At 40.6% G+C, this 57641-nt stretch overlaps 1 protein-coding gene across 1 annotated transcript; it reads left to right on the top strand.

Annotated features, from left to right (window-relative positions):
• Positions 1-29200: 29200 nt before the first annotated feature.
• Positions 29201-54968, top strand: TDRP (testis development related protein; the record flags this gene model as incomplete). Its single annotated transcript, XM_080342068.1, has 3 exons — positions 29201-29320; positions 51756-51859; positions 54623-54968. The coding sequence occupies 3 exons, from the start codon at positions 29201-29203 to the stop codon at positions 54966-54968; spliced, it is 570 nt and encodes a 189-aa protein (XP_080198194.1).
• Between the last annotated feature and the right edge of the window lie 2673 nt (positions 54969-57641).

Below are 57641 nucleotides of genomic sequence, written 5' to 3'. Positions count from 1 at the left end.
GTCGTGTCAAAGAGCCACCTGGGTCCAGCAGCAATTTCTCCATCTGTCTGGTAAAACAATCTTTCAGGGTATGGCTTCTTTTAAATTAACTGGTTCAGTGAAAAGAACATAACTTCCTCACCTCACACAGCTCTAGCGGTTTTCTAAATATACAAACAAATGCAAGCTTAATTATCCCGATTACTTACCATAAAATTATTACTTGTTTATTTCCCTTGGTCTACTCTGATTGGAATCCTAATTAAATTTAATTACTGCATGACCTATTCCTATTGTTTCTTCAGGCCTTTGAGTTTTGTGCTGCTCTCAGGATTAATTACGGACCTGTTGGCATGGTATCCTCTGAATTTGCTATGTGTTAGCTGCGGCACAGCAACTGCTAATCTCAATGATTTTACTCCATGGGTAAGAGAAATGTATTTGGGCAATTGCTGCTGAGCAGTTGAATGAAAGTAGCCTGTTAATCCCCAGCATGTCCATGTCCTCAGTTACATTAGTGGGAATCAGGACCAGTTTGACAGGTGAAATCTGTCTGCCAGTAGCATAGTCTGATCTGAAGGGAAGCAGTACTATTTCCCTGCCTTAAAGAATGTTGTTGTGATTGCCTGGGGCTGAAGCATTCAGCCATGCCTTGATGTGGACTGGGGACATCTTGAGTGCTGCCTTTTCTGTTTCCAGCAAGCAGACACAAGAGGACACAGATGCAACATCTACATGACGGGTCTCTTTCCTTGACTCTTCAAGTCAAAAAGGAAAAAGTGACTTAGTGCAGGAGTGTAATTCAGTAGCTAAATTACAAGCTGTGACCATTACAAATTCTTATTTTCCTGATTACTGTAGGACTAAATAAGTGATTTCTGAATACATCTTTTCTCTTCCTTGTGCCCCTGAGGCCATACTGTCCCTGCTCTCCCAGCCTCCTTGATGCTTTTTCTTCAGGCACATTGATGTTAACAGCTGCGCTACAGTTAAATACATGAACTCCTGCATTTGGGATTACATCCAAATACTGTTCTACCTAAATTAATTCCTACTTAAGCTTTCCTATGTGGCCCAGCGTTTCGGCCTTCACTGTGCTATTTTTGTTGTTGCACTCCATAAAGAAGTATCACACTGGAGGGTAATTTGCTAAAATACCTGCAACTATAAACCTGTGTAAACCCCAAGAAAATTCTAAGATCAGAACATAATATAGGATATTTGATATACGAAGCCTCCCCAAGTCCAATTGGTGTTGAATGGCCAAGGCTGAAATTCTCTTTCAGTTGAAGAAATAAGTCATGGTTCCCACCCTGAAATAGGTCTCTTTCTGGGGAAGATTTCTGTTGGTGCTCTCCCCTGAGCCAACACTGGACTGTCTACTGGAAGATCATCTAATCTGGATGGAGACCCTGACCTTCCTTCTGCAGCACAGTTAACTGAGAGTGCAGGAGTGATGCACAGGTTAGATTAGACACCTAGAAGAGCTGTGTTAGCCAGTGTCACCTCCTCTAATGAGGAGCTATTACAATCACATTGGCTACATCCCCCTGATTGTACATAGGCTTCAGCTGCTGCTCTGACACCATGGGAAAGCTGCTTTAAGACAGCATGTGCTGAGACCACTTTTTGAACAGAAGTCTCAACATTGTGAAGTGCCCTTGAATAAACTCTGGATATTTTCTTTTCCCAATGCAATAGGTGTGCTGAAATATTGCTTTGAGGATGGAGGGCTTAGGAGAACACCCAGATTGTCTGTCAGTGGGCCTGTCATCACCGTTGAGTTGTGGTGATGGGAAAGCAGACTCTATCTATATTTCTGTCCATAATGCGATGGCCTTTTGAACCAGTATCAGAAGACTATGATAAATAGGCATTGCTTTCCTTGACTGCATGGTAGACTGAAGACATTTTTATTTGAATACAGATAAAATCCTCCTATTGTGGAACTTCATATAGCAGCCTGGGCTGCCTTGCAATCTAACGTGATGTGTGACAAGTTAAACTTGCTGCTCAGGGTTCAAGAACTCGAAATAGATTATTGTATCCTTCTGAGCCCCATTTTTTACAGCTGGATGTGATTGAGGAGTGTTTACTTATTCCAGAAATTCTGATTGTGGTATGGACTGGTAAACGCAGAGAAAAGTCTTGCATGGAACTGATAAAACGCACATGTTCCTTTTTGCATGTTTAGTTGACAATGCAGCCCAGCACACGTAGGTGCAGCCTGGCCAGCTCGGGTGTGCTCGCTTGCCTGGAAGCCCTGCAGCCCATCCAACAGGCTCAGTTTGATTCCTACAGATGCTGAGGGAGGAGAGGTCACCTCTAGGCTAGAAAATCAAGTTTCTGTGGGTGAATTCCACCCACAACCAGCTCATAGTAGGACCAGTTCACAGGAGTGTAGGCTATTGTTTGGGGCAAGATCTACCTTTAACCGGCAAATTATCTAGGTGAAAGTATAATAGGATTGCCTTCCCTGTAGTCCTTGGTGCTCTCTGAAGGTCCAGTGTGTTCTGTAGAGACACAAAAATACTGTGAGCTTGCCACGAACAGCAGATTTAGATTAAAAGCTGCAAAAAATATCCAGGTTTTCTGAATCCCATCTTTCTTGGGGTAAAAGGAGGAAAAATCTCTAAACTACACAAACGAAATATCACGTAGAGAAGTTTCTTCTTCCTTATACTGTGCATGCACCTCCCTTGTAGCTCCCGGGCCATACTGGGGGTAGTAGGAGAGTTCTTTTAGACTTTTATTTCACACTCTTGTTTGTTTGTTTGTTTCGTACTGTTTCATGCCTCGATTTTGGGGTTTTTTTTCCTCAAATGACAGTGCTCCTCTCTTTTTTTTTGACAAATTGTTTCCGATCACTTGAGTGGTTGATACTGCTGAGTACTGTATTTAGCAATTAGTAACTGTGGGACAACAGGTTCCTCAGATACAGCCTGGTACTATTTTTGATCAGTAAGATTGTTTTCACTTTCATTTCATTTCACACTCATTTGAGGCTTATGTTACTGCTTTTTTGCCCCCAACCCTCCCCCCCCCATTTTTTTTCTCTCCCTAACACCACGAACACGGACATATTTTAACACTGGGATCTTCTCTATAGATTTTACCTTTTCCATTGTGGCAGTTTGTTTACACTTTGCTGTCACTGGGGCATTATGAATGCAAAGATTAATTTGTGAAGCTGATTAGGGGGTCTGGGTTTTAGCAAAGCAATAAAAATGCAAAAGCAGCTTGTAAACTTTTGTAGTTTCACTGCTGAATTCTCTTCTTTACTATTTGTATTAATTAGATTGTGTGTAAATCAAACACATATAAATGTCAGTGGCAACAGTAGTTAGCAGAAATTTAAGTGAGCTTCTGTTTCCTTCTCTGCTGTATTTTCCCCTTCTGATTTTGCTACAAAGGAGCAGTGAAATGAAGGACTGTAGGATTTCCTTCCCCTTTGTTAAAAACATGTGCAAAGAAGCAGAAAGCTTTCAGCAGGAATGAGAATGATAGGGACGAGAGGGTAAGAACTGGGGAAACAAAGGGAGGAAAATTAGAAAAATATAATTAGATTTGGGAATATGTAAGAGAAAAGGAAAGCCTCTGCATGGTAGTACTCAATCCAGGGATTATTTTAGTATTTACTACTTATTTATTCCTCATTAAAATGCATCCTCTGTGTTCACTACATTTCAGCAAAACGATTCAGCTGTTCTTACTACATAATGTCACACACTAACAATAATCAGTGGTCACTTGCTCTGGAAAACACTCAGGCACCTGTACCATTCTGAAGCTAAGGAATGGTGGCTACCAGTAGCTATTTAACCCCCTGAAACCTGTTTATTACTCAATATACCTAAAACTACTAATTAGTGTCAGGCTTGCCTTGAGATAAAGAATTGTCATTTTATGAGATCAAGATGGCTGTGGATGACAGAGGCAAGGACACTCCAAGTCTTTGCTAATAAGAATCCTTTGCCTACAAGCACAGCAAAATATACTAACCTGTTGGCAGTTTGTGTCTCACATTGATGATTAACACATCTGCTCCTGGATCAAACAGGCCACAGGCTGGGTGTCATTCTTCTGGTTGAAGAGACGGGATCCTGACAGATGGTTCTTCACTTGTCCTTTGGGAGGTGAGGGTTGCTCATACCCAGTAAAGTCCTGTGCTACCTGCACTTTAATTTCCATTAGCTTCTATATGTACCTGGCTGCTGTGTTACAGGTGTTGGCAAGGATATCTGGTAAGACACTGAAATCGTCCTGTTTTCAAGTTACCTCATCCCAGTTTCCTGTGAAAGCCTTTTGCATGAACTACAGTTTCATTTCAACAAGCAAGGAGCAACACACCTAAAAATCCCAGGTAGCAGCAAAAGATGTTCCACCCCAGCAGCCCTCAGCAAAAGCAGCATTTCAGAGCTCCTGCCGGGCACAGCTGAGGGGCGGTGAGTCTGTGCCGTGGGGCTGTGCTGGCGCTGCCGGGCTGCAGCAGGGCTCCTGGTGGGGATTTCCAAATTTTCCGGTTTCAAGTCAGTGGGCAACTTTTAAATACCCAAGCAGAGTCCTCAAATGCAAGAGATCAGACATAATACTTTCATTCTTTTCATCTCAAGCATTTGCCTTGTGTGCAGTGACTTGGGCACTCTTCTCAAGAGGAGAAAATGATGACAGTCAGCTATTTCTTGGAAATGAATATGTTTATTGGCAAATAAGGTTCTCATAAGCATGAATACCATACAGAGCCAATTTCCTTTGTCACGTTTCCAAACTTGGCCTTCAACTAGCATTCTGTCCAAAAAGTGGTCTTCTGGTTTTCTTTCTTACTTACAAATGTGACTTTTACTGTCTGCACAGCTTTCTGTTGAAATTCTGCCTGTTCTATAATGCACACACACACATAAGCCAGAACTAATTAATTTCCACTGTTAGTGTTTATGTTCAATCTAGTCCTTGGCAGCCACTACCATTGTTTTAGGTCTGACTGAGCAGTGGGATATTTAATTGTTTGCTCATTTAGTCTGAAGAGAGAGCAGCCAGCAAAACCGTAAAATCCAGTGAGGATTGTATGTGACCAGCTTGAAAAACAAAAATATATTTGCTGGATTTCACCCAGCCTCCTGCAAAACAATGCATTCGGAGAAGGGCCACTGCCTTCTTGTGCTGAACGCAAGACTCAACACAGCAGAGATCCCCTGCACCACCTCTGCAGCAGCTGGCGCCTTCAGCTGGCCCCGGCTTCCCTGCTGCTGCTGCTTGCTCCTGTCACCATGCGTTCCCACCAAGGGAACTGCACAATTTAAAAAAAAAAAGAAAAAAGGGAAGACCTCTGCAGAAGTAAACTATTTTTTAAAATGTTATTTAATACTTTTTGTGTGTGTGTTAATCTCCTGCGTGGAAGTGGTCTTATGAGCGATTGTGCGAACATGGCTGAGGAGCACAGCACGGTTAGGGGTGATGGATAGCTTAGGCTGGGGGGACAAGCACATAACGTGTTACTTCAAGGATTACCAACAGCTGTGAAACTGGTACATGAGACTTAACAGGAGGAAAACCCCGGATCTTGCTTTCCTTGCCAGTCCTATGCCTCACATGGCCCATCTCTGCATTTCTGAGAACCACCTTAAGATGTTATTTAACATCAGAAGCTTTGAGGTTCCCAGGAAGACAATGCCATTTATAACAGAGGTTTGTTTACTTCTAATGCCTACAGGTTATACATCAATAGGACCTATTCTGCCACCGCAGTCACTCTGTAAAGATACTGTATAAGTGTTTCCACTAAATAAATGATTGGATGAACTAATATAATTTACATAATTATTTCATATCTATAATTTATAAGTTTTCAACACCCATTAACTCATAATTCACAATAGCAGTTTATTTCTCTGCACTCATCCAGTATTTATCTGTCTACTACAAATAGCAGTGGCCTATTTTTGGCCAGCATGAGTAAAGAAATTAATAGACTGACTTTACAATTATTTATTACTTGTTGGCCTTCTCACAGTAACTATGAGAGTACCGACAGCCTGACATCTGTCTTTTGACAGGCATAGCATCTCACCTTTTTGGTCTTGAGCATAGATCTGAGGGAAATTCAGCCTTCCCATTGTTGCTGCATGCTATAATTTTATCACAGACCCAAATGTTTTTGAAGTTGTGAATATCACACATGGTAAGAGCACCTGTTTGAGACCCAGATAATCTCACTTTTCAGGCAATGAAAAGAGAGCACTCCAGAGCACCTCAGCTCGGCGGCTACTCCAGCTTCTCCTTCAAGGGGCTGCTGACTATGAGGAAGGCAGTTGCCCAAGTACCTTAAGCTCATGGCACTGAGAGCTTTCCTGCCATGCTTTCTAACACCCATCTTCATATTTTAGTCCTAGAAAATGTATTAAATTGACAGTGGTCCTTACTGGAATATGTGCAACAAACAAGCAGATAACTCCTTTGGTCCAGCGGCATTTCTGTTCCAGTTGGCACTGTGGAGCTGAGTGGGGCAAACACGGAAAACAAAAGCTACAAAGTCCCCCTGGGCACTGTCCTTCAGGCAGAAGGGCATGGAGCCGACTCTGCTTTGCCCTACCTGCAGCAAATTGTGCCCGAGCATGGGGACAAGAGCTGTGCAGTGTGGTTTAAACTGGTTGTATCCCTGCTGCCCTGCTGGTGAGCCAGGTTTGAGCCAGCACCTGCCTGCTGCCTCAGTTTCCCCACCTGGCAAGCCTGCTGGCTTGCACCAGGGTCTTTGAACAGCCAAGTAATTTGGATTTAAATGGTATCTTGAGACCCAAGTATAACCTTGATGTTACCACTTGAGCAGCAGAGTACTGCAAAACCCAATCTGAGTAACACTGTCAGATAAATAAACTGCTGTATTATTTCAGCCTCCTGAATGGCATTTCTCTTCCTTGCCATTAATTGCCCATGAATCATCTTTAGTTAAGTTTAGGGCAATGAGTAACTCAATGATGCAACAGAAGCTACAGCTCGGAATTAATCTCTTCAGGCACCAGAAATAAAGCGTGATAGCACTGATTGATCTATTGTTAAAATAACAGCAATTTAGAGCAAGATTTTATGTTTAAAGGTTTTCATTTAATTTCCCAGGACTTCAGCAAAAGTATTTTCTTTACCTGATTAAGGTGGTAGAATGATTAGGGCTCACCTCCGCATTGAAATACACTGGAAGGGCTATTCCTGAATAACTGTGTCTGATGCAGAAACAAGAGTTGTAATTATTATTCCAGAATAATTATTTTTAATAGCTATTTTGGTTTAAGTCTCCATGCAGCCATGCTATTTCTGAATTAGCTCTGAATATGGATTACAGTCCGTCCAAAAAAGCACTCCTATTCTGAAATAGGAACATCCAGAGACGATGTACGCCCAAATAATGTTCTGGAATAGCTATTTCAGAGACTCTCCAAGTGCTGAGGAGCCCTGAGGGCAGGCACTCTGAGGTCTTCCAAGACCATCAGGGTGGCCAAGTTTTGCATCGCTGACGTGCAAAGTGCTGTCAGACCCAGGGCAGAGAAAGCTGCTGCGACCAGCCCTGCGTGGAGCTCCTGGAAGGGTTTGGGGTTTATTGCAGAGAAATGGATCCTGTTCCTGAGCACACATCTCCCAGCTCGCAGATCTGAGTACACACGATGCTGAATGGGCCCATGTCTGTCAGTCATGCCAGGATATTTGAGCTTGACCTCCTCTCTTTCCTGTGTTTTGGCAGACCGACAGTCATTTTTATAGAGGTAGCCTGAATACATACTGAAAATATACATTTTAATTTCTGCTTCTCATTTGCTCGATAATGCCTTACACTTAAAGAACTCCCCTGCATCCCTTTTCAGAGGGCCAAAATTCAGCATGGCATGTTCTCTATTAACTCAAAAACTGCTTACTTTAATGTTTTAGATTTTTTTGAACGAACACTAAGGGCAGAGGTGTCTCAAACAGATCTGTGACTCTAGAAAAAGAGGTAAGTTCTTAGAGAAAAAACGCTTTTCTTTTCTCTTTCCTATTCTCTTTCCTCACCTATCACAGAGATCTGAAGAAAAATTGAAATAAAACTTTCATGTGAATAGTTTTTCTCAAACTGAACAGTGAGATAATGATTCGAGTTTTATCTACAGTATAATGAATGTATAAATGAAAGTATAAAAGATTTGTATATTCATTTTCCTACCTTCCTCTATAGCAATACAATTTTTCTGTCTGTTGCATTGCAGCCTATTTACATATGCAATTATAGCTTTCCTTTTTGCTAGTGAGTCAACAGCCATGCCTTGTTTTCAGTGTTTCTATTATTTTCCTCTTATTGCAGACATATGTTAACAAGTACAGTATAAATCTAAGTTTAGATTCCTCATACCTATGAATGCAATATGAATTGTATTTGTCATAACCCCAAACAAAAATATGTTTATTTCTTAAAGATGTATAGAATTTTTTTTCATCTACCCAATATATAAAATATCTATAATTTCTGAAGAAATGAATAAAGGGCTGTTTTGATAAACATGTAGCTACTTCAGATATTTCTAATTTCCTCTCTATTTCCATTATTCTGGAAGAGACTTCTGGGAAATTTTGTACTTCTGCACATTTTCTTCTAGAAACTGTCCCTCTCTTGCCTTGGTAGGAGTCCAGTAGCCTCCTCGCATCCTTGAAGTCAGGTGGGCAGAACAGACCCAAGTAAGTAGCTGAGGACTTTTGATGATGCTGGGATGTCATTTGGGGAGGTGACACCAGCCCCACAGGAGCCGGTAGGTGGCTGCACTCCTGCTCTGCTCTCTCCAGAAACCTGCAGCACGTGCTCCCAGCAGGACCTGACCAACTCCCAGTCCAACAAAAACCTCTCGGGAGCTTCCAAGCAAATCTGCGTGTCCCTGATGTGATAGCGCTGAGGGCATCACCAGTGCCATACAGCCCCATATGTAGGTACCTGACATGAGCCAGACTAGGGCAGTAATTATGAAAAGATGATCCTAATACAGGTTGTTTTGCTGTTGTTCTTTAGGTAGGTGCGTTCCTTGATCCACTTCTCAACGCAGGCACGCAAAAGGTTAAGCAGTAAAAGGAGGTAATGGAGCCCCAGGAGTCATTGTGGATAAACGTAACGAAATAAGAAGCAGAAATGCAGAATTTGAGTTTGCAAAGGAAGAACTACAGAACAATGCAGAAAACATTGTGTTGGTTATATAGTTACAGAAATTCATGGTATAGCTGCATCTTGAATGTCATGTGGTCTTTCCTCATCTTATACAGCGAAACAGAACATGGTACAGGAGATGATGACAACATCTGACTATGGTCATGACAATGCCATGGAAAGCATGAATGGAGACAAATCATATGAAGGGACTATGGCTCATTACCTTGAAAGAGGCAAGAGTGATGCCATATTTGAGAGAAGTCTTTAAAACCATGAATAGCATGGATACAAGAAGTAGGGAGGATTCAATGAAATCATCAGGCAAAGCTTTGAAATAAAAAAGAAAAAAAAAGGCTTTTTTTGTGCACTGGAAAACTGAAATGTGAACATGTATTGCTGCAGGATGTCAGGGACGGCGTTTTGTCAAGGGTTAACAGATTCACTAAGTAAGAGATTGCTGGAAGCCAAGGGCAAGGTGTACTTGGAGGAACACCACGCTATATTGTAATGTATTTCCCTTAAGAAGCAGCTTTTATTCAGGGTCTGCATGAATCTTTTCTGCAGTTTTTGTTTGTTCGTTAGTTTTCGGATGTTGTTATATTCTGTAACATAGGATCACTAAAAGCGAAATAGATGCTTCAGATTAATATAAAAATAATAAATCATTTTCATTTGAGGCATCCACAGAAAGCTCAACTATATTACATTTAGTAAGTTTACCCAGAGGGGCCCCAGATGAATCTATGGGACATCATGTACACTACTGTTGTTATTGAACAAATAATTATCTGTAAAAAGGGAATTTCAGTGCCTGTGGTGCAACCCATTCATTTTAAGTTTAATAAAAAAAAAAATCTGTAAGAGGTCTTCTTCAGAGCTTATGCTTACATGTCTTAATTTTATGAGTCCCTACCTGCTTTGGAGGACTGCAGATATCAGAAATAGGAGGGTGAAGGGAGGGATACAGCAGGTAGCAAAAAGACTGAAGCCCTCAAGTGCCCGGTGACCTCTCAGGTGGCTGAGCCCTGGCTCTCCTCCCCTCGCTGCTGCCTCCTCTGAACATACACCTGTGAGTGATCTCACACCATATTTCTCATGAGGCATAACTAAGTGCTAATTTTGACAAACACAAGATGGTAACACCATTGTAGGGGTGGGGTTTCCCTTGCACTGAGTGCACTTACCCAGGCAATATAGCGATAGTGAAGAGATAAAACTGTACAGAAACCATATGAACCTTGATAAAGTGCATCTAAGTGCATGTGTATGTGTTGAAATATGATCCAATTATTGCCTGAAATTGTGAAGAGAGCAGACATTGTGTTTCATGCAATCTGTCTCAGAGATGAGGGAAATGAGAGGTTGCACAGATGTTTGCTTTTTTAATCGCTGTTTTTAGAAGGATAAAAGGTATGTGCCTATTCATAAAAGCACTTTAAAAAAAAAAAAATATGGTGGGAGTTGAAAGAGTCCTTTAAAGTGGATGGGGCAATTACTATTACTGCTTAATTTCAGATCAGGGTGAGGACTTTAATCACTGGCATTTGGTGTCCGGCTCAGTGACCTTGACTGTTCAAAGCACACAGAGCCAACCCCATGAGCAGAGCTGTCCCTTCCCAGGCAGGTTGGTGGCCAGGCCACCACCACAGGTTGGGGAGAGATGGGTCCTGGTCCTGCCTGCTCAGCCACTGTTGTCCTGGGTGGGCAGGATGGTTGCCTCTCCCCACTGGAAGAGGTCCTTTTGGTCCTTCAGGAGCAAGGACAGTTTTTGATGGTAGAAAGAGACTTCATGATCTCTGGTAGAACAGGAATGCAAATGGAAATTGGATTTTTTAATATTTTTTTTTTTTAAATACCTCTAGTTCTCATGTTACCTACCCAACACTAGTGATCACTATGCTCTGAATGTACCTTTTTCTTTTCCTCTACTTGCTGTATAACCATAGCCACTGCTCTGCACTCTTCTATAGCTCTGGTTTTGATTTTCCCTGGAGGATATCCTGTGGACAAAAAAAACACAAGAAAAACATTTTACCTTGTAAAAAAAAAAAGCCCCTGTATTTTCTTTTGTTCCTGGATGTAACTGAACCTTTTGTACCAGGGAAGGGTGATCTTTCAGGCCTTAACACAATTCAAATACAAAGTACTTATATACCTCCACTGAAATTTTTACCAGCTCCACATAATGAAGCAATGAACATGTCTGGTTGGTTTGTGTCACTCAATATACTTAATTTGGGGGTTTTAATCCCCTTTCTGTGTATCTTGAATGACACCAGAACTGCTCTGTTGGCTGGAACTCTGAGAAGTTGTTCTATTCCCATGGGAACACCTGAGGTGGAGCAGCAGAAATGCCGAGGTGGCCAAAGCCGCTGTTGTTTCTCGGTTGCCTACAAGAGGCTAAACTTGAACTTAGAAAATGCTGTGCTATGGTAATACTGGCTCTGAGTGCCATCTTTGAGACTTAAACAATTATATCAACAAATTATACTGACAAAAACAATGATACTTTTTTCTTCATTTTTACCTTTTTGCAGTTTGGGAAAATGACATAAGCTCTACCAACAAACCCCACAAAAGCAGGGAAAAGCTAAAACCATGGGGATCTTATGGCAAAAGGAGAAAACTTTATACTGGTGTTTGGGTTAATTTGGTGAGATGTTTGGCTTAGCTTGCTGTGGTATTTTAATATACAACAAATGCATATTACCTCCTCATTGAGTCAGCAGGAAGTGAATGCATTATCAGAGTATTATCAGTGCTGTTAATTACATCGTCTGTGGACAGAGGTACAATACGCTCACTTAGGTGGTGTCATCTGCTTCAGTCACCAGCTATCAGGCACAAAGGAAAAAGCAGTAAGCCTTTTTCTGTCTCTTTTGTTCTCAATAGAATATTAAGCCTTGAAGGGAAGGACCAAATCTCAGACATACATGTGAGGCAGAAGAGTATTTTCTGTTTATTGGTGTATAAATCTCAGGGAGTGTCTATTCTGATCTCTGCACTAGCTGGATGCCTCCTGTACAGAAGATCTGCTGAGAGCTAATTCGAGTGCCTCTGCCTGACCTGGCACAGTGCATCCTCAAAGCCCAGGCTGGCTGTGGTGATCAAAAGGGTGGTACAAGGTCTCTTCAGGGCAGAAAAACCTCCACCTTACAGTAGGCATTGAGCATCCTCACTCAGCCATACTCTGGGTAGCTCAGCCACAGATCTCATTTAATGCCCACCCCACGCTCTGTGGCCAAAGGTGCCTTTTAAACTACCTGGCAGCAAAGCAAATGGAGTCACCTGCTCTGCTCCGCTTCCAGCATCGCTCCGCAGCCTCTGACAGTGCTTTGCTCTACGTTCAGCCCTTACGACTGTGCAAAAGGACAGAAAGCCCCTAGAAGCATGCAGAAGGGAGTGAAAGGTTACTCCCACACCGCATTTCTTTCCACAAACTTCAATATTAACAGTGTGTTGGATCTGCTGACTCCAGCTCAACATTTTTATGTTGGCAGTTGGTATTTCTGCCAGAGCGTTGCCAACTGTTGATCCAAAAGAATGAGGTTTAGGGAGTTATTTCATCATGTGGAAAAGAAGAAATCTGTTTTCCTCTTGGTTTTACTATTTACTAAAAGCTGTCCCATAGATCTTCCAAGATTCAGACAAGGCTAGCTGCTACTAATAGAGATTTGGGTTTGGGTTTGTTGGTTTCTTTTGGTGGTGTTTCAGATGTCCAGAGGTTTCACACAGCATCTTTAAAACTGAATGTCTGAGTTTACTCCAATACATAGTTAAGTACTGATACCAGTTCTCTTTTGGTTCTGAGGAGCTGCAGTATTCTTGGCATCCTTTGAAGATGGTGACATCTGGAATTGTTCAGTAGCTTTAAATTCCATCCCCTTTAGGTGTCTAAGCATGAATTTAAAAAAAAAAAAAAAAAAAAGTATCTGGATCTTAACATACTCATCATGCTTTTTTCTCTCCTTAAATACGCTAACACAGTTCTCCCTTGTGCTCACATTTATGCGTAAACCATGCAAGGTCTTAGTCAAAAGTCTTTCCACATGAGAAATACAGAATTTGATTGAAGTGGGTTACTCTCATTATTTCCATTATGTCAGGTTCCTCATACATGACCTTATCAAAGCTCACAGTAATAATAACAACAATAGTTTATAGTTCTCCTGTGCCTGTTACTCAGGAATCTGAAGGAGCACTTCTGACACATTAAACCATGAATGTAACCCATCTATTCATATTTGGAGGGCTTCTGCTAGGTAAGCAATATAACAGTTTTGCAGGTGAATGAACTGACATTTGGTAAGAGTCACAGAACAGAAACAAAATTTAAACTGGAGATAAATGACTGCAGCAATAACAAATAAATAAGCACTTTGGATTCCATTTTTGTCATCTGAACTTTTCATTCTCTGACGTTTGTTTATTTGATCAGCTTTTTTCCCTCTTCCTAGGGCTAAGACAAGTATTCTTCTAGATTTGATTAGATTTAGATCTTTCTCTTGCTCCAGCTTTGTGAGGGAGCAGAACAAGGTGTTTCATAATACTGAGGATCTGGTTGCACCGTTTTTCTCTAGCTTTGATTTCAATTGCCCTTTTTTTCCAGCCTCTTTTTCCCTTTCCCACTTGTCTTGCAGTTCCGCTTGGTCCCTGGCAGGCTGCGTCTCCATGTGCTGCCAGGTGCGCTCCTGCTCAGGGCACAGCCTGGGGCACTTGCCTGGGACACGTTGTGACTGTCTCACAGCCGGCGGTTTGGGGATGACTTCTGAGGAGATGAGCCTGCTGCACGCTCTGGGATGCACAGCTCAGGTCCACTGCAAAACCCTGGCAGTCAGGAGCTCTGCCCTGCAGACATAGCCCAGAAGACACTTAGAAAAGCCAGATTCTCTATCCTTCTAGAATGTGCAAGAAGGAAAACAAAACAGACTAATGAAGCAGCTTTTATCAGCAGAAAAATGTATTTTACGTTGAGCAATTCCATAGAAAATAAATACATAGAGGAATGACTCATCTGCATGAGTTTTTAAAATCATCCTTTTCCCTATAACCCCACACCATTCCATACCCAGGTGAACACTGAAGGAAAAACGTGGCCACAGAAAGCTCTAGGACCTACGGACTTGACATTTCTCCCTTGGTCTGTTACACTCCATTTTGATATAACAAAATTTTTACCTCAGTGAGTAATGCTGGCTGTTTTGTACATCACATTGTACACCATACAGAGCAACTGTGGGCTGAATATAAAATTTACCTTTCCACTTTTTTACTTTCTACAGCTTATGTCATAACCTTAATACAACCCGCACGTATTTTTTCTGTGTTACTATACCATAGGTTGAATTATTACCAGCTGAAAGCTTTTCAGCAATGCCAGTTCAATAAGAACTCACTAAGCTTCAATCCAGTTTTCACCCACAATGTAATAGCTTCAAGCCACAACTTGCAAACCTCCCTAAAGGGCTGAAGTGTTATGTTGCAGCAGCCTGGTAACATCCCCACAGCCACTGGCAGTGCTAAATCAGAAGCTTTAGGTTTCTATACAATAGCTGAAAATGAAATAGCTACAGAGCATTGTAACAGGCAAGAGAAATAACTTTTCTGTAGGATCGTGTTTGATGGAACACCTCCAACCACACAAGATATTCATTAGCTGAAAAGCAGATTCTATAAAATAGCTTATTTTCTGCTTGCACTAAATAATCATGAGGGACTCTGCTGTTTCTGATGGTGTAGCATACGCAATGTCTTCTCAGGCTTTTGGTTGAGACACGAGTGCAGTGTTATCTTAAAGTGTTCTTTTCATACATTATAGCCAGGAAAGCATTATTGATCACATAAAAATCAAAAACATCAGCAAGGAAGTTCTGAATACCAGCGTCTCTCTGTGATGAAGAGTTTCTTCCTTCTGTTAGAAATTGCATTTTTTAAGGCACTGTAAATCATTCTTCCATGCCAAAGTTGAAACACTCATTTCCACTTTCTAGGAGATGAATACTACAGTAAAATACAATACAGAACTATTTTCTTGGAATATTTATGCATTTTATAACAGTACTTACTCATAGACATCTTAATCATTCACAGATGGGAATTATAAGTTGGCAGATAACAAAAAGGGTGATAGATAGTAACTAACACAACATATTTCTTATAGATTATTTTAAACTTAACAGCGAACAGATTTATATCACAATACCACACTAACAATCACTTTGAGACATGCATAAAAAAGGAATAAATGTTCCATTAAATAGAAAATGTGACTTCTTTTCTGTTACTGCGGACAGTAGTTCTGTTCATTCTGAAATGGAAATTATAGATCGCTGCAACAACAGCTCTTTTTCATTATCCTGCAGTTGCAGAACTGGAGCAGGAAGCGAATCTGAAGTATCTTACCCTGGTGCTGCACACCGGTGCTAGGGATGATGCTCTGGCCTGTTAGCCAATGCACTTGACTAAGCTGCCATGTACCACTTTATCACTGCAAGGAAATTTACCAGCAAAGCCAGCACTTTTTACTAGTTAAATTGGTTTAAATGGACATTTATCCTACAATCAAGATATATTCTATTGCTGACATAACTGATGTTGCTTCAGGAGCAATGTCTGCCTGCAGAGAAAGGCCAGTGTACCCAGAGAGATGTAATTCTACTGGAAAAATGAGGGACTCCCCCACACTCATATCATGTGAGCTGTGGGACAACAAGGAGTCAATGTTTGCTTAAACTATATTGCATTTCTAGAGTGTAAATTGTCAGATAATTTGCATCTATAGTAAGCATATCTAGAAATAACCCATCAGAAATGCAGCTACCCCGCCAATACGGGGTGACATCTACATCACTCTCTAGCTGTGTTTGCACAGTTTAGACACAGTGCTTCACATCTGAAACTGTGTAACATTATTTACTTCTCCTGCCTTCAGAAAGCAAGAAGAAAACCCCAAACAAACAAAACGCCCAAATATCTTTTGGGCACGAGGTCTCTGTGAGCTGTTCCCTGACTCAGGTCACACATTATGACACCTGCTTGAGATTGTACTGAAAGGCAAAAGTTGGGCTTTATTAATGTTATATTAATTTTTCCACAGACCCTCAGGAGAAATACCAGTGAATTTTTTTATAGAGGGGGGTTAGCACTAGGATGGGTATTTTTATTGACTACATCTATTGATTCATATGCTGGTGTAATTCAGTTGTTTACTCAGTGATTTCCCTGCAGGCTTGTTTAATGAAGAAAATCTCTGCATATACATATGACTAGTGGAGCTTCTTTGGACTTTCATGTAATTAAGAACTTTTGTTTTATTTGCTTAGTTATTGTTAAACTTTTTGTCAGAGAAAATGTAATGGCCAAGGTTTCAAAAAATTACACAATAAAATTATGCTTCCAGATCTCTGCAGAACACAAGGCTCAAGTAGTTAAAGAAAAATATGTAACATTTTATATATTCAAATACATGGTCCCTGAAAAATTCTCATTGTTTCTTCAAGTGGTGGTGAAGACAGGCAGCATGACCTCTGCTAGACAGCAGCCGGAGGTTTATGGAGGAGTCACGGGAGGAATTCCTAATTTTTGTGGGCTCAGGTCATGCCTGTTGGGGGGCTCTCTTCTGCAGCATAAGCAATGCTAGCAGGGGGTTACAATGCGCACACTGGTCACTGGACAAACTGGGAATGGGTGTACAACTGCTGGCTCTCCATGTTGAGTCACCCAGCAGATGGCATTGCCCCTGTTGCATCCGTGCAGCCTGAAAAGACCTCCTGTGGGCCAGACAACAAAAACCTACTTGAGGGAGCTTAGCAGCGATCAGCTGGTTTCCTAATTAACAGCAGGCTGCAGAGGAGGTCAGGCAGGCACCAGACTCCCGTCTCTCCTCAGGCTGGTCCTGCTAAAGCCAGGGGTGCCACAGCATAGAGAACTTGCAGGGCCTGTGCTCAGGGGCTTTGCTGCTTAGTTTAAACAGTGCTGGAAAGGAGGCTTTTTGGATTATAAACTGGGATTTAGCCGGGGAACAGATACCCAGCGCCCAGTCATGCCAGTCAATGGGATGTGTTCTCTTCCCACTGATGACCTCACTATAGGGTTTTCATCAGCTTACACAAGAAACATGTGGTGCAATATTGTATTAAGATGCCAAGCCTTTCTTTGCAAAGAAAACAAAGAAGAGCGTCTAGATCTGTCATTATAAAAAAATGATTAATTTGATGCCTCGATAGCTGAGTTGCCCTACACCATCTGAAACAGTTCAGTATCTGCCTTTAAAAGCAGTGGCAAAGTGATCAACTGCAGGCTCCTCTGCTGCTGAAGTCATCCAGAAACCTTGCACAGGACGACTAAAACAGATGTTATTTGCTTTGAAATTCAAAGGAAACTTTACTTAACAGGTATTTCTTAAGAACAAAATGCAGGATGACTGACTTTATACACACATATGACGGCTGCTTGCCTTCAAGATCAACAGGCCAATTACCAAATCTAACAGAAAGATTTAAAAACACTTTTGTAGAAGTGGGATTACGAGATTGCAGCACTATGAAACAACACAACAGACAACAGAGAACTATTTGCAAGGGCATTTTAAAATCTAAGCATTTGTCCTCCTAAGGAAATGTAAGCTTACTAGTTTTGATATCAATCTTCATCTTTCCCGAAGAATATAAATTTCTTGGGTCCAAGATAGTAAATAATCTAGATAGTAAATTATCATAATATTAAAAGCAAAAGGATTTATGTGAAGTACATATTGAGACTGCTAAAGCCATGAGTATGATACAGTGGAAATTCAAACAAGCTAGTGATTTTACAATATAACAGTAATGTGTGAACTTGCAAACTCATCAACAGTGGATGAAGTCAAGAAGGGACCACTATGAAAAAAAAATTACATTATTTAAAATCTAAATAAAAACTATGCAAATTTAACTTATAACATTCTTATGAGAAATAAGTACTGGTATGCAAATTTCCCCACAGAAGAGAAACTCTTCTAATTGAATCCTTTGCTAAAATCTCTGAACTCTATAAATCAAAATAAGCTTCTTAAAGCATAAGCAAATTCTCAGCCGGTATAAATCTCACCAGCTTTAGCCTAAACTGAATTCCTAGGTTGGAATAAACCACTTGTGGCTGAAGTAAGCTTTATATTCCCTTCCTTCCATACATAAGGGGCGTAGCCTCTCTTACCTGACCTACACTGAGCATAACACTCACAAAGCACCATAAGCATTTAGAAAGTAACTATCTCACCTCTATCTGTTTTACAGGAAATCTCTCTGTCAAGTATGACAGCATATTGCTGCTGAACACCTGGGGAAAAATTCACTCAGAGCTAAAATTTTAAGGGCCATAAAAAAGTGCAAACTCTAGATTATTGTAGATTTATGTCTCACTGGAGTTAGGCTGAGAAAACTGTAAGGTAGCAAGCTGCTAGTTTCCGTGGTGATCCCCACTAGCTTCACATGCTACTGTATTGAGAAGAGCGACGAGCAGCAAGTGATTACTGGAAACCTGATGATTTTGGCAGCACATTGTATTTGAGTTCTGATTTTGGAATAATTAAATGCTGAGAAAACTATTGTCAATGAAGGTGAAGTTAGAGGCAAGAAAATCTGCAAAGATTCAGTCACATAAACTGCTATCTAGGTTTCCTAAATTTAGATTATCTACACAATTGGGTAAAGTATGTAGAAAATTGGTAGAAGTGCTTGTATGAGCCAGTCTCCAAGGACTAACTTTAACAAAAATGTGATGATTAGGAGATGCTTCTGCTTTGAACTCTAATTCAGACTATTTTTTTATGTCTACAGCACCATACAGAAAACACAAAGCTCCCTGAAAGACTGAACGGGTGTTTTCAGAGGGTGGGAGCTCCAGTTTTGGAGCTCAGCTTGTCATCAAGTGAGAAGTGCCTCAGTATTTGGACATGGATGGATTAACAGTGTTTTTATTAATAGATTAGGAAACATCACATTATAAACATCTTGATCTATCCATAGAGAAAAGTCTCACCAAGAGCTAATCTGCAAAAATACCTGTTTAGATTGAATTTATATTCCTACATTGTACATATATAGCATTTTTCTTTCCCTTCTATATCAAGTTATTCTGAATTAAAATATAGCTCTGCTAAAGTCAAGGAAATTTTTATCAACCATGCAATGACACTAAGATTTCAGCAAGTTGGTCTAGGGATAGGATTAAAAAGAAATTCTGTCTTGCATCATTAGCCTGTGCATGGGAACATACATTTTCATGCTAAAGAAAATTAATAGGAATGCCAAATACTCTAAGCAAATTTAGGCAAATGCCACTGACTCCTGCATGCTATATTAGAAAACTAATTAATAATCAAAACTAAGTAATGACTTCTGTAGAAATATTTATAGCTCTCTTCCTTACTCCATCATTATCCAAGGCCACAGCAGAGTTTGCCATGTTTGTGTGTCACATCAGCCTTGATTATGTAGGAGCAGTCAGGAAAATGATCTGAATTAACTACAGGTGTGACTTTGAAGGGTATTAATAAAACTCCCTTTCATCCTGTGTGGACACTGGTTCAGAATTAAAGACTTTTAATTTAATTTTGCACACTTTACTTCAGAAGCAAAGTAAACCAAGTGAAATCAAGGTCAATTCAGCAGTAAGACTATATATATGAGAAGTAAATATAATTTATTCTGCATTTTAAAGACTTCCAAAGTACAGTAAGCAAAATTCTTAATTGCAAAATGCTTCTTTGTGAAGAAGAGTTTTGCGTGCAGTTTTATTGAGGTGACAATAAATTTCTTTAAAATTATTTTGAATTTTAAGATTCCATGAATGACAAGTCTCATGCTGCATTATTCTGTGAAAAATATGTGGGAATTATTTCTTGAACCATAACTCTAACTCCGTCACACAATTGCCTAAGTTTTGTTGCTTAGCCAGTATTTTGTTACTTTTTCAAATTCCCTTCAAACTTTCCACCTCTGGGTGCATTTGATTGCATTATTTTTTATAACTAAATTTCTATGCCTCCATAATATGCTTCTGTAGTACAAATAATTCTATACTACTGTAAATTAGAAACCAAGTGTACTTCCCAGATTCTGGACTCTGTATTCCACCAGCATTCTCATATTCACAGATTATAGACTGCTGAGTGTTGAAAAGAGCAAGAGGTTATGTGTCTGTATGTTATAATGACAATAAGATTTAAGATGCTTAGTAGTTTGGGCTAGACCTTTATGCTCTACCAGCAATAGAAATTTAAATTACTGTAAGTCTTGTCATCCTCTGAAAGTCCTTGCTTGAGGGAACATGTACGAGGGTGCTGGGTGCCCTGGCTGTGTGCAGGGGTGGGTGGAAACTGGGGGGCTGTTCCGACGGTCACAGGGCTGTCCTGGGGCAATATACAGGGGGACTTTAAGCAGCAGGTGGCATCATTCCAACAATAGGACTCTGAATGTATTTTTTGGGCAACTTTATCCTACATTATCCGTCCCATCATGCTATTAACATTCCTACATTTTTTTTGTGTGTTGGTTAAAGACAAAGTTGCCAGTGTATTTTTTTTTTTCATGAAATTAAGGAGAAAAAATGAAATACTTTGTACGCGTCATTGTAAGAAGTCGAATCCATAGTGAAAACTCATGGAAGAAAAGTCCATCAAGTTTTATTAAAACCCAAGATGCTGATAGAGGCTGTAATGTAGGAAGCTGACGCTGGAAGGATACACCTGGGGAAGTATCACCCTGAACTTGCTCTGTGCCTTGTTTCTTTTCTTAAACACCACTGTCAAAGACAGGCTGCCTGGCCAAATGGACTTTAGGCCTGTTTCAGCCATACTAGAGCAAGTGTCCCTTTGCTGTTCCAGAATGATGTTTGTATTTTAGCAATATTGCTTCTCATTCCTTGGGTTTGCATCTCTTCTGTTTTCCTCATAAATGTGACTATTGCCACAGTCGCACCATAAATAGCCTTACACGTTCCCTTCTCTCTGGGGTGAGGAGGTTCATACTCTTTCTTTCTCCCCAGACAGAGGCATGGTATTTAAGTGTCTTCTCAATTTATGTGAGGCAATGACTGCCTGCCTGCAATCTGGGCTAGCAGTGGAAAAAATAAAAAGTATTTCTCAAATATGAAGGTTTCATATCACATAGGTCCTATAGTAATAGAAATCAAAACCCTGCCAGGACGATCACTTGCAGGGAACGGGGCATTGGAACTGGAAGATTGTTAGGAAAAACATAAATGAGGCAACATCTATGTTCCTGTTCTGCTGTAGGCTGGATAAAAGCTTCTGTGGCTTTGGGGAGGTTATATCATTCACATGAGAATAACTTGAGTTTTTGATCTCTTAAAAAAGTTTATTTGTAGATGTACAATCCCTGACTGCTTGTTGACAGTTCTGCAACAATACCTGCTAGTGTAGATGTGGTATTTGAAAAGTGGGCTGGTGAGTAAACAGCAAGAATGCAAAGTCAGGAAATTGCTTAGTAGCAGATTTGACAAAGCTTGCTAGAAAAAGCTGTGAATTTTGGCTTCCAGCATATATAGCACTTTATTATTAATAATGATTTGTTGTTTGATTCCAGTCACAGCAAACTTTGAAAAAGAGGCAAAAGGTAAGATGTGGTTTCCAGCTATGAAGATGTTATTTGAGAAATACATTGTCAGGATTAATTCGGTAATATATACGTGAGTACTTTCAGATCATTGTGCTGAAGCTGCACTATAAAGGAAGCATGTAATTTGTTTTCTCACATCCAAAGCCCATTTATTAATATAGCAAATAAGGAACATTTTAAATGTCAGGCAAAAGTAGAATAACAAATAAACAAGAATCTATCTTAAATCACACGTGACATACAAAAAAGCAGGCTTTCCCACTGCAGAATAGTATTTCAGTTTTGCCTGTATTAAAGAATATTTATTCTTCAAACACATTTTCATTAATGATCACTTGAGATGTTTGTAGCACAATAGGCAGCATACATAGGACCTCTTTATCAGTCTCTTCCCAGTCACGGGCAAAGTGGCCTCTCATGACACCAGGAGAAGCAAACTCAATGGGGGAACCCTGCCAACCACATCATCTGCTTCTAGCCCCTCGTCTTCTCATGTCAATGAGGAGACCACTGGTGGGCAGCATCCCTTGCATCCCCGGGCAGATTCCAGGAGTAATTTATGATGCTCGAGGCTGCCCTACTCCAGTGCCCCCCAATCTATTTTTGAGTCACTGACACACATGCCTTTACTTTAACCTTTCTTGTTCCCTGGAATAACTTTTTATTCTCCTTGTATTTCTTTTTTCCTCTAGCCCTTTCTCTGCTGAGGGGGCTTGAAGGTTTGATTATGGTTGGGCTAGCGCCTGGCACTAAAAGGGAGAGTGACAGCTAGCATGGTTTAAACAGAACTTAATTAAAATTTTTTAGCTCCTTCCTGCATGGTCTAGTGAGAGCTCACCGCATCAATGAGAAATACTTGCAGGATAATTGGCCCCAGGAGAGTCATATGCTGGTGTCTTGAGATTCTCCCTTCACACTGAGTAGTTTCCTTTGTTATCTTTCCACTGCTGATATCAACCAGCAGAAGCAGCGAAGAACTGGAGTGTTTCTGGAGTGTTTGTCTTTGCCAATCACTTTCTTCTGTCTGTCTTTTCAGTGATTTTGTGTGAAAACTGGCCTCACAATGCTCTGAGCAAGGAGAGAACACGGAGATAAGCTTTGCACTCTTCAGAGTCCTTGGGCCATAGATTTGGACCAAAACCGTAGGTAAGAATTGTCCCTCCAAAGAAAACTGAGGCCACCTCTGCGATAGCCTGGCAGAGCCCTGTAGTGCAGAGATGTCATTCATGGCCAGAGCAGCTGAAACAGTACGTAGCCATGTGAGGGCAAATCAGTCCTTCTTTTTTTTTCCCCCAAAACACTTTGTTTGGTTTGGATAACGGTGGAACTACAAAACAAAAGGTCCTATCTGCAGTAAAAGTGCTTTGCCTGTTTGGAGTGAAATATTTCCATGGAAATATTTCAGGCTGAGACAACCAGTTGACCAGGCAGAGAAGGCCTGAATCTGCAACCAAAGTTTTACTGTTGACTTAAATAAAGTGCTGGGGAGGTTTCCTTAGGTTTAACTCTTTAGTAGTTCTTCTGCAAAGCTGATCATTGAGTAGTCCAGAGGATGATGTATGTTTGGTTGCATTTACCATTCTTGTGTAAATCTGGGCAATTTCTCATGAGTACTGTAGCCTGTGGTTTCAAAATTCAAAAATTAGTTCCTGAAAAACTGTTTCTGACTGACATAATACAAAATACAGCATACCTCAAAAATGGAAAACTGCACCGACTTCAGATTATGACATTTGTTTCCTGCAGGCAATGAAATTTTAGTACCTGCAGTCTTCTGAGTGCACTTCTATCCAATGTACGTATTGCAGAGAAGAGCACTGTTTTGGGACATTTTATTTTAACTCTTTTGTTGCTAGGAAAAAAATTTGAAAAATACTTGTTGAAAAGATAAGGAATGTAAGACCAGAGAGGTAGGTAGTGGTATGCTTTATCTAATATTCTATTTCTAGTAAAGATCATTGCCAATTGGATTTACATTACAGCAAGAAGTCCTGAAATAGAAATAATAGAATATATTCCCAGAAATCTTGGTTATTAAAATCTAGCTTGTGAAAATTAGTGTATTCCCTGAAATCTGAGCTTTAAATATCATATTACTTTTTTTTTTTTTTCTTTTGGTTTTACTTGTGTTACCTGATGTTCTTGTTATCCTCATAAACTTCCTGTTTCTTGAATCCTGCTTCAGTAACATTCTTTGGAAATGAGTTCACACAGTGTGCAATTGCACAGCTAAAAAATATCTATATCCTTTTATCAGTTATAAATGCATTATCTTTTGACTAAATGGATGCCTCCTCATTTATATCTGATGATTAGAGGCAATACTGTTAGGTCTATCTACCTTTTCAGTATTTTTCTGGTTTTGTTTATTCCATTTCCTCTTATCTATTTCTGATTTAAAGCATAGTATTACTCTGTATTTGTAAAAGTATTTTTCCATGTCTAACAGTCTTTGTCATCGGTTCTGGCCTTCTTCTATTTTTGCTATGTCATCCCTGGGGACATAAAATCTCTATAATAAATCGTAATGACAGAGTATAAATTAATTTAGCATGCATTTGGATGCACTAAATCTGCTTCCTCTAAGACTCCTAGTATTTCTTGAACTGATTTCCAGTGGATTCAACCAGCTGTCTTTTTTAAAAAATAAGTGTATTTTTCAGAAGCATTTTGCTTTTCTCTTACATGTTCTTTGGACAAAGGGCCACATTGAATAAGTTATATGTCAAGATACAGTTTTCCTGTTCATGTCAATATTTGAAATCAAGTTGGTTTTGTTATCAAAAAGAATGGGGTTTGGCTAGATTCTGAAGATTTCCTTCTCCTTACAAGGCTGGACCTCACTTTTGCATTGGTAAGGCTTCAAATAGTCATAGAAGAGTTTAGGAAATAAGGTTAGACCATTTTAGGGTGTTTTCTGGCTGCTAAAACTGCATTATTTTATCATTTGCTTTAATCGGGAATTACACCTAAATTCTGAAAAAGTAGAACACAACCTTCTTCAAATTGCTCTAGGACAGATTTATGGTAATAAACAGACTTATGCATGTGTATAGAAGGGTGAAATATAAGTATTTTATTTGAATGAGCTTGGACACTGTGATGACTTGCAGAACTCACAAATTGTAGTAATCCAGAATTCATATTCATAAAAACTGTGTATTGTATCACACAATAAGTATTCTCTCATACATGTTACATATGTTTTAGCTTAAAGTATTGCTAGGGAACTGCTAGAAAGTATGGTAGAAAACACAAAGAAGAAAATCTTGCCATCCCTGGATTCTGTTATTGCTAGTTGATGAACTTTCCTCTCCTTCTGCAGTTTGGAAGATGTAGCCCTGGCATGCTTATTTTTGTGAACTTGGGTATGGCTGTAGCTAGATGTCTACAGTAAACACCTGAGAAAGCTAAGATGAAAAAGGCAAAAATGCACAGTATTTGTTTCCACTAATTAGAAAGGGAGAATAACTAAGATTAGATAATTAGGCATTTAAAATTTCATGAGATGAATTCCAGCCTGGGACTCTGGCACTATCAGTTTCCAGGAAGTGGAAAACACTTTCTTCTAAACAGAGGTAGGAATCCAGGAAAGGACATATGGATACTCCAGAGCCTGTGCTATATTCTGGCACAGTGCCGTAAAGACAGTTTTCACCATAAAATGGCAAACAATGGGCCACCACCGGAGGAGAAGGATGTCTCTCCAATGCTTGTGGTGTGTGCCTAACACTGCTGTGAAGTGGTGAACCTCACCTTGCTGGCAATAGTTTCCAGCAGCTTGGTTAAACACTGAGCATGCAGTGCAGCTGAGAAGGTTGCTGATGGTGGCAGCAGTTGTGGATGCGTGGTCTCCAGTGCAATGTGGCTCACTGTCCCTGGGCTTCTTTTCGCCTCCTGCTTAGAGCAGCAGCACTGCAGCTATGTTCACTTCTGCACGGCTTGCAAGCTTTTCAGAACAGGCAGCCACAGCAAGGTTAGCTGGCCAAGTGAAGGGTGACAGACCCCTCGTGTAAAATATTGATTGTGACACAGATTAGATGCCCTGAAGCGTAGCAGGGATTTGAAAGGCAAACCCTGAGCTGTTGGGGTAGATATGGTACCTGAAACCATCGTTTGTGTACTGGAGAGCACAGCGATATCCAAAGGGCCTGGAGTCATGGAAGTACACTAAAGCCACTAAATGTCATGCAGTTACCTGGTGTGACACAGGGCATTGTCTCTTCCTTGCTCTTTCCTACCTTTCCCATTTTTGATTTTTGTCTACTGAGAGCCTGGTTCAGTTCACCAAAATAACTCCACCCTTTCCTCCCCTGGGTGAGAGCCTGGAGCAAAAGAGCAAAGGAGAAACAAGTTTTTCAGTAGCACAATGTTTTGCCAGGTCATGAAGTGGCTGCTAAAACCATGTTGTCTGGCTTTGCTTTAAAAAACAGGTCAGTTTTCCATGGGAGTGAGAGAAAAAGGATGCATTTTCTGTTACTTCTCTCACCTTTTTTTTCCCCTCTCTGTTTTTGCGTGTCCCTTAAGCATTAACAATCAAAATCAATTTTTCCTCATAATGATATTTATAAAGATGTTAGTAACTTTTTAAATACCATACAAGAAGTTTCTCAAACAGGGTTTCACAGCCTTCCCTTCACCCAACTTAGGGAAACACGACAATGTAGCCGCTTAGAGGAAGAAACTTTGTATTTAAGTGTTTGTATTCTTTTCCATCCTAGGCAGTTCCAGTCTGTATAGGTCAGCTTCTTTGGAAAAATCTTTGGATTAGATGCGTATAATTAATTGTAAAAGGAAATAATAAATTTGTAAGCACAAAGTCTGTAGAACAGATCAGCAGAAAATAATATTCTTTGTAGAAGAACAAGAGGTAGTGCTCAACCATGCCTTGGGGTCTTGAAGACAAATAGAAAACCTGGACTGAAAACCTCAGTTCTCTAAATCAACTGGACTGATTGTCAATGACCAAAGTAAAGCCAAGATTTCACACCAAAGTCCAAAATGTTAAGAGAAAACCTAAGGAAAAAACAAACAAGCAAACGAAAATCCCCACAAAACTTAATAGAACTAGAATATTTGTTTGCATGTGTGTATTGGGAATCCTGTGAGGATTTCATCATGAGACCAAAACTGAGAAGAATCATAATTATTTGCAGGATTTAAGCCTCATGGTAGAGCTGGTGCTTCAGATAACTGTAAGAAAAAATATCATAAGAAAGGTACTGGATTAAAATAGATGGGTCATGTAGTGACTAATAACTTATTTGATATTTTCAAGGGTCTAAATACAGAACCCAAACTAAATGAAAGGGCTGCTTACTACTTAAAGTTAGCCAAACATGCATCAATGTAAATAAGAAACATTCAGGTTCGTCTAATGAATATCTTTGTTTATAAATTTAAAGAAGGAGTGAGAGATTAAAAGGCTAGTTATAAATTGACCTGGCCTTCTAGAAGAAACCCATGCTAAACCTGATCTGTCTTTAATAACTAAGAATGTGTTTTGTCTCGTATCCTCTTGAGAACTGGTTAATATTAACACAAGATGTGAAAGGGAATTCTGTACTTCACTTTTTAGTAGTTTTTAGTTTTGCAAGAGAAGGGATCAAAAATGAGATAAAAAAGATTTTGTTTGGAAACTTACTGTAAAACTAGAGGCTTTTTCAGTCCTTCAAACACATGTGCACCAGCTTTAGCACATCAATGCAATTTTGCTAAGTTCATTTTCAAGACAGAGGGATAAAACTGCATTGGTGTAAATTCTGTGACTCCAGGCTCAAGTGAAGTGACCGTGTCTTTTGTGCAGTTACGTAATAAATTATATTTAGTTACATGACATTCCTAAGTCATTACAGAAATCCTTAATCAGTACAGAAGTGAGATTATAGTGAAAACCATGATGCCTCTGAATTTTGCTGTTACGGATGTTTCATGACAGAAAAAGTAGTGGGTTTTCATTGATTTGTAAACCTTGACTCTGTGGGTGTTCATACGTCGCTGATGGGGAGTTAAAGCAACTCCCCTTACTCCTGGGCACCACATAGAGCAACCAGTTGGCAAGAACTGATGCTGCAGCCCCCGGGGTAAGCCCTTTTCTGACTAAGCAAGTAGGAGCACATTGCAGCCGAAAATACCTCAGCCAAGCATTGCTGCTGCCTGATTGCTGCTGCTTGGCCCTGAAGAGATCAGGCAGTTGAAGCAAGACTGGTACATTCATGGCTCTTTCGACATCCGACCCTAACTCATAGTTCAAATAAATGGAAAAATGAGTGCCTAGGTACAGATTTTTATGGCAAAGCATGCTAGCACATCTATTTGAAAACAAGAACCTTTAGAAGTACCAGCTGGTATGTAGGGTGTGACATCCAGGCTGGGTCATTCGGCCATCAAACTGGGAGCTACTGGGACTCACTGGACACCAGCTGGATGCACCAGCCTTTTCCACCCGGGCCATGGGGCTCGGTGAGGCGACGGAGGTGGGAAGGGGAAGGAACGTGGTGGGGCTGAGCCCAGGCTGCTGGGCACGGTTGCGGGCACGGCTGCGGGACATGGCTGCGGGCACGGCTGCAGGCTTTCCTGGGGTGCGCCCCGGCTGATGGTGGGGGCGAAGGGCCGGCGGGTACACGGGTGGGTACACCTGGACCCTCCGAGGTGGTGTCAGGGCCGTGTGTGGCACCGTCTGGGTGCCATTACTCCCAGCACCACGGTCCGACCCTGCCTCAAAGTGCCTCGCGTTGCCCGGACGCACGTTTTGCGGTCACCGCAGCGCGGGCAGCGCCACCCGCACGCCCCTCAGCACCGGCCGGCCCCTCTTCTGAGGGACCTGCGCGGGCCCTCGGCGGGGCCTTGTCCCCGAGGGCCCCTCCTGTGCCCGCAGGAGGCTGTGGGGGGCTCATCCCCCCCGGGGGTGCCGACCCCCGTCCCCGGGTGCGGCGCTGTCAGAGAGCGGCCGGCGCCGCGCCGGTTGCCGTGGTGACGGGAAAGCACCCCCGGCCCCGCGCCCCCGCCCCCGCAAACATGGCAGCGGCGGCGCGGCGGCTGCGGGCCGCGGCCCCGGCGGGGAGAGGTGGCAGGTGAGGAGCGGCGCGGCGGGAGGTGTCGCCCCCGCCCCCTGCCCGCCTTGCCGCCGGGGGGCTCTCCCTCCCAGCCGGCTCCCCGCAGCCGCCAGGCGGGGCGTCGGGGCCGGGTCAGCGGCTCGGCGGGCCGGGGCCGCCAGCAGGCCGGCGGGCGAGGCGGTGGCGGGGGGCGGGCTCCCGGCAGCGCCAGGCACCGCGCCTCCCTCCTGCTCCGGGAGCCCCCGGCGGGGTGACAGCCCCGCCGCGCCGAGCCGAGCCGAGCCGTGCCCAGCCGAGCCGCCCCGGCCGGGGCTGCGGAGGCAGCGCCCGCTCCCGCCTCGGCCCCATCGCTGCCGGGACGAACAGAGGCGGGAGCCGCCACCCCCGCGCCCGCCATGTGGAAGCTCAACAAGAGCAGCAAAGTTCTGCTGGACGACTCGCCCGAGGAGGAGGAGACGCGTCCCCGCGGCCCGCCGCCCGCCGCCTGCGCCGCCGCCGCCTTCGCGGCCCCCCAGGTAGGAGCGCGGAGCCCGGCGGGGGAGCCCCGCGGGGCCGGGGAGGGGTCGTGCGGCTCGGCCCCGCACCCCGCTCCGCTCCGGCGGCATGAGTAATCACTTTCCCCACCCCGAGATGTGCCGAAAACCTGGCTGTGGTCGGAGAAGGGGGTGTTTGCGCGGGGCGTGCAACTGTCACCCGTTTTTTTGAGGGGTGCTGACTGGTCTGTCCTCCTCTCTTTTCTTCCAGCAGCCGGCCTCCGGCATTGCTGGGACTTGCTGTCCTTCATTCCAGTGGCTTCATACCGCAGGGTACTTTCCCTCCCAGCCCTAGGCAGGGGCATTGCAACCCATCTGTTAAGCACAATACATTAAACGGTGATTTGTAAGAACATGATCTTCATTTGCAGATGTGTGCGGGTTTGTGTAGAGCGCTGGCGTTTTGGCAGGATTGCTTTTTCTGTAGTTACAGTAATGGTAGTTGGCTATCTTGAAATAGCCGCAATCTTATTTGAAAGCTTTCATTGTTAAATGATAAGTTAAATACCAGCAGTGACCTCCTCAAAGTACCGGTCGCCTAACAAATACAACCTGAAAGGAAGGGTATCAGATGAGTATCAGGCGAAGCAACTAAAAGAATGTTTGTTGACTTGCTTTCCAAAACTTGATAACAATTAGGCACCAATCCAGCTCAGGAGCGTGGTACACTAGCCAGTATTGCTTTGTTGCTGAACTGATCTGTTGCCACAGAGTATCTTTAGATGTTGAATGTGAGGTTGCAGGAGACATGGGTATCTGAAGCAAGCAGTTGCCCAGGGCAGCAAACTGGTGAGGTTTGTATTCAAAAGAAGGTACAAAAACCCACCAAATTTCCTACCCTATGGCTGTCTTGCCTACCTTGCTGGAAGAGCTGGAGTGGATCTGGATAGCCTACTTTCTCAGGTGCTATGATGGACTGACAACATGTGTGGCTACTGCTGAAGAGCAGCTTCTCCCATTTGCAGCAGTTATTCCCTCCATCTTCCAGTAGCTGAAATCACCTGTCTGCTTCCCAGTTCAGCCTTGCCTTGTCCTTTGCCCTGCACGTGAACAAGAGAGCCCTGGCCCTTGCTACTTGTTTGACAGCAGCTGTGAAGATGCATATGGATGAACAGGATTTTCTCATTTTGGAGAGCCCATTCAGGGGACGTAGGGGGATTGTGGGTTGGAGACGACCTGAAGTATCTCCCACAACGTCTCATACAACATTTAACCTCTCCCTCCTACAGTTCGTATCCTCAGGTGCTTGGAAACCTCCACTGTTTTCACTAAGCTGCTGGCATGTGCTATCCACAGCCCTCCTAGACTTGCTTACCTCCTGAAACCCTCCTTGAACACCAAAGCTCACCAAAAACTCCCAGTAAATCCCATTGACTATCCACTGCTTGTCTGCTCTACTTCAGATGCTCTAAACCCCCACTGGGGCTCCTGACCTTTGCTTTCCAGTCAGAAGATGATACTTCAGACTTCTGTCCTGACAATTCTCCCATTATTTTATCTTCTACTTCAACAACAGAGGTCATTTTTGTTTGTTTGTTTATTTGCTTTTTCATGTCTGATCATCTTTATTGTCCCAGGCTTCAGTTTCGTTAGTGGCAGTCTCAAGTTATAAGGGTGATAACAATGATTTCTGGTGCAAATGGTTTGCCATTTTCATAAATTTTAAGAAAATCACTTTCCCGCTCCCACGGTGTCTATTACCAGTGGCAATGGAATAAAAGACATGTTTTTGGTATTGTAGGTGGTAGGGGAAAAATAAATTATTCTAAGGCACTAAATGAAATATTCTGGAAGATAAAGGATTCAAGGATTCAGAAAAAAGGCTGTAGTGTAGCTTGGCACAGAAACTGGAGTGAAGGTGATAAGCTATTAGTTGTTTTGCGTGTTAAAATCAAGAAGATTTGTCAATTGGTGAAAAAAATCCCCAACCCTCCACAAACATTTAATGTAGTTATTTGAGAGTTTATATACACTTTTAGGAATGATAGACTATATGGAAAACTCTAACCTCCTGATTAACATTGCAGTTCTTGTGATCTACCAAAGGAAGCTTGTAGGTCAGCCATATGTACAGTATTTCTAAAACATGGCTTAGACAGGTTTCAAGGAGAAAGTGTGAGGTAACCAAATGTGCTTGTTCAGCTTGTTATGGCTGATCTGGTTCAAGGGCCTTGCTGGTAATCTGACATTTTTGATGTTTCATCAGAACCTGTTCTGTTCCCAATAATATGATCGCAAAGGAGTGAAATCCAGTAATGTGTAGAGCAATTTGGCAATGACCTGCACTTCACTACTGCTGTGTCCTGACCTGCATCACCCAAGCCCCTGACTTTGGAGGACAGTAGCACCACCAGAGCTTGGAGGAGTTATGGAGGCAGTTCTCTTAGTACTCCAGCTGTGCATGCAAAAAGTCTTGTTCTTCCTCAGCCTCTGTTTAAGTTCTCATGGTATAGCCTGCTTAAACTGTGAATGAAGGACTACCTCATAAAGACAAAGATAATCCAGGACTTTCCTAATTTTCTGTCTTGAGCGCCAAAGTCTAGATAATTTGTTTTGAGTGCTTTTTAATAAATTGAGAAAGTCCAGCACTAGATTTCATGGAGAAGTTTACTGTTAGATTTCATTTCCTCTATCTTCTTTTCTGAAACGTCATTTGGTAAAAAATGAACTGTAGTCATCACATTTTGACTTTGATTTTTGATATGTTGTTTTCCCCAACAACTCTCTTTTGTCTGTATTTTCATTTTTAATGCGCAAGGGGGAAGAAAAATCCTTAAGCTTCTACCAATCATGCTATAAATAATGCTGAAACTTCTTACTTCAAAGGAAAGAAATTGGTAGTCACATCTGTGTCATTAAAACAGGCCAGGTTGAAAGTGTTCCAGTGTAATGAAGTCTTGGTGCTATATGTTGTTTCTTCAAAGCTGAGAAAGAGTGAAGGAGTTCTCACCGTGCAACCTAATAATTAGGATATTGCAGTAGCAGACAGCAACAAAGAATTAGGCTACTATAAGTTTTGAAAACAAACAAAAAAACCAAAAAACCTTTGTTACTCTACATAAGTGTTTATCATCCTATTTAGATATGGAAGCCTGATCTGGGCTTACTCAAACAGACATTTGAACTTGTAGAAGTTTTTAGTTCTTAAATAGTAAGGCTTAGTTTGATCTAAAAAGAGAAGTTTTGACAGTTCTGGTTTTGTGGAATACAGAACAGTTTGATTTTGTTCCAATGGAGAACAAAAACAAATTTTAGAACATGAAAATTGCAATGGGAGGGAATTGTTGGCCTCTGGCCACTTCTTAGCAAAAGTTTCTGCATACATTCAAGTACTTTGAATTGTTAACACGTATTTAAAATAGTAAGGTGTTTCCTGAGATAAGAAAGACAAGTAAATTTTGAAACAGTACTTGTGTAAATAAATGTGTGAATTATTGTATTTTTTTTATACCAGACAGTTTTAGACTGAATCTTAGAAGTTAATTTTAATTTGCGCATTGAAGCATAACTATTTTAAATTTATGCAGTGAAGAGGCTTTGTTGGCTAAAGTTACAATTAATACATGAAGGCAACTTAACACATGTAAATAGTATACATGTATAAAATGAAATTATTATGCTTTTTGTGTGTCTCTCAAAATATGCTAGAAATTTGCCCTGATGCATGCCAAACTTGCATTCAGTTTGTAACATAGTCATTATGTTTTGAACTGTAGTTATAGTTTTGGAAAGGGAAAAATGTTGGGTTTTGACTTCTGGAAGGCAACTCTTCAGCAGTTCAAGCCTCTTATCATTAAGCAGTCCTCAGAGACGTCAATGCTGTATCAATATCGCATGTAACTCTCATGTAAAATGGTGCTTGACTTTAAAACACATCTATATAGTTGAGGAGTGGATGTGTGTCAGATTGACCTATATTATCTGCTGCAACTTTACCTTTCATGTAAAAATATTTCAGATCCTTAGCCTTGATCTGTTCTCCTTGATTGTTTTTTTTGTTATGTTCAAAGAGAATATGTGCAAAAACAAGTTTTATGCTGAATTTTGTTTAGACTTGCTTCCTAGATGTTTTAAAGTTGGCTACACAGAATTTTAGTGATCTATTTTAATAAAGATATTTAAGTCTCTGGTGAAATTTTAATACCAACTTTCATCTTGGAATGAGTTGAACTCAGACAGGCCCTGCAGGAATGGGTGGGAGCTGAGCTGCATTTCTTATGTTCTACTAATACACTGAATAAGGTTATTTTTTAATTAAAAAATAAAGCAGTCAATGTTAATCCAGCTAATGCCATTCCTTCATGTTCTGGCCATTCCAGTGTGTCTCAGGCTTTGCCTGCAGTACTCATACAATTCTTTCATACCTTCTCCTCTCTGCTAGCCTGCTTTTTTTGCTTTCATCAGAGTTATTCTTGTGACATTTCAGTGACATTTTCCTGGCTAAAATCCACCACCTGTATTCTGTCATCATTCTTGAACATTAGATGGTGAGACTGACAGTGAAGACTTTCCCGAGCCCTTCCTCAACCTGCCTTTCTTGCTTTTCCTCCTTCTTGTCACATCCGTCTTTCAAGAGCTTCTTGAGCAGGTCCCGTTTCCTTCTCACAGTCTTCTTGGAGCTCTGCAGAGCTGATGGTGTCTTTGAGGGCTTTAGGCTTTCTTGTTTTTAATCCCTTGCATTTCTGAGCTGCTTCACTTTCTGGTTTATACTGTCATCTTTACCCACTTAACCTGGATCGGATCTGCTTCTCCCCTCTTAGCATCTCTCTGTTGGTTAACTCTGACTTAGAAGGCCCACAAAGCACATATTGTTTGGCTGGTCTACTACTATAGACATCAGTATCTATTTTTTTTTTTTCTTTTTTTCCCGGTCAAGTTTATAAGCTGAAGGTTGTCAGTGGTTTTTATCTACTGTTCAAGAGAGAATTTGTGTCCAATACTTTACTGCTGTTTCCCCTACCCTATAAAGTCCAGGTCTTTTTAAAGTCCAGGTCTTTTTTTCTTTTTTCTTTTTTTTTTTTTTAAATTTATTAGTATTTTTCTTTCTGTCTAGACAGCTGAAATTCTTGTGCAGACCCTCACTTCCCATCCTGATGGTGGTTACTTCCTCTGCAGCTTCTAATACCTATGTCTTATTTCCCCACCCTCTAGTCCCCGCAAATCCCGTTGCTGATATTACTGTTGTTGCTTATGGCACAAACTTTAAGTCCTTCTCATCCTTTGGTTTCTGTTTTTTCAGCTGGCTTCCCTTTGTTTCAGGACATTTACATTTAAATCTCTGTCTTTGCTTTCAAGGTTTTTCTTAGTATAATATGTCCCCTTCCTCTTCCCTATTTGCCATTTTTATCACTTGTATCATACCTCGAGAGTTCTGCTTTACTGGCTGCAATCACCAGGGTTAGTCCACAGCCTTGTCTGCTTCCCCTTCAGCCTCACACAGATTTATCCCTTTTCACTGATCCGCAAAACCATCTTCTCCTCCACATTATTGCTTGAGATCTGCTTTCTCTAACCTATTCATTCTATCTTCATGGGGTTTTGCAAGGTTTCCGGAGCCATAAGCTCCTAGAAGTGATGGATTTGCTACCATTAATATACAAATTAAAATATAATGCTTTTTGAGAAATAATTCATAGTTTTAATCCATTTAATTATTTACTGGTAAAACAAGTTTATATTTTTTTTAATGTAAACTGTTACAGAAACTATTTGCCAGATTGCATGAGGACATCTGTAGCATAAGTAGAGCTATTAAAAGTTACTGAACATTTTATCAGGTAGACAATCTTTCATTTCTGTCATCATCAGAGGTACTTTTCCAACAAGTTTTGCTCCTGATTTTTTGTGAGGAGCTCCAGGACAGGTGTGTGTGATCACTGCAAGTGCTGATAAAAGCCGCATGTCAAAAGGAAGCAGCACATGTACTGGTGAACACTGTAACCAAAAATATTGTGTTCAACCTGTTTTGCAGAAACTATACTATGAAAATATTGTCATTATTCATGCAAGAGTTTTTTTAAAGATATGTAAATTAATTGCAAATGCCATGACTGAATAAAAAATGTATGTCAGCTACTGTCTTTTGAATTAGCATCCATAGGTTTGTTTTCTAGATCAGAAAAAGCAAACACGAACTTCAAGTATGAAGATTTTCAGTCAGAAATTTCATGAAAATTGAAAACTTCACTGGAATATTTGAATTTTTGCAGCAATTGAAGTCAAATCCATTATTTGACTTTCTTTGTTTCAGCTTCGACAGTGATGATATTTTGATCTTAATACAGCTGTTTCCATTTCTTGAAGCATATTTGAAATATTAGGCAAAACTAAATTCTTAATGAGCTGAGCTTTTTAAAAATATTTTAAGGTGTTTAATAACATTTTTCCAAAAATATTTAAGAGAGGCAAAGTCTGAGTAATATGTAGTATAGCCACTTACTACAGAGATGCGCAATACCGTGAACAATTAATAGAATAACCTCATATATTGAAGTAAAAACAGAAAGCATAAGAATCTGATGTTCTGATGTTTCCCTCTGTAACGCCAATAAAATGCAGAACTACAAAAGTATTCCTATGTAAATACTTACATCCTGAAATGAATCTTCTCCAGCAAGTTTGACCATTTATATCAATTGACAATAGGAATATGGAAGTAATTTAGATATTCTATTTTAGAATATAAAGGAATGTAAAGCAATAACTGAAGTGACTGAATGAAACAGAGTTTGTGAAAATGCTAAACAAGTTTTTGACAGCTGTGCATGATAAAAGAAAGAGCATCATCCTAATTTTGATTCATTCAGTATTAATAATAATTTGAAAGGTGAAAATGTAGGAAAACTCTTTTTCATCTTCCAGTCAGTCTGGTGAATAATAAGTGGTTACAAAAGATGGGGCCTGGAAGATGGAAGCGTTTTTAAATGCATTGGATGGGTTGGCTGCTGTATCTGAAATAGTCACCTGGATTTGTTAAAGTCAGCGGAGTGAAATAAGTTCTTTTAGAGATGGTCTGATGAATTATGTTTTAGAAGCGTGTTTCAAGATTAGTGTTGTCTACTAAATATATCTCAAGATGAAAGTATAATTCTTTAACATACTTATATATTTACATTTTCCTTTTCTTTATGGACAAAGTATTTTCAGTTTTGCCAAAGATTGGCAGAGGAAACTTTCATTATAGGAGTCAGTGTCAGTGTTTAATTGCAGTGGATTTAAAATGGTTTATTGTCATAATGTAGAAGTTTTTCTAAGTGTAGTAAGCAATCTGGAGTGGAAAAGTATTTTTTATAGAAGAGAAAAATTAGTTTAAAATACTGAATTACTCTTGAGAATGAATAGATTTCAGAAATAGTAGGGTTAATAAATTTCATTGGTGATATTAATAGGAAAATTTCAATTTGCGCCACCTGCCCACGTGGCCAGTTTGGTTCACTGTCTTGCTTTAGGGACATGCAAATAGAAGGTTGACACCTAGCAGTAGATGAAATATGGACAAGACTGATGAAATGATCTTGATCCCAGTCTAGGCTCCCTCTGCCAGAAAGGAGCGGAAGCAAGTCAGGGTTCAGCATGGGAGTTCTGTCTGCTGAACACACAGCCCCATGTCTCAGGAGAAAGCTGGGTATGACTGAGTAATGCATCACTTTATTTGTTAAAATTGCAAACCTTGTTTTTCCTTAAAGGACATGTTCAGTTTTGTGTGAGTTTTTGGGTACAGTTCAGCTTTATTTTTCAGCTATGTTAAAAGAATATGTTGAAAGCAGTACAGTTGTTTGAGTGCTTGTTTACATTTGATCACTGTTGCCTCTGTTTCATGATTCAGAGGGCATATACCCACACACTGAATTTTTCCAGGTGCATATTATGTGCGCAAAGGTGTATGTTCCGGATGTATATTATAGGTGCAGCAAAGAAAATGAAGCTCAGTGCCACTGATCTTCCACTGATAACTTTCATCTTACCCATGCTTGAGTGCATTTTGCATTGTTTTTGATTCAGTTCTAACATGAGGTAAGCAGAGTGACTTGAATTAATAATCTGCTTTAGTCTTGTTTGTTTCATTTGATGTTATGGCATCAAATGGATCCAGCTCAAACCCAAGGAAGGGGTTTCTTTTGCCAGCTGTATTTTAAGATGGTGATCTGGCAGTGTGACCTCTTCCAAATCTGTGCTGTCTCTGGTCAGGCTGTGTATACATAGTTGTTCAACTGTTTGGTTTGTAATCAGTGTTTTGGGAATCTTTCCAACTTCAGAGGTCAACCTTCAGGTTTGTGATTTCCTGAGTGATTTTTTTAAACACTTTTTTTAACCTTCCACTCTACTATCACTAAATTATTTAGCGGAGCTTGTAGAATATTGGGAATTTTCTTAAATTCTACCCTGGAGTGTATCTCTTGAGGTGGTGTTTGTTTTGGTTTTTTTTCCCACTTAAATTATACATTTGTGCTTCATAATCTAATTTGCACTTACAGGCATGATAACCTAGACTTTAAATTACTCTTAGTCCTTGATGAGATGTGTTGATAGGCAGAGGGGATGTAGCAGGTCAGCAGAAGGGCAAGAATTTGCACCAAAAGGAGCTACTATTTTAATAACAGCTTGTTTACTTTTATGTGTGCTCAGCTTTGACAGCTTGTGTGCGGATGATAGGAAGGTCTCACAACTGGGTAGAGAAAATCGATAATATACCGTTTTATGTATTAGAGCAAAAGAAGGGCATGCAGGGTGAGATGATGCTATTATTTGTCTTAACTCTTTGATGTCCAGCGTTTCTCATCTTGGCCTGAATTATGGAAGTGAATGATCTAAAGAGACTAATTAATTACTTTACCACAAAGGAAGCTGAGGGAAGTAGATTACAGTTTTGATCTCTGTACAAAAAGGTTTGTGTGCTAGTTGAATTAATCCCTTGAGTACCTTATGGCTTGCAATATGTCCAACAAAAGGGCACTTGTTTCCTTATGAAAACACACTGCACATACCAGCCTTTCCCTGCCAGAACTGGAAGGCTACTCAAGTTGCTGATCAGTGTTTCCCACTAGCGTTAGCATTTAGTCACCTATTAGTTACTAAATACTGTCATGTGGGCTGCGTTTTTATTTTAAATTAAAGTAAAAACGGAATTGTTGTAATTGCAAACCACCTAGATTAAAATACACTGAAATAATTTGTGTTGTGTCAGTATGTGTTATGCCGCATGATAGCAAAAGCTCATCTTCACTCTTTACATATAGCTGTACAGTAGATAGTCCCCTAAAGAAAATTTGAAAAAAATGTCAAATTTTAGGCTCCCTGATCTCTGAATAGTAACAAGGTAGAGAATATGTATCAGAAGAGTGTGTGCTAATGTGTAGCACCAAAAACCACAACTTACTCTTTGAGCAACAAGTGAGGACAGGTTGTATATGACTTCTCATCTTTTCTCCTCAGCTCTCCCCAGTGGTGTCACTGGTCCCCTGCCTCCCTCTGGCTCCTCTTTCCCTCTGTGGATGTTTTTAAATACCCAACCCACCACTTCTCCACAGTGCGCACGTCCCTCCCACACTGTGGCCTGGGTGCCTCTGGACCCCACACAGGCTCCTCCTGCGCTCTCTCCCTGCCGTGGGGCATCACTCAGCTGCTCTCTGCTTTCCCCGCAGTGGATTTTCCACAAAATGTTTCAAAATCTATTGTCTTTGAGACTGCTGAATTCAAACCTACTGGCCAGTTTCGATCAAGACTTGCTGTGAGCACATGGGATGTATGGATGGACATCACAAGCACACCACAGTTGTCTGAGTCTCCTTTTAGGCATTGTATCTTAAAAGGATACCATGGATACTTAGAATTACAGAATCATTTAGATTGGAAAAGACTCTTAAGATCACTGAGTCCAACTGTTAACCTGTAACTGTAACTGCCAAGTCCACCACTAAACCATGTCCCTAAGCACCACATCTATATGTCTTTTAAATACCTCCAGGGACAGTGACTCAAGCACATCCCTGGGCAGCCTGCTCCAGTGACTGACAACCCTTTCAGTGAAGAAATTTTTCCTAATATCCAATCTAAACCTCCCTTGGCACAACTTGAGGCTTTTCTTCTTATCATTTGTTACTTGGGAGAACAGACTGACACCTACCTCGCTGCAACCTCCTTTCAGGTAGCTGCAAAGAGTCATAAGGTCTTCCACTCCAAATAAAGAAGTATTATTTTAGGTATTGGATTCTCACCAGTTGCTTTCTTGAGGGTTTCATATATTTTTAATCTTTGTATTTCATATCTTTTAACTTTCTGTTGTCATCTTACCATAAGCCTCAGCTGTGTGAGCATAGTTACTCCAAACTGCTCTCTCATTCTTTGTGAGGCAGCACGTTGTATGTCCACAGAAACACAGTCCTAGTTGTCACACTTTTAAATAAGCAAATAAATACCACTTTTTGTCTACTGTTTAGTGTGAATTACGTCTTTTATAAACAAGGGTGTTCACATTTTATTATGCTGACTCCCTAGCCGCATAAGGTGCTCATTGCATCTCTCAGTTTTCCTCTAAAAGCTCACGCTGTGACAGCTGCTTTGCGCTCTTGCTTCCTTGCGCTCTGCCTTGCTAGAGGCTGGACACCTTCACACTGCCATCTTTGCTCTGTAGTAGAGCATGAAGTCTGTTTATGCACTTTCATGTTTTTATTATCCTTCTTAAGATATTTGGAGAGGTGGAAGAATTAAAATGTGAGATGTTATTTCTTTGGAAGGTACTAACAGTGTCTTGTTTGTTCTGGAGACAATGTTGTTGGTTGTTGAAACTGGTAGCTCTGCCAGCTCTGGATGTCTGAGATAGGTTATCCTCTTACCATATATCCCCTTGAGATTTTTACAGTTCTTTTGTTTTGTTTTGTTTGTGGTTTTGGTTTTTTTTTTTAAATTTTTGGTAAAAATGTGGACAAATCAGATGAAGTATTCTCTAGCTCTTACCCTGTGTCCGATCAGAGATGCCATCATGTTAAGTCTAAGGCTTTGCAACCTCATCCAAAAGTTTGCGAGCTGAGTGTTGAGAAGAAAGAAGGAAAATTCTGAAATGTTATGTGTGTGGCACTTCAGTTTAAAACACTGCCGATGATTCTCTTCAAAGGAAAGGAAAAAACAAAAAAGGGTAAAACTAATTGAATTTCATTTTAGAGTACTATACAAATCTTAACTTTGCCATTTTTGGCTATCCATCTACAATAATATTCTCCTGTATTAAAGGCAGCTGACTAAAATCCAGAAGTTAAATAATTTGTTAAGATCCACAGGAAATAATATTCTCATTATGGATCATAATAGGAGTTCCCGACTTTGTGTTCTGCTGCAACAATTAAAACTGTCTATGTACAGTTCACTCTACTTCAACACACTGTTATTGTGGCACTGTAGTGTGGTGGTCTTCGTACTGATTCTAAAAATGCTCCTAACTCCATCCTTGTCCCTTGTATAATGTAACGTATTGCCTATAAAGTAAATGGAAATCTTAGTAGGCAAATAATTTTTAAAATGAAGCTGATACATCTGGGCCCCCACATGACTGGAAATACCTAATGCTTCTCATGCTGGCTTTCTCACCTCTTTCTGATGCTGTTAGCAAAGTGAAGGTGGTCCTTGGTAATGTGTAGGAGCTGAGATACCGTGTGTTTTGGGAGTCTTGGGATATGTGCATGTGCAGTTACCTTAAATGGAAAATTAAGCTTATGGAGGAAAGAGCATAACAACTCCTTTGCATTTACTTTAGTTAAAAAGGAAAGAGTTGATACATTTGATTTTTAAACAGTAAGTGACTGACATAAGCAAAAATGGACCAAAGTAAACACAGGGGATTCTGTGAAACAGCCACTTCAAATATAATTTCCACAAACGTTTCTGTTGTAATTTTATTTTTTCTTGGAATGGGAGTTGGATAATTTCAGTTATAGGTGGCTGTTCTTGTTTTGTACTTGGAGACTGTTTATATTTGGAGTTATATGTAGAGGAAGAAAAAGTGTCATTTTTTCTCATTAAAACACAGACTATGTATGCTATGCCCCACTTTCTATATCTTTCTTTGGCCTCTAAAGTACTCCTGACACTGATCGTGCCCTGTCTTGAAGAGAATGTGGATAGTAACAGGAGGACCTGAGCATGGTAAGGTACCAGCTTAATTCAGAGATGGGCCGAAGTGCTACCCTAATGAATTGCCTTCACTAGTGTTGTCAGTACTCTGGTTTTCTTCCAAATTCTACTGTTATGAATGGAGAGGAAAGGAATGTAGGCAAAAGTCTGTCCTTGAGTTCAGCAAATCCATGAGCCTCAATGGGATGCACCCATGAGTGCTGAGGGAACTGGCAGATGTTATTGCTAAGTTGCTCTCCATCATATTTGGAAGGTCATGGAGAACAGGAGAGGTGTCTGAGGACTGGAGGAAAGCCAGTGTCACTCCAGTCTTCAAAAAGGGCAAGAAGGATGACCCAGGAAACTACAGGCCAGTCGGCCTGTATTGGAAACTCCAGTCACCTCCATCTCTGGAAAGGTGATGGAACAGCTCATTCTGGATGTCATCTCTAAGCATGTGGAGGAAAAGAAGGTTATCAGGAGTAGTCAGCATGGGTTCACCAAAGGCAAATAATGTTTGACCAACCTGTTAGCTGCCTATGGTAGTCTGACGACTGGCTGGGTAGATGAGGGGAGAGAGGTGGACGTCGTCTGCCTTGACTTCAGCAAGGATTTTGGCATTATCTCCCATAATATCCTCATAGGCAAGCTCAAGAAGTGCAGGTGGGATGATGCACAGTGAGATGCATCGAGAACTGGCTGGACGGCAGAGCTCAGAGGGTTGTGATCAATGGTGCAGAATCTGTTTGGAGACCTGTAGTTAGTGGGGTTCCCCAGGGGTCAGTACGGGGTGCAGTCCTGTTCAACCTGGTCAACCTGTTCATCAATGACCTGGATGAAGAGACTGAGTGCACCCTCAGCATATTTGCTGATGATACCAAACTGGGAGGAAGGGCTGACATGCCAGAAGGCTGTGCTGCCATCCAGTGAGACCTGGACAGGTTGGAGGACTGGGCAGAGAAGAACCCAATGAAGTTTAACAAAGGGTCCTGCACTGAGGGGAGAGTGGCTCTCTGACCACAAGAGGTTAAGGACTTTATCTCGTATCTCTTTCAGAAAAGAAAAATAGGCATAAAAGTTATTTTTTTTTACTTTGATATGTGTCCAAGATTTTTTTTTTTAATGTTCTTAAAATACATTAGTAGAAGATGAAAGAACTGGAAGTTGTTATGATATGCTAAAGCTTATTTTGAAATTCCATAGGTACAGAGAAAAGCATTTAAAAATAGTTTAATTAGTGCAATAGAATACTTTACATTAATATGTATAAACTGAACATCTGCCTCTGTTACTTCTTTTTGTTCTACTTCAGATACAGCACGATTTTGACTGAAAACAGAATTCAGATTGTACTATACCTTTTTCTGCTTTTTAGAAGAAATATATTCCTTTTTATGGAAAATACCAACTACTGTTTATTTTATGCCAGATGATGAATGTTTAGGAAAAGAACCGTAAAATTAATTTCTTTATATTGAAGCTTTTTTGCCCCTTACTTAGTCTTTCAGGAAGGCTTGCTAAGTGTGTGTTTTGACTTCAAAAAGTATTCAGGCAAACCACTGAGCTACAGTATTTGTGTGTTTTAAGGTAAAACACCCTTGTCTTAAAAATATATTCACAAAAAAGCACCTTGTCTTTCTCCTTTCTTTACGGTTGTTTCTGAAAGCACTTCTGTATTTTATTTGGTTGTTCTGTCATTTTAGAAGCTGTCAGTACAGTGATATTCCAGAAGTTCCAAAATCTTTAATATGTTAATAAAAGGCTGATGAATTAGATGTGTGGTCTTCTCAGTATGCACGTGTCACGGGTAAAAGAGTCTCTGTTTTGAAGCAGTACAGTGAAGAAGAATGAAGTTTTTGATGAAAAGGGCAGTGGATGAAGGGTATGTCTGCCCTTTTGGGAGATGGTCCTAATGGTCTCTTAAAGCTTGAGTTTTAGGACAGTCCTGATGCCCATTCACAGAGGAAAGCCTTTGACCTAGGTTTGGAGGTGCAAAAGTGGGAGCTGGAGATTTAGGCTGGAAAATGATCTTAGTTTCTGCTCATGCAGGAACCTGTCCACTTAGCAGTGAGGACAGGCTAACTGCTAAGCTCAGTTTTTCTAGTTCCCTCTTCACAGCTCTCCTGAAAGGCAAGTATAGCTGGATAAAAAGCCTCGCGACATCTCAGAGTGAGGAACTGTGAACCCTCTAGTGGTGCTCTGCAAAATGCAGAAATGTGGAACCCGTGTTGTGCTGCACTTGGCCCTTTGGCCCCGCAGAGCTCATCCTGGGGGTCTGGCCTTGTGCTGGCCTTCTGAGTTAAAAGTACAGCAGAGGCTTCATCTGCAGTTATTAGGCCAGTTTTGATATGAGACACAGAGTTTTGAAAACCAAAAGAATCATTTTAATAACAGAATTGGAGCTGTTGGGACGTTCTGGTAGAGATAAACGCTGTTGTTTCAGCTCACGTGTGCCACAGAATAAAGTAACTGTTGGTCTGCACACCAGCAGCTGGATGAGTTGAAAAATCCTCTCCCCCAAACACTTTGACATTTGTCTGGAAGACAAATTGGGGAGTTGTTTTGTTTTGGTTGTTTGGTTTTTTTTTTTTTTACTTTCTGTTATTTGAGTTCTTGCATGTTATGAATACGTTTCCTATAGTGTGGGAACTATGCCTTTTAATTAAAGCTGATTGCCTTTTTTTTAATAAAAAACCACTTAGTTGTAACTTTATTGAACTGTAAGCTACTTACACAGAAAATTTCATATCTAGCTTTTTATTTTGGGCTCTTTTTTCATGGGAGGAGGGAGAGAAGCTGTGGAACAAACAATTGTTTCTTCTCAGTCAAGGTTGAAAGGAAAACCCGTCCTTTTAGTTTACATTTATAAAAAAATTCTGCAAGTGTTCTGTGGAGTGCCTCTACTTTGCTGGAGGGTTTTGATTTGCTAGTTGTCAATCCTCTGTGAAAATGCTTGTAAAGATCTGCTAAAACTTGGCTAAAATATAAATTTCTGGAAATCTCATTTCATACATGCTGAGCAGTGACTTTGTAGGGATTAGCTGCTTAACCACACAGAGGCACTGAACATGCTGATTCTCACTGCAGGTATACAGCAAGAATCCCCTGCAATTGCTCTTTTTGGTTGCTAAGACTCTTGTCATGTGGCTTCTTGTAGCTGTCAGAGAGTCACTTCTGTGCTCCAAAGCCCTGCTGGCCAGGCAGGCGGGGACTACAAAAGTCTAACCAGAATATATTGACAGTGCTGGTACCACTCATAAAGCAGTGCCATTTTAGAGCCAGAGTAACACTTGAATGTACTCAAATTTCTTGCTTTGAGATGAAAACTGTTTGTCTTGTACCCTTAACATAGGTGTGGCAAATCCTTGCTGTTATTCCTTGACTTCATTGAATTCTGTGCCGCTTTTTCCTCATGTAATGAGGTGTTCGTGTATATTAACCACATGCATCTGATGGGTGGATTTAACTGTTTTCAGTTAAATTTACACAGTCTTCCTCTTTAGTATATGTCCATCTATATCTACATAATTTTTTGTGCAATGTACTTTTAAAATTTGCTTTTAAGCAAATCTACTTCTTTAGTTTATACCAAACTGTTACTATTTCTGGTTTGCTGCCTTTTAGCCTAATTTTTCATTAACCTTCTTGCCCTCTAGTAGAGTTCTAATGATGAACTGTGTAGCTTTTTGCAGTAAAATTAACTGAAAATTCTTCTTAGAGATGCTTTGCTGTTTCCCAGTAGCCTCTTGATTGTTCATTTATAACTCTTTGCCTGCTTACCTAGTGTGGGAAACTGAGTTGCGTGAATCAACAGAATTTGTTGATGTGGTGAAAAATGGTATACCTAAATTTACTTTTGGTAATAATACCTCTCAGTTTTGTAGGAGACTTCCAATTAAGAGGAGCTGTCTCTTTCTGGAGCATTTTATGAAGTTAACTGCCAGTAGACATTAGTTCCCCATTTTATCTAAAGAAAGTAAAATTGTAGTCAACATACATATACAATTTATGTACAGTTGGTGCATGGGAATCAATACAGGTAACAAAGCAGAAAACTTACCATAAAGGTTGAGTTTACAGAGTGAAGCTTAGGGGCTGAATTTGGGAGGCCATACGATATGCACAAAGCTGTATGTATGGAAGACAGTGCACAGATGGCTGCAACTTCCAGAGGATGCTTGTGCTGATACAGTAGTTTTTGCTACAGAAGAGGTGCTGTTGCCCCTAGTGTCCACACGCTTTGGTGACTGTCTGACTCTGACATCTTTTAATGAGCTGATTCTTACCACAAACCCAAAAGAATGCAAAAAAATGAATTAGTTAGATTTCTGCTGGCTTAATCATAGAATTGCTTTGCTTGGAAAATACCTTTAAGATCATCAAGTCCAACTATTAACCTAGCACTGCCAACTCCACCTCTAAACCATGTCCCTAAGAACCTTCACATCTTCGCATCTTTTAAACACCTCCAGGGATGGTGACTCAGTCACTTCCCTGGGCAGCCTGTTCCAACGCCTGACAACCCTTTCCATGAAGACATTTTTTCCTAATATCCAATATGAACCTTCCCTGGCACAACTTGAGGCCATTTCATCTTGTCCTTTCACTTGTTACCTGGGAAAAGAAACCAACGCCAACCTCGCCAAAACCTCCTTTCAGGTAGTTGTAGACAGTGATCAGGTCCCCCCTCAGTCTCCTTTTCTCCAGGCTAAACAGCCCCAGCTACCTCAGCTGCTTCTCACAGGACTTGTGCTCCAGACCCTTCACTTGGCTTCATTGCCCTTCTTTGAGTTGAACTGTTTTTCCACAGCATCCCACAGATACAAAACCGCAGTGTTTGGAAGGCAGCATAAATGTGAGCAGGCAATGGATTGGGTTGACCCTTTTCAGCAGCAGTGTCTGGTAAACCAGATCTGCCCCCCTGTGTGAATTCTCTCTGGGAATCTGTCTGACAGATGGGCACCGGCACTGAGGCCTTGGCAAAGCAGAGGGGAGTGAGGGGGGAAAGATCAGACAGTTTGGCTAGGGATACAGACTGCATCCTTTACATGATGTTCTAGAAGTGACTACTTGTACTTCCAGTTTCAGAAAACATGCTAATTAAATGGCAGCTTTCTCATGGCGGAGAAAGTACTTTACAAGCGGGAATTTCCTCTGCTGAAGGGCAAGAATCTGTGCTCTGGGCTTGAGCTCTTTAGATACCTATTGGGACACAGGATGATGATGGTTTTTCAGTAGTCTACCAGTCGATGGGTTCATACGTTGTCTGTAATTTCTGTTTTACTGATCCTTTTGGGTGATTGCACAGGACATTGTGCTGCACAGATTTTCACAATCTAAAACAGAAGATATGGGAGAACCTTTATTAATGGCTGTTTTGTCAGGCATACTCTGTGCTTTCATAGTCAAACTGGTATAAGACCAGTCTCTAATCCTACTTCACAGAATACTCAAATGGCATCTTTAAAAGTCTCTGCTTTGTTTTTCATTGGCATTTTGGAAACAGACCACAGCATCCAGCCTGGTCCTCTAAAGGTTTTGACTTCCTACCATCTGATATTACAATTCTAGTCCTTCTTAATAGCGCTCTCTTTTCTTAGCAGTTCTTTATAGGCATTTCACTTGATTTTTATTTTTTTTTCTTTTAAATTATTATGAGTTTTTAACCTGGATGTTTGACTGTACACCTAGTTCTATTCTAGTGGTATCAATCAGTTTTGATTTTCAAAGATCACCTCCTCCAAGCTCAGGAATAGCTCATCCCATCCATCACATCAACAGAGAAAGAAGCAAAGGTGTCATAATGTCGGTCTGCATCAATGACCTCCAACATAAAAAGGAAGAATCCAGGAGGTGGAAGTAGCATCAAGTGACCTGAGGGAAATATAGAGATGCTCCTTGAGCATGCAGAGATGGCGTTAGGAAACATGAAGCCCACCTACAGTTAAATCTGGTGAGGAAAATGAAGAGCAATAAGAAAGGTTTCTGCAGATAGACCATCAGCAGGGAGGGTGTAAAGAAGATGGAGTCTCACGCTGCTTGGTGGTGCTCCTTGAATGGACAAGAGGCAGTAGGCACAAATTGAAACAGAAGAAGTACCATTTAAACATAAGAAGAAATTTTTCACCATGAGGGCGGTGAAGCCCTGTAACAGGTTGCCCAGAGAGGTTGTGGATTCTCCAGCTGTGGAGATGCTCGAAACCCAGCTGTGTGTCATCCTTGGCAATCTGCTCAAGCTGACCCTGCTTTGAGCAGTGTGGTTGGACTAGATGGTCTCCAGGGGTCCTGTCCAGCTGTAAAGGCTGTGTGATTCTGTGAGCTCTGGATGTTGAATTATTTATTTTTCCACTGACACAAGGAAAACTACTTAAAAGGTTTGAGAATACAAGCTAGTCAGCTATGTATACAAACTTTTTTGAAAATCTTAGGAGTAGTACTTTTGGAGTTTTGTGTAGACAGTTACAGAACAAAAATGAAATACAGAACTTCTGCAAGTGGCTTGATGCATTAAGACAGTAGCAGTACTGTATTTTTATACCTTGCGTAACTTTACTCTTTTTACACAAAGTAAGTGTCCAGAGTGGTGAGGAGTCAGCTCACCAAAGTCTCATCTCTTCTTTACTTGCCGACATTCCTTTGACATCTATTGCAAGGAAGCTAATTGTTCTGGGATCTAGGTCTTTTTCCATGTGTTCTGTAAACAATGTAAGAAATTCCCAGGTCCTGCAGTCTGTCTGACTGTGGCACCAGGAAATGCTGTTCAGGGAGACCATAGCTTGGCCAGTTTCTAAGGCCTCTTCCACTAACACCAAGAATCACTGTTTTGAGCTATTAGAGGGTACATCCCTCTAAACAGAGGGTATCCAGTTACAGACCTGCTGCCTGAATTTGTCTAATCCTTTTTGTGATGGTTCCCAGCATTTTTTGGCTTTGCAGCTGCTGCATGTCAGACTGATGGTTTCAGAGAATGGTGACTTCAAGATCTCCTTCCTGAGCTGCATCGGTGGTGGCACTGCATGTGTAGGTTAAAAATCTTTAAAAGACATTGAAAAGAAATATAGAAATACAGCAGGCTGGTTTGGGGGATTTTTCTTGTATGTGACAGAGTTACGTGACAGCTGTAATTAAAAAGAAAGATTGTTGTCTTAAGCAGTTCAGTAGTTAGAAAAAAGCTTCTGGAAGTGGGAAATAAGTTTGACCTCCTCCTTTGCTAAGGTTTATATTCTTAAGTATAGTGTCACTGAGAAGACTATCAAGAGTGAGCTGTTGGGTGAAAAGACGCTTCAGCAGATCCACACTGGTGCAGGCAGGTGTAGCAGAGGAGGCATCATTGTAGTAGGCGAGGTTCTGGTTTTACTCTTGCGATTCTGGGGTTTCTTTCAGCCTAGGCCATTAATATGCAGTAGGCTTTGTGCAATGAGTTTTATCACATATTAGCAAAATACAGTCTACTTGGACGTTGCTGCCATTATGTAGACTATCCTCGCAGTGTTTCTTTTGGAGAAACCTCAAATAACTAACTGGTGGAAGCATGTCTTAAAGGTTTAGTATACATTTCCCCTAAGGATTGGTTGAGAAAAGAATAAATCACTTAGAATCTGCTGCACGGCTGTTACCTTTGTATGTACGTACCAAATGCCCTGGATCCGTTGTGAGAGTACTTGTTCATGGAAATATTGAAGGAATGGTTCAATGTGTACGTAGATACTGATACACAGATGGGTATATATACTGATATACAGAGTGCAGAGTTTGTAATTTTTTACCTGGAAACCTGCACACACTATCTGTTTGACATTGAACAGAACTTTTCTAATAATTGTTCTTAAGAATATATGTGAAAAAGGATCAGGCTTAATTAACTTAAATTTAAAAATATCCAAAGTAAAAAATATGGAAAGCTTGTGGCTGGACAGTAATGTTCTATATTAAAATAAGGTGTATTTGTAGGTATATCCTTTTTTACAGTGAACGTAATTCTGTGTATAAATGCATGTCTCCAAATGGTCTTTGATCAGTGCTGTTCTTCAAAGGCACCTATAATTTAAATTAAGCTAGTTGTCTGTATTAAATTGATATCTGAAAACCATTAACAAGGTGTTTTTCTCTTTTTGTTTCTAAATCTGCAGATTTGTTATGTAGCAATGGTTTGATGAAAACATCAACAGTGAAGACACACAAGCTTATCTATAAAATAGATCACTGAGGTAGATTTGGGTCTTTTTCCCATTTAAAGGCCTAAAGGGTTAAGGCAGTAAGAGCTGTTATGTGCTGCATTTAATTGTAGGCTGGCCTATGGTAGCAAAGGTTCCTTCCTTCCCCAAAAGGCCTGAAATAGTAGAGTTGGAGTAAGATAACAGAAGATGAAGGATTTTTTTAACATATAAAAAGCCAAGTGCTTTCTAGAGTTTTTATCTTTTTTTTTCCCCCTTCTTTCTTTAGACAGATTACTTTCTTCAATAGTTAACTTCTTGGAGGTTCTTACATTTTAGAAGTTTGCTGTAGATGAAGTACTTTGCAGTGAGAGGAAGCCAAATCAGAGCAACAAATCCTCAGTTAAACTTGTTACAGAATTTAACTGAACAACAGAAACAGATGATAACAGGATTGGGCCTTTATAGACTAAAATTGAGGTTTTAGACCATTATTTACATGACAGAAGCTTTAAATGTTGACTACTACTTGGTGAGGCTGACAATTTAAACACAAGGATTTGGTATAGCAAGGCATCTCTTTGAAGGCATCATCTGCAGCTTGTCTGGTTTTGTTTTATACTATCAACAGTACCAGTGTTCTATGAGATGGGTTTGGTGAGTGAGCCACAGGGATGCAAAGTTGAAGGTAGCTGTCTACTTATTTTTAACATAATTAAAAATAGAAAGCATATGTTTAAATTGAACATGAGAGTTTGCTCATTGTAATCTGTACTCATTTTATTCTCATAGTGGAAAAAATATTTATGGAAGCAGTTGCTTTTCTTATGAAGCCATGAGGAATGCAGTGGTTTATGGTAAGATTAGGCGTGGGCTGCAGAGGCCTGGCTTGTGGTGAACCTGGCTCTCCTGTGCCTCATCTGTCCATACCCCATGAACAAAAGCTGGTAATCACTCTGGGCTTGCTCTTCCAAGTTCCCCACCGCTTTGCCCAAAGCTGCGTCCATATTTTTATCTAGCCAAAGTGAAACTGAGTGAAGGAAAGTCTAGGTTAGACCTTCCTCTTGATCCTAAAAGGGACCTACTGTGTCTTCTGGGTCAGAGGAGCTGAGGCGGCTCAGATGTGAGCAGGGAAGGTGTAGGATACAGTGGAAGGGGAGAACAGGAGGTGGAAATATTCTGTGACTAACAAGTCCTAAGAAAGGTTCTGGTTTACTTCTGCGAATGGTAGAGGTGATGGGTTTCTGAGAGGTGAGGAGCTGGCAGTACCAGGATTTTCCTATCCCGTGTTTGTGCTCAATTTGTAGGTGGTTGTTTGACATACATATTTTAAGGCCTATGTGGATGTACCAGTTATAAAGTGTAAACAGTTAAAACCAAAATGACAAACTGATACTGATTTGCACTGATAAGTTCTGCAAAAAGGATGAAGCATCATAACAGCTGATGAATTACTCTTCACTTGTGTTGACTACTATGATTTTGTTTTGATTGTTATTATACTTCATAATGTATTGTTGTAATTTTTAATGTAATCAAGTAACACTCATAGACTGTCACTCTGCCCTTCTTACAAGACCCTGAGAGAAATGCATGCGAGCATTTCTGTTAGAGTCCCTAAGTCCCTAAGCATGCTATCAGTATAAAAATAACCAATACCTATATTTTTCACTTTGGGGAGAGGGAACCAAATCTTTAATAATGTTGAAAAAATAATTTATGCTACATGTTTAATGGTTGCAGTAAATGTAGAGAGCACACCGTGGTGCACCAGTGCCGCACGCTGCGTTTCATCGATGAGCCAAGGCTCTGACCCTTTTTGCTTGCAGGGCCATGAGTAGTTTTGGTGAGTTAAAAATAGGAACAATGGGTGCAAAGCAGGTTAAGCCTTAAGAGTTTCTTAATTCAGCTGGCTGTCCTATCTGAGGCCCCTTCGAGCAATGATTGTTGGTGCAATCTCAGTTTGCTGAAGCCCCTAAGCTGCCCGTGTTCCCTTCTGACCATGAGACACCAAAATGGGGCCAGCAGCTCCTGCCTGCAGAAGCGCACCCAGGAGCAGAGCTGTGCTCCCTGACACCGCTCGCCTGCCTCTGCAAACCGGCAGAGGTTTGTCCACAAAGTCTGTAATTCACATTTATGAGGATGGTTATTTCTCTGCATAGGTTCAAGGTGCAAGTTTCCGGGGTTGGAAGGAAGTGACGTCCATGTTCAATAAAGATGATGAACAGCAATTGCTAGCAGGATGCAAGTCTCCAAAATCCAAAGGGTGAGTACAATCAATTGGTCTATCTGCTATTAAAATATACAAACTGGAACAGAAAATTCTTTCACTGTGCAAAATAGTGAAGGTAGACACTGAGAAGCAATAGTGTTCAACTCCTGGAAGTGAAATCACTAAGAAAGATTTATGTGCCTTTCAAAATGATGTATATATGAAGTTTACAATGAATAAGACATGCTCTTTAGGAAAGGACAGATATTGTGGACAACCTTTTTAGGTCTGTCAGGACGAAAAGGGAATTTAGCTGCATAATATTTTTTTTATTGTAGGAAAGGAATAAAGGTTTATGAGTAAAGGGGTCGTTCCCACCCTTCTCCTTTCCCCTTAAGGATTAATTACGGTTTAGTTTACAAATTCCCTTTTTTACATGCTTTACTTGTTCTTTTGGAATCTTGCTATACCTACAAAGGTTAAGTGGAGTAGCTATACCAGGATCTGCAAATCTTCCCTGTTGGAGCTGAGGGTGCTTCCTTGGAACAGGCCTGCTGCCAGTGCGGTTACAGCTGTTCTCTGAATAGAACAAGCCCCTTTCAAGCATTACAGAATTGCTGGGGTTAGAGGGACCTCTGGAGATCATCCAGTCCAACCCACCTGCTAAAGCAGGTTCACCTAGAGCAGATCACACAGGAATGTGTCCAGGTGGGGTCTAAATGTCTCCAGAGAAGGAGACTCCACAACCTCTCTGGGCAGCCTGTTCCAGTGCTCTGTGACCCTCAAAGTAAAGAAGTTTCTCCTCATACTCAGATGGAACCTTCTGTGCTTCAGTCTGTGCCCATTGCCCCTCATCCTGTCGTTGGACACCACTGAAAGGAGTCTGGTCCCGTCCTCTTGACACCCACCCTTGAGATATTTATAAACATTGATGATTCTCTTCTCCAGGCCGAACAGACCCAGTTCTCTCAGTCTTTCATCATAAGAAAGATGCTCCAGACCCCTAATCATCTTCTTAGCCTGCTGCTGGACTCCCTCCAGTAATTCCTTGTCCTTCTTAAACTGGGGAGCCCAGAACTGGAGGCAGTATTCCAGGTGCGGCCTCACCAGGGCAGAGTAGAGGGGGAGGAGAACCTCCCTCAACCTGCTGGTCACACTCTTCCTAATGCACCCAGGACACCATTGGCCTTCTTGGCCACAAGGGCACATGGCTGGCTCGTGGTCAACTTGTTGTCAACCAGGACTCCCAAGTCCTTCTCTGCAGAGCTGCTTTCCAGCCGGTCACCCCTCGACCTGTACTGGTGTCTGGGGTTACTCCTCCTGGGGACAGACTGTTTTTCTGCTGCAAGTATTTGTAGGCTTCACCTGCGTGTGCTACCTGACTGCCTTGGTTACACACCGCAAAAAATGTGCCACCTGTCAGTATAGCTGTTCCAGCCAAATAGGAGCTTTGATAAGGCTTGCTCTATTACGTTTTGTTTCCAGTTTACTTTGAAATACATATAGTTCAGTATACAAGAGTATATATGTGCATGTAGGGTGTGTGTGTGTGAAAATGGTTTTAGAATATAAATACATATATTCCCATTTCCATTTGAATCTGTTCAGTAAAACTTCCCCAGAGTTCCCAGCTCCTGCCCCTGTACAATGTTATGGGTGTTGCTGAGATCACAGAATCACAGTCTGTGATGGAGTCTGTGACTGGCGTTAGCAAGATGAAAATTCTGAATTATCATAAATTCAAACTTCAGTAAAGGAAAAACCTGTTCAAAGGTATTGGTTTGGTCTGCTATTTAAATATGATAGAGTCAAGCTTTCATTAAGGGGAAAAAAGCTCTCTTAAGATAAATATTTTAAACATTTCACTGGTGGTTTTATTTGTGGCTAAGGAATTTGTATGCTGCTAGGAGATGAGGTTTGCGATTTGCTACTTAGCTCATCGAACCCTGAAGGTTCCTTGTTTCACCACTGGTATTCAGCCTTTCTTTGTGGTCCATCATTTGATTACATACCTGACCCTGTATGTAAACCTATGCAGATATATTTGACATTCTGTATTTTAAATACTCCACACTGTGAATATGAAATAATTCAGACCGAAGGTTCTTAATGGGATAAAAAAAATATAATTATATGAGTAGCCTTTCAAATGTCTCTTTGAGAGAGAAATTACAACAAAGGTTGTTTTTTCATGGTTTTGGTAAGGGAATTTGGGGAGTTCCCAGCAGAAATACCAAACAGCCATTTTCAAAACATTGTGCCTATCTTTATGATAAGAACACTGGTATCTTTTAAGTCCAAGTACTGTGTACATCCAATATATTAGGGTATAAAGTTTAGCTGGCAATGTGATAACAGGTATGTGAACCTGAGAAACACAGTGATTGTTAAAAGCTGGTGGTAGACAAAACATTTTCATATTCCTTCTACTATCCTGGCTCTGGGTTTGTTTTTTGAGGGTTTTTTTGGTTAATGTCCTAAAGGGTTCTAATACATGCTAAAATGCTTCATACATTTCCAAAGGCAGTTCTGTGTAATTCATGGGGGGGTGGGGAGGAGTGCAAAGTCTTTTCTAATAGGAAATGGCCACACTCAGTCTACTTCTGATTTACCACTGCGAGATGTTGCTGTGTTTAGGCTCACGTATACAAGGGTGTTTCCCCTGAAGCTGAAAGTAATGGATGTGCTGTCATAGGCTGATGACTCACCAGTGTTCCTTACTACAAAAAAATAATAAACTAATTGAATGTTTATTAATAACTATTCCATGCATTGTTAAATGAAGAAATTAATCACCTCATCATTGTTATTTTCTAGAACAAACCTCAAGTTAAAGGAAGAGATGAAGTCTGAAAAGAAGCCAGGTTTTTGGGACAGTTTGGTGATAAAGCAGAACATCCAGTCTAGGAAACCAGACGAGATGGAGGGATGGGAACCACCGCAGGTTACTGCTGCTGACTCTCCCAGTGACGCAGCCACTGCTTTAAGTGACTATACAGCCTGGTCAGGCTGGGAAGATGAAACCAAAGGCTCCACAAAATACACAAACCTGGCAAGCTCAGGAAACAGTTCCAGGTGGAGTATCAAATCAGCTGGAAAGCTGGTTAGTATCAGACGTCAAAGCAAAGGTAACCTTACTGACAACTGGGAAGAACTAGAATGATTCTGCTAATGTGAAATGCTTTATAGATAAGAAGAGAAAGGTTCCATGATTTATTCGTATGTTTAAACCAAAATCAAATTGCTCAATATTGCACCTTTATACAGTACTTTGTTTTATTCAGATTGTTAAAAATTTTTGCTCACCTGATAGTACATTTTCTTATTACATTGTTAAATAGCTATGTTTTCCACACAGAAGAAAAAGTAGAGAATCTATTTTGTGCCTATATTTCACATTCAGACTCTGCAGTATGTTGGGTTGTTGGTTTTACCAAAAAATGTAATTCCTTAGTGAATATATACACTGGTTGTAAAGTTGTCTGCCTTATGTAGGAACTTCCACTAGGCTTGAGGTCCTGTTTCCTGGTATGTGAGGGTCACTCAAAATCTTAGTTTTGATGCTGACCCTTTTAAATTAAGAATACTGATCTGTTGCTTGCAGGGAGAATGCCTGTACTTGGTAGACTGTTTTCCAAATATTCAGCCTCAGCATATGCTTCAGCTTGTGCACACAAGATGCTCAACTGTCACAACGTGCTATACTGTGTAAGAAATGGGTAAATACTACGGTAATGTGATTCTTTCCATCACAGGAACTTCACCAATAGTCAGGTCAAATGGGTCTTCCAGAGTTTGTTTGTTTGGTTGGTTTTTTTATATGGAGTGTTGTTTGACAAAGCTAAGCTGCTCCGTTTTTAAGGTGCATGTTATGTGAACAATAAAAATGATTGACAATTTGGAAAGCAGCAGTGAGTAGAGAACAAGATCATCTGGATATTCAGTATCTGTAGTCCTGAATCTTATTCCTCTAAGTTGCTTCTTATGGAAGGGCATATGTTTTATTTTCACAATAGCTGATCCTTGTTCTACAGCTGCTTTGTTTTGTATGTGCTGTTCCTCCTGCCCTGCAAGCAGTGATTGAATTATACTCTGGCATTTTCAGGATAACTGAGTAATTGAGCCATTGCAGGTATGTGCATGCACACAACTTCTCAAGAATTTTTGTTATAAGCTCCGTCTTGTTAGCTACTGATATTTTAATTTTTGGTAAAAGAAGGTGAAGTGTTAAAGTTGAGATTTGAAATGTATGTAAGAACACTAAAAGTGCCTCTTTCTAACATATTGTCTCTCATTAGCATTGTGGCCTATGTCAGATCCAAAGTTGGTTTCTATTTTGTTTATACGACCTATATAAATACTACTTTAACATTCATGGAAAAAAATCAAACCAAAAGTTTCATAAAAAAGACATTTTCTCTCCTGATTGCTAAGCTGGTAGAACAGAACTGAAAACCTGGTGACTGCCCAGCAATATGGCCAGTACACGCAGAAGATCAAGTCAGCATTTCAGAGAAAGTCAGTGTTTTTACAAGAAAGCATTTACCTTTGTATAATGGACATCTTGTAAACATATTCTTGCAGGAAGCTTGTGCTGACGAAAAGGGATGCATGCGATTTTCTTCTAAGCTTGAGCCTTGTTTCTGTTCCTGGCACTCTGCTCCTTCCTTAGCTCTCTCTTTCTCCTCTCTGGTCCAATACATGTGTAGTTTTCCAGCCTACAGTTCCTGCATAGCTATTTTTCAGAGATTCCTGTTGAGATGTGCCTGGAGGGAAACTGTAGCAAAATGGTTTGGCTTTTGTTTATTTTTCCTGTTTTAATAGGATGTTAAAAGACATCGGTCTTAAATTTATATAAAAGAACATCAGCGTTTTGTGCTACAAAACAGGGTCTTGTAACTGGCAAATGTATTTGTAAAATTTATATATTTAAAAATACTAATAGAGGAGAAAGGGTTAGCAGTTGCATTGCATCATTTAGTCTGTGAGTAAACTCTGTATTTGCCTTCGGCAAGTACATCTGCTGAGGTTAATTATAGGAAAGAATAAGTATTCTTGGGTAAAGTATGCTGCATTTTATAGTTTATGGAATACCCTCTGAAGCATGAGCTAGTATTGAGTTTGGTTGTTGGTGCAGACCTAAAAGAATGGAAAAAGATCTGCTGGCAGCCCTCAGTATTTTTCTCTCAAAGATGGGCTGAGAACTTTTAATTTAATTTCCCTCCTGAAGAAACTGTTTATACTGTGACCAGTAAAGGTTTTGCCTTGCACATTATACTGTCAAGTGCCTGTTTCTCACCTTGATGATGTGTTTGATGCACAGCTTAACTGCAGCATCTTTCAATTCATTTTTAAATGTATGATAATGAATGTGCTCACAACAAAATTGCATCCGAGTGGGAAATTGAGATATGTAAACTTAAGGTTTAACTCCTAGTGATGAAAGTTTTGGTGTGCTTTTTGAATGGTATTCCTCAGAAATAACTGTTGTAAGGGTGACCATTATTAAATTTAATATAATTTATTGTTATGCTTTAATAATGTATTTGTCTTTCGAGAACTCACTGGTGTGAGCTTTTTTTCTCTTATGTTTATAAACTTGTCTGAATTTTCAGAATGGGGTCCTCTTTACTTTCTTTAGTTGCTTAACTACATTATACATTCATGGGCTTAAGCTATACCCAGCTCCATATGTGGAATAAGTGTAGAATATGTTCCTTAATATTTGTTTTGAAATCGCATTTCAATCTATGTGAAATGGTTTAGAAGAAGGTAGCATTAAGATTGTATGATAAGATTGCACAAAATAAAATATAGTTTATATTGCTTTCTCGTA

This window comes from Nesoenas mayeri, assembly GCF_963082525.1.
Source record: "Nesoenas mayeri genome assembly, chromosome: 3".
Lineage (NCBI taxonomy): Eukaryota > Metazoa > Chordata > Aves > Columbiformes > Columbidae > Nesoenas > Nesoenas mayeri.
The sequence above is the reverse complement of the archived record's forward strand: the minus strand, read 5'-3'. Positions and strand labels throughout refer to the sequence as shown.